The sequence below is a fragment of the Haliotis asinina genome, chromosome 11 (assembly GCF_037392515.1).
Source record: "Haliotis asinina isolate JCU_RB_2024 chromosome 11, JCU_Hal_asi_v2, whole genome shotgun sequence".
In the NCBI taxonomy this organism is placed as follows: domain Eukaryota; kingdom Metazoa; phylum Mollusca; class Gastropoda; order Lepetellida; family Haliotidae; genus Haliotis; species Haliotis asinina.
In genome coordinates, this window is record NC_090290.1 from 5,347,576 (window position 1) to 5,411,800 (window position 64,225).

Here is a 64,225-nt window from a genome sequence, read left to right on the forward strand (position 1 = left end):
ATTGCTTCGGTAATTGCATACAAAATCAATAACAGAGGATGTACACCATGTTGAAACTCGGGGTCCACTCCATCCAGGGAGGGGCTTCAACTGTGGCCATTGCCACAATGAATGTTGAGCTTCTGACCGATTTCGGTGTTTATCCCCAAGATTCCATCACAGTGACAGGAAGCTCAGTGTGAGGGATCTTAATTACTTGGCAACTTCATGACTTGATTTGTAATTTTGCTCCAAATAAGTGTGTTTGGTTTGGAATTGAAACACAATGGTGGAGGTGTTACTGGTATTAGACTGGATTGATGTATCAGGATTGAGATCGAATTGAGGGCAGTAAGGTTATGGTCAAGGAAATAATTTAATCACCAAATGGTCATGAATATCACAATTGTAGGTTCTAACATGGTATATTTCATGGAGGAGAGTACTGCAATGGCTTTAGCTTCATGTTGTCATGGTTACCCATATTCCAAGGTTCAGCTTTGAATTTGGTGGATTTAGAAATGAATATCTTTATGTGAACTGACGAGTTTCAATTAAGCTAATGAATGCTTGTGCTTTTGAAATTTTATTCATTTGGCGAATTCTGTCAGGGGTAATAAGATGGTTATGCTGATAATTCATGTTCCATTCATGCTAACGCCATGGTCGAGAGGACATTGGTTGTCGGTATTTCATACTGGGGTGGCCAGTGCTAAACTATTGACGTACTTGATGTTTGTACACCTTGTCATTCCACCTCAATGGGTCATACAGTGACCACTCTTAGTGGCATACATTTCACAAACGCATAACAAGTTTGGGGTTGATTTCATAGCTGTCAGCACACTATCAGAAAAGGCTAAACCAGAAACTATCAATTTCTTGCTTACTGGTTCGGTGCTTCAAGTTGCAGCGTAGAGTTGCATCCCTTATCCACACCAGGATCTTAGCACTAAGATGACTGTGATTCTGATACTTTAACATAGACTTTATCTTTAGCATTATGAGGAGCAGGAACCACGATATAATGATCCACATTTAGAACCCTTATTTTTACTATTTTGTCTGTGATTAGTACTTTATGTAATATTTGTGTTTCAAGATCATAGTAATGTTATGGAAAAGTGCTGCTTTACAAGATGTAACATTTCATGTCACTGCTAGCAACAGGTGTAGTCTAGTGGTTAAAGCGTCTGTTCATCACAGTGAAGTCCTGGGTTCAAATTCCCACATAAGTACAATGTGTGAACCCATTTTGGTGATACTGTTGGAGTAATACTGAAAGTGGTGTAAAACTTCACTCACTCACTCACTCACTCACTCACTCACTCACTCACTCACTCACTCACTCACTCACTCACTCACTCACTCATATTACTGCTGTACAAGTCACATTAAACAGCACCTCATTATTTAAGAAAATTAACTTTTTAGAATATTAACTTGAAGACCTGTCCCAAGAGATAAAATATATTAAATTCCTTAAAAACTTCACACAATTTTGTAAATCATGACAACCTGTGAAGAAATACAAAATGTCTTAAATAGTCTCAGAGATCAGAGATTTGAGGAAACACATATTCTGAGGACTGAGCACACATTGTAAATAAACAATACCCCAAGTATTCTTCATCCCTAACTTATTTTGCTCAGTATATTATGGGTAACTGTGATGCCAGGTGCCCTCTTTCCCTTGTAAGCCCTATCCTGTTATCCCACATCACCTTGTTTCAACCTGTCCCTCAACACCTTGTCTGTTCTCAAGGACAATATCAGGCTATTGCCCTATTCTTTGTTTGATCTGCCCACTTGACCATGTGACCCAACTTGTCATGCCTTGTTTCCGATATCACAGACTGTCTTAGCCCCTCTGGACACCCAGTCTAATGTTTTGTGTAAATTTAGTGAAGGACATTTATTACGTCAGAAATTCACAATGATATATGACCTCTTCTATTTAAACTGAAGTTAGAAACTTAACACGTTTCACAGTAGGATAATTAGATTAATGCTTAACCACTGAAAATATATTTTGACAGAAACAAGTAATTTGTTTTGAATTGTGAGTTGTGAGATTCAGAGGAATTCTATAGGGCTTTACTGCTGCATGAAGGAATTGGCAGAAGGGGAGACAGAATATAGAATAATATACTACATGTGATTATGCTGAATATTAGGGTCCAACTGGACAATTACTGTGTAAATATGTGTGGTCTTTGCTGTAAATTTTCTTTATTTGCACCTTCTCACAAACACCAGAAAGTACACTTAGAGCACCTAAACAACTGTCCAGTGTTATACACAGGGTTTGTTTGAGTACAATTATTTCATGTGATTTGAACTTTAATAGTCCATTTAATTCTGTGTCCATAATCTAATACTGTTCAAAACATGTTTAATTTCTTGGAGGAATTCAGTAACATACGAAAGATTTGTTATTCAAGTAATTTATCAATTTGTACATTTTCCTAGGGGGCTATGGAAGTTCTATGTGACTGTGTGTCGTGAAGATAGTGTTAGAAAGGGGTAGGCTAGGAAGCTGAAGGTTGCTGCTGTAGTTTATTAATCTGTGCCCTTTCAGTTTATTTACATGTCAATATGTCTTGTATCCAGTAGTGTTAATGTTTATACATGGAAGAATAATACTCAACTGAAACATGATTATTGTCACAAACCCCAAATTACAGTAATTCTCCTGGGATAAAATATATTAGCAGTTCCGACTTGCTGTGTTATTAGTGAGGAAGCAGTTATTTTGCCGTTAGAGTCATGTTGGCAGGCGAGATGTGGCTTCTGATGAGTGAAGCTCTCACTGAACACATACTGTGGAGTATCGTGGAGCATTGATCAATGACAAGCCAGTTAGCAGCCTGTCTTCCTATCTAGGCTAAAGCATTGACAGAGACTGTTCCGCTACATTGAGTATCAGAGCTCACCTGTCAACCATTCATCCCATCACCTCCATAATGGCCAGGTAAGGCAGACACTGAACCCATTACCAGAGGGGTGTAGGCTTTTGTGTCAGGGTAGATAAATCTTGGTATAATGGCCCAGATTTCTTTTCCATCTGACAAAAATATAGGTTTTGCATGTTGGCTGTGATAGTATCTGCGTAGGTTGTGTAGCATGACTATGTGAAAACTGACTTGGTCTCATATGTTGTTTGAGTCCTGTCTGTGTATCTAAGCTGTGGTCCTCACCGTCCACACACGGTTTCAAAGGTTTATACAGGAAGTAGGAAAGATTCTGACACGCTCCCAAGCCCTGTGTGTGCTGGGCAGTCTGTCAGCGAGTAATGGGAACCGTATGTGAACGGAGGTTTTCTCCTCTGCAAGAAGTAATCCCAGTTTGAAAATTACAGCAGTTACATCAGGCTGAGTCAGGCAGGTCTGCATGGAAGGAAGATTCAAATCTGGAGATATGTTTTCTGGAATTGTCAACTGTGCATGTTCGTAGAATCTGATTTCTGGGTCTTGGATCAGACATTTCGTGGCATTTGTGTTGTTGAGTGTGAAGTGAACAGGAAGCTGATGATTTCCTGTGTACAAGGTATGTTATTGTTTTGTTTATACTTCCGAGAAAATATGACCATGTCGATATCATTACCAAATCATGCTAATTTTCAAATATAATATCTGTATCACATTGTGAGCTTTCTGGTCAGGACAGAGAACAAATGAGATAGACTATCTATGAAATTCTGAGTCATGTGGAACTTCTCCTTTTTTCAATGAGTCCGGGGACAGATATTAGGAGACTCACTGACTGAACATTTCTTTTCACGTACAAAATTGCATTATGTGTAAAAGGGATTTTCAAATATTAGACTGGAAGCATATGCTTGAATTTGGCTTGCACTCTGAAAAGCTTTTATCATGTGGTATTTTTAGACAAAAAGTGTTGTTCCAAAAGACAACTTAAAAGTGGAAAGGTTGCCCTTTGTTCTGCTTCCTGTGTGGCAGACGGATTGATTGTAACATCTCCGTCGTTAGCATCAGCCATATCAAATTAGGGGTTAAATATATACTTCAGAGTTGTATCAGCGTTAATGGTAGTCATTTTGATTGTCTGGAAATGTCATATATTTTCCTGTCTGAGCGATCACAAATAACGTGACAGAATTAGTCTATAGTCTGATGTGTTTAGTATAAAATACCAACAGGGTGATACTGGATATAGGTCCAGGCATTAGGAAAATCAATTTCAGTAATAAATTATGTTTATATGTGTGGGAAATGAATTAAAAACATTCTAACTGTTTCAGTATTTTTGGTACTAATGTTATTACAATATTATACCCTGTCACCTGGCATGTTAGTATCGTTAGTCTTGTAGTGTTTTGTGTTTTGTTTAAAATGTGGAAACAGTTAGGATTTTTTGTAAGGTTCACAGGATTCCAATTTTATAAAAAAATTAATCCTGAAGAAATGCCTATAAATTCTGAATCACATATTCAGCATTTTACAAAATGGCAGGATTTTTTAAAAATGTTGTTCACTGATGCACACAAACCCATCAACTCAGTTGAACAACCAATCGAGTTGATAGTGGTTCATGTTTACCTAGGTAACCAACCTATTCCTTTGTAGATCTTCTTTAAGTATTGTATCAATATTGTCTTAAACATGTTCAAGACTTTATTGAAGTTCATGTATTTGTAATTTTAAAAGTTTGGTTTTGGTGTTAACATTGTTAATTGTCAGTCTATCATCTAGAACAAAGACGCTTATGGTTCTACCTCACAAAGGACATTTCACTTTTTTGTGTAAAATCAATTTTGCCCAATTTAATCACAACTCCCCAAGCTCACAGTGACATCATCGCTGTCTTGATGCAAGGAATTTCCATCCTTAGAGAAAACTGAGGGTCTACATGAGGGGTAGGCACAGTAAGAGAATTACATCATAAGTGTCTGAACTTCCATCCTTAGAGAAAACTGAGGGTCCACATGAGGGGTAGACATAGTAAGAGAATTACATCATTGGTGTTTGAACTTCCATCCTTAGAGAAAATTGAGGGTCTACATGAGGGGTAGACACAGTAAGAGAATTACACCATTGGTGTCTCAACTTAAATAAATAAATAAATAAATAAATAAATAAATAAATAAATAAATAAATAATACTTCAGACCTCTAATGTAAGTTTTGTGTAAAATATAAGCAGTTATGATAAGTACAGCATAGTCAGCTGCCTGTTCTGTGCCCTCATCCCCAGGTGACGCTGCCACTGACATATCTGTGGCGATTGATGGCTAACATGCCTGTACTGTATTATAGAGGTACTGATATGCTAATGATGCCATTAGAAGACCATGTCTTGCCAACAGCTGACTGCTTGCGGATTGCAGATGTTGTCAAATGGCAGTTGATAGTTGGTCATTAGTTAGTGAAAGACCACAACACATAAAGATGCAGAAGTCAAAGTTCACAAAATGCCTCAAATTTGGCAGTTGGCATATAAATGCAAAATTTTCAATGCATACCTTGCAGAGATCCTTGAAGTCTGTTTTTGAAGATACTATTTGACAAGATGCGTTAAAAAGGTCTCAGTCTGACAGTAGTGTTTATCTTTGTTCGAAACATAACTAATTATATTTTTCCAACAATGCATATTGACATCAAGTAGCAATCAAGACACATTGGTTTGTTGAATATTTTGATAGTGTAATTTGGTATGCATTCTGACAATGAAATGAATTCATGATATCCAACACATCACCTCCCACCTGCCCACTTGTGCAAGAAGTATTCTCAAGATGAAATCATTACGTTGGTTTAGCATATCACAAGGGTGTTTAAATATCATCGCTATTAGTTAGCAATCTGTTATTGATTTTGGGTAGGAGAACGAATATATACTCAGGACAAATATATCTTGGGTCAAGTGTGGTCTACAAATAGTTCACCATCTTTGCTCTTTACAAACAATGCATATGTTTTTCATGTACATGATGTTGATTTTAGAACCTGTTTATATTTGTTGCTGATAGTAAAGCTGAGTACTGAATGAGCAGAAAACCTATTTGTTTGCAATACAAAAATAAAGAACCAGTGTTTGTATTAGTTCTCTTCAGAAAATACAGTAAAATGTTTTTACAATTTCAGAGAAAATGTTATTATCTATCTATATCATCATACATAATGTATATCAGATCTGTAAAGATGTGGGTTAGAATTTGTCCTTGGCACCCTACACTTGTCGTAACAGGGAACTGTCATAATCGGGTGGTAAGGGCCCTGTTTCTACACAAAGCTATGTGTAGGGCTATGGTTGTCGCAAGTCTTATGATACACAATAGAAGGCACGACAGTCGTAGCGCTACATCTGCCATATAGCTGGAATATTGCAGAGTGCAGCGTAAAACTAAACTCACGTAGTGCGACAATATTTTTGTGAAATGGGGTGATCATCATTTTTAGGCGATTATTATTATGTATGTTAAACATGTTTTATCTTGAATGCAGCTTTAAATGTGATTTTACCTCACTTGCTTTGATATAACTTAAAACCAGTTTAAGCCAGTAAAAGACCCTATTCACATGTCTAAGCAATATTTGTTTGGATGTTTGAGCTGTGGCTCTCTAAAACTGTTAATGCTTTAACCACATAAAGAGGATACATAGCAGTTATCCATAACATGTTTGAACACCCCTGAGTCCTGTATGTGTATATATATGTGCGTGTTGTACGGTTGTTAGTCACACAGACAGTGTCAGACTGTTCTACCTGGATGGTTGTCTGTGTCCTTATCTTGCTGATGATATAGGTGACAGATCAATGATCAGTTACCTGTCTAGACATTCTGTTTGTCTGGCTGGTGGGGGTAGTCTCATGATTAAAGTGATTGCTCATGACGCTGAAGACCCTGGTTCGATTCCCCACATGGGTGCAATGTGTGAAGCCCATTTCTGGCGCTCCCTGTTGTGATATTGGTGGAATATTGCTGAAACTGGCATAAAACCAAACTCACTCATTCTGGTTATCTAGTTTAGTGTGTATTTTACACATCTGTTTTTCAGAGTAAAATATCAGGAGTTTATGTGCAATGTAGCTCAGTATAAACTCAAGTTGTCTAGTTTTTCTGATAAGATCTAGTTCCTTTGATCAGTGTAGAGGAAACAGAAGCCCTGTCTAGTTAGTCTGATAAGTGTGAAGAGGAGGCAGAAGCCAACTTATGTTATTGTGAGCAGAAACAGAAGCCCAGTGCCCCGCCCCACCTCCTCCCAGGCCTTAAAAAAGAAAAGATTCCTTTGACCTTGACCTTGTTATGTGTGCAGAGGCCCAGTCTAGTTCTTCTCATTTGTGTGTAGAGGTGACAATACCCCAGTCTAGATAGTTTGATGTATTATGTAGTGAAGACCGAGGCCCAGTGTAGTTCTTCTGATGTGTGTATAGAAGAGACAGAAGATCAGTCCAGTTGATCTGATCTTGATTGTGGAAGAGACTGAATGTAGTCTGGTTCAAATGATATGCACCTGAGAGGAAACAAAAGCCCAGTCTGATATTTCTCATGAGAGACCATATTATTATTATTAATATTATTATTGCACGATCTCTGGTCATGTAGAAGAGAATCTGGTCCAGTTTTGTTATCTTACATGTCTTGTAGAGGAGACTGAAGCCCAGTCTAGTGAAGGCTGTCAGCTGTGCATGGGGCGAGTTTCCATTATACATTATAGACTCGACATTTTGTCGCCAATGACTCACACCTGTGGGAACAACATCACATCAGGTGATTGGCAATAAACTTACTGAAAGCTAGATGGGAGTCACAAGGGTAACAAGGATGGGCTTATTGAACTGGAACAAATGTAGAGTCGCATGGTCCGGGATAGATCTGTTCCATAGTAACAAAAGGAAATATTCTGGACTGTATGGTATTTCAATGAGGAACTCTCTATAAAGTACTACTTCTCTTTGTGATCATGTTACAGAGTATATTACCCAGGTAATTGTGATCTGTACTTCCAATCAAGTTTCAATCTCTGATTTATGACCTGTGTCAGGTTGTTTTCCTCCAATATTGGGACATGGATGTAATGTGTGGAGCCCATTCCTGTTGTCCCTTGCAGGAATATTGCTGGAATATTGGTACAAGTAGCCTAGAACTAAACTCAGTCACTCACTCACTCCAACCTAGTGTTGACAATGTCACTCTGAAATCCAGTTCATTTAAGGAATGATGATAGTGGATATACTGCTTTGTTTATTTTGTGGAAGGAAGGAGATGTTTCCACATTGATTCTAATGTTGTTGTTTCTCTGAAAAATTTCAGATAGGAAAAGGAATGTCCATCATTAACCTTACCAACTTTATCAATAAGAAGTTAGTGATTTTATGCAATTAAATACCATGCCTCAAAACTGAATCTTATGGAACATAACATACAAATAGTAGTAATGGAAATTGAAAAAGTAACCAAACAGAAGCAATGTCTAGTCTTGCTGTATACTGTTTTGCAGAATACAAGGAAATTTTCTCCCAATGTTTCATAAGATGGTTTTGCTCTGAAGTGAATGCACTCTAAATCATCTGACTCTGACTCCTGTAGTAATCATGCAGCCATTGTAACAAGAATGCCTCTCACATGTTTATGAAACAGCAGGTTAGTAATGCGCTAGGAAGACAAGAACAAGTTTTACCGTTTCTGTCACCGTTGCCATGGCAACCCATTGTCAGTAGATTAGCATCTTTGGTGCATGTTGACAATAGCTGCAAGTTGATGAGTCCAGTTACAAGCAGCTGTGCCGGAATGTTACTCACTACACATGTTGTATAAGTCATCAGAAGTGCAGTTACTTGATTCATCAACTGGGATGAATTTCTGAACTGTCACCAAATGTTGATCAGGGAGAAAAAAAGGTTAAACAAACTGAATGTTAAAATATCCTTATGTAAAAGTGGAGAAATTAAGATACTATTGACAGCTATATTGTTATATATAAACTGATGTTCTAAGAAAGATATGTTATAATACAAAGTTTTGGCATAGATTTCCACACCATTCTCAAGCAACTTCTAATATTTCACCCGCCATGATGTTACTGGAATATTGCTAAAAGTGACATAAAATCATATTCACTCACTCGGTCTAATGATGATCAAACATAATGAAGTTCTATACGAAAATATGTTTATTTGTTAGTCAGGAAAGACAGATTCGTTGTAAGACCTGCAAGTCATGTTTACTGTTCATATATTCACTTTTCATTCCATAGGAGGATTAAGGGTCGGTAGGCCCACAAGTATATATATGCCTTGTTCATTACAAGACATGTCACATTGGGGAATCAGGTGTACATATGACCTGAGCTTTGTTCTTCAAAGAGATCCTTGCACAAAGAAGACCATGGCTCTTTCTGTTTAACATATTACTTATGCTGGTCAGATCACAAATATGACTGTGTGATTGTGTGTTCTTGCACTCTGATTCTGATGAATTCTTTTGCCAGTTTTAATCTGTTATAAAAAGTTCCGCATGTTAGAAACTGTGTGATGGGTGTGTGTTGGCGGAAGCAGATATTTTTGCAGCTGTTTAGGATAAATAAGGCCTGCAACAATCCCAGTAGTTGGTGAATCCAATACGTATCACGAATACGAATATTTTCCTGAATACCTGATGTCACTAGCTGATGATTTAGTCTTTATATTCAGTCAAATGGTAATAAAAGGAATTATTCAACATTTCTTGACAGTGTTAATTTGTCATGACAACAACCAGTAATCATATGGCTGTCCATGTATTTGATTGGCATTTTAGAAGATGCTTAGTAATAAGAAAGCAAGCTACGTTATGGATTTGAATTTATTTATTATATATATGATTTGTTTAGATCCTTATGCTGTTGTCAACAAATTAAACTCTTGCTTTACAATGAGTTTACATGCTTGACAATAAGTCTAAATGCTTGACAGTGGTGTAAGGATCTACACCAAAAACGTCACATTACATATAATTCAGAAGTTGTCTTCCATTAAATATCTTACTTTCTTATCTCATCGCTGTCAAGTACGTATCTGGAGTGCTGACTACAACCTGCCTGCTCTGGATGTAATACATTTCGCATACCTCACTTTATGACTATTTAATTCTACTGATTGTTTACAATGAATTGAATTGATTCATAGTTTGATGAATTGAATTCATTGATTGTTTCATTGTTTGGGAGGCATTCTATATTTTTGTCTGTATATACATATGGGATATTAATAATAGTAAAAGTACCCTGATCATTCTTATAGAATTATGAGAAACTTGGATAATCTAAACTCCACACTAAAAGTGTAAGTAAAAGGATATAAAAATGTACAACATTCATAAATATAACAATGATAAAACCTGAATGCAGTAACTGTTGAGTCCAGAAGGTAGAATTCAGCTGCATATTTCAGCTCAAATCACAAGATACTGATTATTGATTAGATGGTATGGCTATTAATCATTGGACCTTACAGGTAACTCACGGTTAATGCAGAGCTCCTGTAAAACAGGCCTACCAAAGAATATGTTGTCACTGTGCAGAAAAATGTAGAAAAGTCCACATTAATCATGCAAATAGCAACATAAACATACTACCTCGCTACTGAAACAGTGAAAAGGACAATCGTTAGATCAGTGAACTTTGACCTCTGCTGCACATGCGAGTTACGATCCATGCTTTTTTCAAATATGGCGGATACTGGAATACTGTGAATCACCACATGTAGAAAAAGTATTGAATATGTCGAATTAATTGCTGTCAATCTTTTCCTATGAATGGAAAGTAAACTAAACAAGTCTACACACAAATATGGTGATGATAAGTTCCTAATAACACAACTGAAATACTTTGAAAAGGGAATGTTAGCACTCACGTTTTGTCCAAGGTGGAAAATATGGTTGAGACTTTTTCTATGCGTGCATGCACAAAATCACATGTTAGCGATTTAAAGTTATTGTTGTTACTGTTTCAGTCGCCAGGCATGTTTATATTACTATTTCCACCCTTAATGTAGACTATTCAGCGTTTTTCTGTACAGTCAGAAAGTTTCCTTTGGTAGGCTGGTGCTACAGACAAGCCCATTTATCCTGCTTATCCATGACCAAACAAAGTTGTTGATAAAAATTATCTCAATTTAAACATCCATTACTGTCATTACCTGTTATCAGAAGGCTGGGTTACTTGTGTAAGCATCAACGCTATGGCCAAAGTGCGTTTAGTGTTTAATTAAAAGAATTTGTAAACTTGCTTTATTGTGAGATGAAATGGTGTGATTTAATTGAGCTGTTGCTGTGTATTCTATGTTATCAATAGTTACAGAGGCTCTGCAGGATGAAAGATCATGATTTGAGTGAATTCATTCAGTGACTTCATTATGCTGGTATTTCATAGTTGAATGCATTGGTTTTCATTCAATTTTTCAGAAATAGGACAGCCTAGTTGTAATTGGGTGAATGTTGTTTAAAAAATGCAGTCATGTTCTGTGTCATGAGAGTGAATTGTAGTGCTTGAAAAACACATTCAGCCATATTCCAACTGTGTCACGAGTGAATGAATTGTATTGTCTTAGAAGCACATTCAGCAATAATCAACTTGTCTCATGAGTGAGTGAATATTATTGCGTACTTCAGTCAGACTTATTCTGAGCGTGACTTACTGAATACTGTTTTATAGGCACAAACAACATTATTCCAACTATGACGGGTCAATTCAATTTTTATCAAATGTTGGTTATACAGTAATGTTGACTGACAATTTTATAGAGTAATTACGGTAGAAGAAAAACACTTGTTTTGACAAGGATCGACTACATAAAGGACACTGACATTTGAGGATGGACACAGTGATTGATACAGGTGTTGAAAGAGTTACGTCTCCTTCCTTCAACACATCATCAGCCAACCATCTGTCTTCCTTGTCAACCCATGGACTGGTTGGGTAAGGTTATACACACATATCAGAGGTGTAAATGTTTCATGAGCCGTGACATTCTCAGCTGCCTCTCTCTGACATTAACTGATGTCTCAATATTGGCAGTAACAACTTCTAATATAGGTACTTCTCTTGTCACCCCCTGAAGAAGTAGCCTTGACTTGTCATATCCAAACTGGGTCATTTATGTTTTTAGGGTCATACATAGAGTCAAGTGCTGTGTTTACTGTTTTGGTAAATGAGTGTAAAAGTTTTACAAGATGATGATGATGATGATGATGATGATGATGTTTTTATAAAAGTCCAAGTAGTGTTGACTGGATGTTAGTTAATACTATTTTAAAAGTGATTAAATGTGTGTTTTTTTAAGTATTTCAATTTTAAGAATGCTGGTATTTTAGACTAAAAGTTCTGACATTTTAAGAATTTGCGTGTCTAGTTTACCCTCTTCAAATGTTTTTTGAAAATGACATTTGGAACTCTGCAAGCACAATTTCTTAAAGACACCCTTGTTAAGAAAAATTTGAACCTGAACCCCAGTTCAAATTCTCAGTGAGAGAAAAGACATTGCATGAATTGTCAAGGAAATATTTTGGTTTGTTGAAAGTGAAAACAATTAAGTACAGAAAAGATTTAACAGTTTGATCGCAAAAAAGTGTGGCTCAGTATAAAGAGTGATTAAAGAAAACTTCAATAAAAACAAGAATTGAAATTGTGTAATATTTTTTTCAAGCGCACACTTCCAAACATTTGAAGTGTTTGTAGTTGAAATTTACCCAGAGAAAACACTTTTCCTCTTGCCAGCAGCTGAAGTAATAAAATGGTAACTTGAGATGAGGTATTAATGGGGGAGCGAAGTAGAGTCACATGACCTGGGGTACTACAGGTCCAGATGGAACAGAGATTTTATTTCAGGGCTATTATTTCGCATGCTGATACAGACACCGCCTGGCAGTGCTGTGAGAAAGAAAGCGCTGGTCATTAAATGAATTGTCACCTCTTGAAGTCATTGAAACCACTTATGTGGAGGTCCAATACTCCTTGTGTTAAACGCCTTTGAAGTCATGAATTTGTAAGTTTTGAAAAATTTGACCTTCTGATTTCTTCTTTCTTCATCAGATAGTGTGGTTATGTTTGTGAAAAATTGAAATACATGGTTCTAAATGAAATTATTATGAAATATTCCCATGAAGCACAGGAACTGACAACAGGAACATTTCTAGACGTCTCATGACCTTTCCCCTTCTCTGAAGTGAAAGTTCCTGAGAGCAAATTAGTCATTCATTGAGAATGAACAGGAGAACTTATATGGGTGATGAAATGTGTCGCATCGTTTGAAAATATGGATGGAAAGATGACGTAGAGACACATCAGTGGTATTGACAGTGTGTAGATAATATTGACTAACATAAAAAAATCTAAAATGAACTATTTTGAGTAACATCAAGGATTGCAAAGAAATTAATTTGTCTTTATTTCCTAGAACAGAAAATCAGACTAACCATAGTATTGTAGACATAGTTGGGAGAATTTGGTTTATCCTTCCCCACAATGAAACACACAATGAACACAAGTGGACTGACTTAATTTCTTTATGAATGTTCATCATTATTATTATTGTTTAGATTTTCTTTATGAAAGATTTCTCAGTATTTTAAAATGTCAAATCTGACATATTTTTAACAAATAGAACAAAAACCTTACTTGTGACAATAAATATTATAGACTGCTCTTCGTGGCTGTATTCATGACAGTCTGCAAGTCCCATTTTTGGTAAAATTTTGTGTTTTTGTTCAGGTCAAATCCATTGAAACAATATGTTCCTTGGAGTTCTATGGTTGTAAGCCTGTGCTGTTAGGGTTAATGTCTGTTTGGCAGGTTATTCTATTGTTAGCCATGCAGCTAAATAGTTAATGGTAATAAGTGCTTCTGATAAGCAGGAACTATTTTTGAGAACAACTTACACAATGGTGTCAATGACTGGGGTATATATAGCATCAACCTTCAGCTGAGAATTTCAGGACCAATGTGGTTCTAAATTTGAAGTTAAGGTTTTTGATGTATTGCATTTTTGAATAATTTGACTTTGTTACATTTGAAAAGTACAAAAATACTGTAATGATCTGTAGACCACATATATTTTGGTTTTGGAAATAAAAAGTTAATAAGTTCTTTTCTTTTGATGATTTGCATGATTGATATTTTTTTGACAATTAAAATCAGCATGAATTGTGTTTCTCACTCATTCAATCATCTTGTTTATCTTAATGTAACAGATTAACGAAACTTAATATCAGTCAGTACAAATTTCTAATCTTTAACTTCTTCATATAAATGTACATGGATATAAAACTTGATATGTGCCTCCCACCACGCAATCAGCAAGGTTCCTTGACATGGCACTTAAAGCGCACGCTAGTTGTTATACAGCAAGCCATCTTGACATTTAAAGAATATATTGTCCTGAGGTCAGGAAACTTATTTATTTTGATTACTGAAGCGATAAATCTTCAAGGTTCTGTAATGAAATACAAGCATGATATTATAAAAGACACTACAAGTTCTACCTGGAGACCATTATGGCATTATTATCAATATTGGAAGGGTGTTACAACTTTCTATAACGCTTAGTAAGGCCTTATTTACATCATATTAAACCAGTGTGTTTGGAATGGAAGGCAATATTTCATTTTCTGTGTCAGCTGAATTGGTTTTGTTGTATCTTTTGATTGTCTGTAAGAAAATTCCTCACTCAAGGTGTTGTAGAAAGAGTTGTTTGTTTGAGAGAGTGACAGTTGACAGGGGTTAAGTCATAGGCTGTTGACCTTAAAGCTTGGGGACTGAAGTACAGCAAATAAGATGGCTGACATCTTTTCAAATCTTTTCAGGGTACTGCAGAATGTTGGAATAGTCTTCATTGATTCTCAAGGAATTGTTATACTGCACTAGATTTGACCTTTGTAGTTAATCACAAAGGTGGAGAGTATTAAGGTGTTTTAGTACTTCAGTTAACATACATTCCAGCATCTTCTTCATATATCCATCTAGCAGCTCATACTAAAATATGGGTAATCTTTGGATTTATACAAATTTTAAATGTAATATTACTTCTTTGATATCACTTGCTTGATGCCCATGTGAGTATCTACATCAAAATGGTGCATCTGTTGAAGTTGTCTATTCATAAATACTGTCTGTCTTCAAATGTAATAGTGTGTTGAAGATTGTAGTATTTTCACAATTTGAGCAGAGACCTTCTATTTTAAGATCTGATTGGAGAAAGTGAGTGAGTAAATGCTTTTCGTTTTATGCCACTGTTAGCAATATCTCAGGAATATCACGGCCGGGGACACCAGAAATCAGCTTCACACGTTGTACCCATGTTTGGAATCGAACCTGGGTCTTCACCATGACGAGCAGATGCTTTAACCTCAAGGCCGTCCCACAGCCCTGCATCATGTGAAGAATGGATGTCTTCACATGAACCCATGTTGGTAAAGTTTTGGCTTGTCAGACAATCAAGTTCTGATTCTCAACATGGGTACAACTTGTGAAAACCATTGCTGGTGTCATGTCGACATGTTGCATATGGTGAAACAGAACCTTTACAGAAAAAATACAAAAACAAAATTCTGTCTCAAACAATATCCTGGTAGCTGGTATTCTATGTAGCTGTTATGTTATAAAGACAAAATACCCCATCCTTTAATTCATAGAGTGACTTTTGTTTAATGCTGCCTTTAGCAATATTCCACAATATATCGGGGACACTTTAACCACTAGCCACTGTCCCAGCTTTAACATAGACTTACTGGACCAGGATAATCACTGCTTTGTGAAATAAGGTCCTTGTCTCCTCCTACAATGTCCTTCCCCCAAACTATTCGGATTTATTGTTTACATTCAATGACCCATGCTTATTTCAGTGTATGTGTTTCACTTGTATATTGTCATCAATGGGTTAAGTTCAGCCACTGTATTTCAGTCAGAATGAGTGAGTATGGTTTTACTCCGCTTTTAGCAATATTCCAGCAATATCATGGCAGGGTAAACTAGAAATAGGCTTCACACATTGTACCCATGTGGGGAATCAAACCTGGGTCTTAGGCGTGATGAGCGAAAGATATTGGGAAGGTTATAGTCTTTGTTAAACAGTTTCAGGCGTTTAATTTCCATTTTGATTGTATTTGTGCTTAAAGAACCATGCTGTCTGTGTAACCCTGAGGTCAAACTTGATCATGAAAAATAGAAACTGTTTATTGGGCATATACCATTGCTGCTTTTGTGTCTGTTAAAAGTTGAGCACAGTTGTAGCCGGAGGTAAACCAGAAACGCTGAGCGTTGTTTTCAGATGATGTTTTACATCTTGCAGCAGTGTTGCACCATTATTAATCTTCTTAAAGAATTGGGTTTGATGTTGGATGTGTTTCTTGCCAGAAGGCAATGGATGTTTCCCAGTCTTGGTTTCATCAAGCCGATATTTGTTTTGTTTAGTTTACTCAGCAACTGTTCCGGAGATAGTATGATCATGGTGGAGAATTCTGGATTTAAGTGTTTTGACATGTCTTTACCTCAAAGAACAAATTCTGAGGTAAAATGGTAGAAATGGTAAAATGGGGGTGGGGGGGAGGGGGGGGGAGGAGGAGGAAAACTAGACTTGCTTTATTTAATTGAATTGGAACCCCAGTGTGTGAACTTGGGGAAATCTACACTTGCTTGCTTTATTCAATTGAATTGGAACCCCAGTGTGTGAACCTGGGGAAATCTAAACTTGCTTTACTTAGAGCATTAGCATTGCAGGTTGTAGGGAAAATAATATGGTTCAGGGTCTGTCAGACAGACTAGTAAGATAGATGTGTTGTACAAAAAGGTTAATATTTGTTGACATGAGCAGGCAATAAGCATATCTTTTCAAATGTGAGATATTATGGAATATGAGTTGGTAGAGAGTGCAAGGGTTTAGTTTTACACTGCTTCTAGCAATATTCCAGCAGGGGACACCAGAAATGGGCTTCACATATTGTACCCATGAATTGAACCCAGTCTTTGGCATAATGAGCGAATGCATTAACCACTGGGCTACCTCACTGCCTTGCTGGAAGAGCTGAGATGGGTGTGAGTCTGGGTTTGGATCCCAGATGGAACTCAACCACCCAATCATATTAGAGCCTGTACTTTACTGCAAAAATACCAGATACAATATGCCACAGGAATGAGTCAGAACTGAAATGGGTTGGAGGTGTGGACTTGATGTAAACGTTCTGTAAAAATACACTGGGGTCTGTTGCTGAGATGGGTGTCAGTCTGGGTTTGGATCCCAGATGGGACTCAAACATATAACAGCCTGGACTTTATTACAGAAATACCAAATACAAAATGCCACAGGAATGAGTCAAAGGCTGACAGAACTTAAATGGTCTGGAGGGGTAGACCTAGGGTAAACGTTCTGTAAATATACACTGGGGTCTGTTAGAGTGGCTATTGTATTGCTGTAAACTTTATCAACCACTTCTCTCTTGTTGAGTATGGGGGGTATGGAGACATCAACTTGTTGATGTGTCGGGAGCTTGGAAGATCATTAAACCAATTATTGTTAGAAACAGTTTTATTAGGACAAAATGCCTGTCTCACTCCCTGTGTAGAGGAGAAACATTTCACAAATAGTATATTGACAAGGAAACCACACCATCATTCTTTGGTCAGTTTGCTATCAACATATTTTCCGTGAAGATCAAATACAAGTATAGCTTATGTTGTTATGGTGACCTTTAGCTGCTGGTGTGAAGTCCTTAAACTTTGAATTGCAATATTGCAAAATATACGTGGAGTCTGGCATAGGAACTTTCCTGAATCAAATAATCAAAAGTACAGGTTGGAAAGATATAAACTGAAAGAGGGCACAAATATTGATCATGAAAAATTTGAATTCAGATGAAATTTGGGGGTAATTTTCACATAAGGCCCCAGAGGATGAAACCTGTTTGGTTTGCATGTTAATGGTATTTGACAAGGTGGAATTAAGTGCTTTCGGCGTGGGGAATAAAAAAATGTTTTAATAACAGTCTTGCAGAGCTGGGATTAAAATAAAAAATAACTGGTTTTATTTGAACTCAGGGCTCATTTAATAAGAACTAGAAGCTTGTGGAGAGGTCCATTAAAGGTTGTGTTTGTGTCAAATGTTTTTGGTTTAGAAACATAAAGAATACCTGTTTAAAAAAGTTTCCATTTAGTGTTGAAAATTAACAGAAGAAATACAATATGTGAGATAGAAAATGTCCTTAAAATAACATAATTAATAGAAATTCTTTATGTTTATGTTAGCTTAGACCCATGAAGAGACGTGTCAGAACTAATCTGCAGAAACCCATGCTTATCATAACAGCAGGTGGTCAGGGCTGCTGAATTGGTTGACTCGAGTGCTTGTAACCCAGATGCTCATGCTGTTGTTCTCTGCATTGTCTGGTCTGACCTGGTTATTCACAGTCCACGGCCATATAATATAGGTGGACTATTGCTTAGTGCGACATTAAAAACATTAATGATATGTTACACGTTCATGTTATTGTGGATTTGTGTCGGCCAATCAACACTGGTTTGTCTGGGCTGGTGGTTACTGCTTGATGTATTGCAGCAGAGCTAGGCATTATGGAAAATAATGTGTTGTAAAGACTGTGAAACATTCTACACTCAGGCCTGCCAAAGAAAACTTTCCCATTTAGCAGAAAAATGCAAAAAAAGTCCACATTAATCATGGAAATAGCAACATGGAAATGCTAAGGTATTCATCTTGTGTTATTTGGCATTATTCATTATCATACTTGTGTGCATATTTGTTTACTTTACTTTCCATTCATATGAAATGATTGACAGTAATTATTTCGATATATTTAATACTTTTTCTACACGAGGCGATTCCCGTTTTCTCAGAAATGTGACTGAAGTGCAGATTGTAATGCACATGCTCAGTAGAGTTCCGAGTTTGCTGATATGAAAATGTTGCAGTTTCACAGTCTTTTGTTCTCATTTTTACTGTTTTGATAGCTAGGTAATACGTTTATGTTTCTCTATCCACAATTCAGCATTTTTCTGCTTAATGGGAAGGTTTTCTTTGGTAGGTATGACATTGCAGGGAGGGCCAGGCATTAGGGAACATAATGTAGTTCTGGGACTGCGAGGCTGACTTGGAGTCTAGTCAACAGGGAATATACTCTGGTTCAGTGACTGTGGGAAAGAGTACTCTGTTCCTGTGAGGGTGGATGTCCTTCTGGGTCCAGTCTGTCTGCCACACCTTGAGCTCATCTGAGTTGCCTGTGCGATTACCAGTATTGATCTAAACTTCTGGACGGCATTCAGACATTTGTAAACCCTAGAGACTTTTTGACATCTTAACAATTTTCTTGATTTTAGCCAAATTCCTTGTTGTGTACTAGATCTGACACTGTCATGTGAAGTGACCACATGTTTGACTCTGGTGTTGGTCTCAACTTGACCTTTAATGAGAAGGTTCATCTGCACGTTTTGACATTCTGGACTCTGTAGTTGTCAGACAAATGAAGATGGGAAGTTATTGACATTGTGTAGACACACTCTAGTGGGGAAATATTTAGAATGATTAGGAGATCCTTATCTACATAACTGTGGAATCTGTAGACTCTGGAGGATTAGTCACTGGGTGGTCTCGTGGATACAGTAGAGGATCTGACAGGGATAGGCACCTTTGGTTATTTCTATCTAGTCTAGCTCATTTTGGGATAGTAAATTATTGGATTTTTATAGAAAACATAACTTGGCCTGCAAGATTATCAATGGTCTTAGACCATCAAACTAGTGGCTGTATTTGAGCTGGACTAACTCTTAGTCTTTGAATTTAAATTGAGAAGACCCAGTAAGATGGAGAGTCTCTAGACTTGCTGCATTCATTTAGGGCTTTAGCGTTGCAGGGAGGGCTTGACAGGAGAAATAATATTGTGCTTCTGAGACTGTGAGACATACTAGGTCAAGATCTACCCTAGATTAATGCTTGGCTCTGAATATCCATAGTTTTGATAGCAACAAATATTTATTACCATGGAGACTTGTGCAAGTGGGTGCACCGGTTGATACAGTGCCATGCTGGAATTTGTACTGTTTCGATGAAATAACCTTTTTACTTTTATGAATGTTAATACAACCTTTACGATTATGATTTATTGGAGCAATGAAAGGTTTTTCCTCCACCCAGTGGTGATATTCACACAGGTATTTCCACATGTTCTCCACACAGCCATTACCATTTCTCCTTAGCCAGTCGTGTTTGTGTTGACTGGAATTATTACTCACAGACACTGAATGGTATGTGTGAATATAAGCGTGTTTTTTGCTTCCAAGAAAGCACTTTTGTGGCATTTAACTTATTAGTATGACTGCAAGAATTTCAGGCAGCAATTTATTTTGTTGCCAGCTGGTGCCAAACTGTTGTTTACATCTTCAGAAACAAGACATTGAGGCTATGGGCCTATGTATCCCAGCTGGGGGATAACGCAATCAAGATTTCTTAGAGGAACCGACCCAGGTTTCAGCTGCAACACCTGTTTTATTTTTGTCGATTTGGCCAATTATTCTATGGAGTGTTTTTGAAGACATTCTTTGCCAACATGTTTTTGTGTTTAAGTGTTTCTTAATTCCTGACTTTGAGAGTATGCTACTGTATTCCTGCTGTAGCTAGTGATTTGGAACAATTGGCGTCATGTTTAGGGTTTGGTGGAGGGATTCCTGGACAGAATCAGTTTAAAGGACCCTCTGTTGCAATCAGGGCTATTTCACATGGTTTGGGAGTTTGACCAGGGATCTACTGAGGTATGACTGTACAGTGGAACTTGTATATAGTGGACTGGCCTGGGATCTACTGAAGTATGACTCTACAATGGAACCTGTATATAGTGGACTGGCCTGGGACCGACACTTGTCCAGATTAGTCAACTTTTGTCCATTGTTGTGAAGAGTTACTGCCTATTACTATAGATAAGCCAAATCTTTCTCATACCATGTTGACTGACAGCACTGTTATTTTAGTCCATAATCTGTAATTGAGGTAGTGTGGATTACAGTGCAAGCTTTAGTGATAAATGAGAAACAGTTTGGCCAGGTCTCACCCGAGTCCAGGTACAGTACCAGTACAAGCAAACCAACGCTGTGAGTGTCTTTAGATGGGCAATTTTGTTTGCTTAGAATGTGTCTAGGACTTGTGTCCTAACCATCCACAAAGCACAAGTGTTCACCTAGCAGAAAATGGGTACCCGGTGGGATAAGCCAAATGACTATTAACCTTCAAGTGCCTTTCAGGGATTATCCGTGGGTAGTGATATCCATAATGTTACATGAACTTAAAGACTGCATGGAGTTTGTCTTACTATTAATATCTTGTGATTGTTTTATATTAATAATAGTGCTATAGAGGATGAAGACTTTTATGAGACAACTTATTTCTTTCAATGGATGTGATGTTTCGGTGTTGATTCTAATACCGTTATCAAGTGTCACTGTTTTGCTTGATAATGGTGTTAGAATCTACACCGAAAAATGGCAGCCATTGCAAGAAAGAAGTCGTCTTCATCCTCATCATGCCAACTTCTAAAATGTCACTTAAAGAAATCGTGTCATCATTCTTTGTGATTGTGACATCTTGGTGATTGTTTTGTATGCATCTTGCTGTTTGTGTCAATCTGATTATGTTGTCTTGCAGTTTCGAGAGATTGATTGCTCAAGCTGTTTCATAATTTTATTTCCATTGAACTAAACCTAACAACAAAATGTTGTGTTGTAAACAAATTTTCTTTATGTTCGTGGAACAGTATGTCATACATACCCTGAAACAAATATATCCAAGAAGGTCCATGCAAGTGTACGATGTGTGGCCTGCATATGTTTGTTTCAGGGAATGTATGACAACTCACTCACTCACTCACTCACTCACTCACTCACTCACTCACTCACTCACTCACTCACTCACTCACTCACTCACTCACTCACTCACTCACTCACTCACTCACTCACTCACTCACTCACTCACTCACTCACTCACAAGTCATGCTACAGCTTAGATGCTGTTCAATGGCTCATTGTGAACCAGCCCAGTCAACTATACCCAAATACCTCAACAATAAGATAATCCATTTCACTATGTAGTGTCATGTCTCCTTGGATTCGAAGCATGAAGACAATGCAGACACAGCTTTGATTGCCACACATGATGTAGAATTATGCCAGCAATATCAATAACTATGAACACAATGATATACCGTATAATGCCATGTACAAGACAACCCCTCATTATAAGCCTTTACAATTAATACTTATTCATATACTCTGTCTGTAACACAACCCTGACCAAAGCATAGAATGTACATGATCCCTTATACATATAGATACATATTAATATTAAAATTTTTAGAATTTTTTAATTATTGTTTTTATTTCAATCTCTGTTGCAAAATCTAAGGAAGCAACTTTTATTTGTCCCCAAAGCCGAATCAAATGTAAACATATCTTTTGGTGTTGTCATTGTTTCCATGACAACCAGAATGAGTCATGATTTAACGTATCCAACATCTATTCTACTTTGGTTGACTCATGTACCATGTAATAATCAATATCAGCCTTGACTAACTGATCATTATATGTTTAGATTACATAAAACTTTATCTTATACCATAATGACTTCCCATGATCCATACGTATCACCAGCATTATCCCATGGGTAGGTGATACGGAGGTCAGGGATGGGGGAGATATGGGGAGGATGTTGACTATCATCCAATTTGTGATGTAATGACCAACAGCTGGTAGACACTGTTGAGACATTACCTAATCACATTCCACTTCCCACCTGGCTGTCAAGCCGCCATGCATGGAGGCTTGTGGGTAATATGACTGAAGGATCTGGGTCGGATTTGAGGAGGGTGGGTGAGAGCATGTGACATCAGATGTTGAGGATGGTTGATGAGGAAAATGTTTCAAAATAGTTGTATATATCCTGGCTGGGGAAGGAAGTCAGAAGCTAAATGAGACAGGATTTTCCTGTAAGTATGTAGGTAATCATGATATGTTTGCTCTTGTTTAGGGGCAGAGCAGACACCTAGTTTGACTAATGCCTAGACTCTAAATGTGTGTAAATTTGATGGAAACAATTCCTTTAAAACTGAAAAGGAGCTCCATTGAGATGGGAGATTCAGAACCTTGAAGTCTAGACATGCTCAATCTAGACACAGACAGACAGACAGACAGACAGACAGACACTTCAGATCTCTACCTGTGTGTCCATGTTGTCTTTGCAAGTGTGCAGTGAAAATGAATGTGGTTTTGTATGAAATATACCAAGACTAAATAAACCACAGATATATTCAGGATGCTACTGGAGGTTTGCCAAGTGGCTCAACCATACATAACAGTTTCAGATTGTCCATTTCTTTGGACCAGTTACAAAATATACACAGTGTGTAATATAAGTAGATATCTCTAATTTGGTTTCTTATAGCAACGTGCAAGGTTTATAAATTTTGATAATCTTTTTCACACAAGGACCTTATTTCTATTTTTTTTAAAATAGTATCGCCTACAAAATGATTACAGTAGCTTCATGTTCTTCATTGTTCATTGAATGATATATAGTCCTTATTCCACGCGAGGAAGTGGAGATACCGAGATGTGTTGCCTCATAAATACTCCTTGGCTCTGCTGATTGAGGAGGAATGTAGACCTCAAGCGATAATGTGTGAATATAGCTCCATATCATGTCAGATATGTGTGTGAACTTCAACATCTGATGCTGGAAGTGAAGGGCAACAAGAGCCCTTGATCATGACCTTGTGATGTTTGGAGCTATGTGTAACACTGTACCAGGTTTGTTTTCAGTCTCACAGCATTGTTCCCCGAATTTGATCCATAGTCTGTGGAATGAAATGAAAATTGTCATATCAAATTTTCGTTTGCTGTATGGCATGTTGTGGAGGGACAATACAGTCAGTTTTTGTTATGTTTCAATCCCTTATTCAGCAACTGGAAAAATAGAAAGGATTATTTGTGATTTGATGTTTCCAAGATAGAGATTATTGACACTGAGATGTTGTCTTGTTTGTTGGTGTTGATAGCAGGTTATTGACATGTATTGGAATCGGTGAAATGTTTCCATGAACATGGATATACAAGCTCTATCTCAGTATTTGTATATCAGTATATCACTCAGTATATCTCAGTATCTCAGTATCTCAGTAGTATCTATATTTGACAAGATCAGGATTAAGCTCTTCAACAATACTGACCAGCTCTGTGTTTACTTTAGTTTCTAACTGGTATTTTTTTATCTTGTATTTTGATTATTTTTCATCCTCCCTAATGTGTTTCTTTGGTGTAAAAATAGACATTATCAAGTTTCCATGGCAACAAATTTGACTTTGGAACACATTTTTTGGAACAGATGTCATGTGATGACTTAGTGCATTATGATAGTTTGGGATTTTATATCTATTTTTCATGTTTCCATAGTAACAACTTATGCTGGAAATTATGCTATTACCTGTCAATAGAGCAGATCTTGTACGATAATTGTGAAATCTGATGAAACTAGCACCCTGATTAAAGTAAAGTCAGAACTCTCCTTTTCATAATCCTTTATTTCAGTAAATATATGTCCAAACCTTGTTTGTCAGTTGAGATTATGTTGAATTCTAAGGTGACATTTGTTTTGGCTAGATTGAAAATTTTGAAATAAGGTCTTAAAAGTGTGACATCATGTCAGGATTAGATTTACACAGCATGACCTTTAAGAGTCATCAGCCAACAACATTGGTTACTGTCAACCAAGTTTTGACTAGGAACTTGTTATCAGCTTGAGATTATATCACTCATTCTGAAGAAATATGTTGGTGATCATTGTGATGACATCTTGGTGGTAGTTCCCTCTAAATGTGGGCATGACTATGTTAAGACAGCAGCTGATTGCTAGAATATTCACTATCATTCAAAATAAAATGTTACATTAATTGTTCTTTTGTCTTGTGTTAGTGTCAGGGTGTGGTAACTGATCCTGGTTCTGTGCCTCATGTTCTGTTCACAGAGTGAGTGAGTTTAGTTTTACATCAATTTTAACAATACACCAGCATTATCACGGCTGTGACACCAGACATGGGCTTAACACACTGAGCCCATGTGGGGAATCAAACCTGGTTCTTGTGCATGACAGACAAGCTCTTTAGCCCAACTGACACATGTAGTGTTGATGTCTAACTTGTATTTTTATTGTGTTGATGAATAACTATTTACTGTGTAAGCATACGCAAGTTAGTTTTAAGTATCCATGGTAAGCTAGTGATTGTATATCCATCAATGACAGCTTGTTATGCAGTCTAAATATATTAATTATTTGTTTTTTACTTTTCCATGCAATATAAGTGAAATATTGCTATTGGGACAATTAAACTCTTGCTCACTGTTCACATCCCACATATCTTTCTCCTCTATTTTATAATCCTTCATAAGAACTCCCCATGGTATAATTGTTCATAATACCCTGTAGAGATAAACTTTTGTGACAAGAAGTGTCACCCTAGAGGAAATGGAACCCGATAAACTGTTAGCGTTGTACACAATCTGCCCACACAGTAGCAGGGGGCATCTCAAAATTGTCTAGTAGATTTAAATGTCTTTTGAATGGGAAGACAAGGTGATTGAAAAGTACAGCAACAGATGTGTTATCCTGCTAGTGTTTTCAAATAACAGTATGATAGTTTTCTCAGAAGGGGACGATAATTTTATTATTTTAATGAAGTCAGCACATGTCATTTTTTCACTTGAGTGACAATAAAACTGCTGTGACAGTAAGAAGTCCAGAAGTACAGTGTTTTGTCATTTTATTTTGCAAATTTGGTTTTCTGCGGGTCTAATTTGTTAATTAAATCACTTCCATGTTTGAACGTTATGTTTTACAGGCTCTGTACCACATCATTTCCCTTCTGCCTATCCTCCCATGTAATGCTAAAGTCCTAAATGAAGCAAGTCTAGATTTCCCCAGTTTGAGAATCTCACTAGTACTCCTTGTCAGATTAAATGAAATTATTTGTTCCTATGGAAATTGTGTATATATGTTCAGAGATAAGGCATTAATCCACATTGAACTCCTTATGTTCATTGAACTTCCTTATGTGAAGAGGTAGTTTAACAGTAATATCAAATAGTTTCACTGGCCAAGAACTCTAGATGTTCAGGCATGATTTAAACTTTGAAGCCCAGTGGAAGAAATTAATTTCCTAGAAAGCTTCCATGTAATGTAAGCTGCAGTTTCATTCATAAGTTTTGTGTCGAAAAAACTAATTATTATGATTTCCACACCATAATTCTGTCGGTTGTTACATTTAAGAATTTGCCATGACAAAAGGTGTAAGAAATCCTCTGTGAAGCAGCAAAACAGAACAAAGACAAGTCTAAAACATTCAAATATTGTATTAAGCAAAGACAGCAAGTTATACAAAGTCACAAGTCAGTTTCACAATACCGATTTCAATATAATACAAATGAGACAAAATCTATGGCAATGGGTCACAAAATATATAGCTAACTTGCCAAAGTCTTAGTACGAGAGAGAAACAGTTACATGAAACATGGTTAGCGGTATGACAGTGGCTATGTGTCACGTGTCGACGGATTTGTTGATGATGATGTATACTCCAGTGAATGTGAATGTCTATCCCCAGCACGGCAACAAGCATTTATATATATCTATTCAGTCATTTCCCGAAAGTTCGAGCACACACGAACATCGCAACTACCACAATGATAATAAATAACAACTCAAATCACGGAAAATACACTCTCGTAACACGGTGAATTGTGCCTACATGACAGAATATATCTTTACTCCTTCATCAGGTGAAATAATCTGTGATATCGTGTTCCTCATTATAAAGAAGTTGACATTCATAAAAACTATTTTCCTTTAGGACAAAGCTTTCAAATTTTACTAGAAATGGACATTAAAATATTTGAGATGCCCCCTTTCACAATTGTCCATATCAAACTGCAGGTCACTGTGGGTATCAACATTGCGACAGAGGCGCCATGCTGATGTCAGAGTTCACACGCTGCATTTGATTGCAACGGATTCAAGTTTGTCGACTGATCATGAAATATTTAGACTTCAGTTCTATTGATCAACATGTTTGTTCTCAGTGGCTGTACTTGCCTCACAGGTATGGCATACCAGTGGTGAAAACCATGGTGGAAGGTGTCACTGCTTGATGGATTATCGTGTCCTTTTCAAACTCTGATTCTGAGTGCAGGAGAATTTGAGTTGCCTATTGGTGATGCACTGAGACAGGTAAGCACAGGTTGATTTGTATGTCAACAGCCGGCTGGAGACATGTTGGATATAGTGTGTTCATGATTTATCAATGTAACCTACATTGGGGGATTCGCCTAGTGCTGACTGTTCAACCCACACAGGAACCAAACTAGCTTGAAACTACCTCGACAGTTTTGTTCATGGTCTCACATTTTCCTTTTTTCCTGGTTTTAAGATTCTGTAGTGTTCCAGTTATGTTTTTTTCAGTTGATTTTAATATTGGCTGTGAAGTTTACAATTTTGTGTCTGTCATCACTTTGTTAACTGTATTTGTTTGATCATGTGTTAGATTTGAATATTTCACAAACATTGGATACACAGCTGTTTCTTTGTGATGATATATAGTTAGGATATTGCAGGTAGGCTGATTGTAACCCAGTGTTAAATGGCCACTCATTCACTTTTTTTCACATTGTGAGGGGTATTAAACTGTGCTCTGTCTTTTTTTACGTTCATGCGTCCATGCACATTTGCCTTTTCCAGGGCACAATTTTTATCCTGTTCAATATTTCTTCAGCAAAATTGGCATATAGGTAGATCTGGTGGTGTAATGGTTCCTTTTGGTAGTTTTGGATTTCTGTATCAAACATTCGTGGCATTTCCGTGGCAACAAACTTTACTTCAACTGATATTGCTGGTAGTGCTCTTTTCTGGAACAGATCTTTAAGTGTGTTCAGTACTGTCCTTCCACTATGCCTTGTACATACCAAAACATTTGACATAACCATGACTGGTAGACACAACACCCTTCCTCACAGACTCCAGTGATTCACACAAGATGAAAAGATGTAATTATTAGTCCCATCCCATGATTGTTATTCAAAGGAAGCAGGCAATTTATGCATGACTAGGTAGTAAACACTTCGTGTTGAACTGATCAACCCACGCCTGTCTGTGATCTATGAGATTCTTGATTCAGGAGCACCACTATCCATCAGCCTTATTACATGTCTGTTTGGCCAATTATTCTCATGAATTAGGTTGTCATAAAAGAGTAAATCAAATCTTAGAGTTCTTGTTAAGACGGGACACGTTCAGAACCAAAGTGACTTGGTATTTGTGAAGATTCGATAAGTTCATTATTTCAGTGCTGGAGTGGAGTGTTTGGCAACTCACATTGCAGTGTTATGTTCTGGACAGGAACCATGGGTATTCATTCATATATTGAAAGCTTGGGATCTTTTTGTTTTTGTGAATAACACAAACTCATTCAAAATTGAATGAAAATATCAATTTGTAGTGGGATGAGTTAAAAATATTCGGAGGGTTCTAAATGGATCTGAAATAATCCCTTCAAGCGTGAATGGCTGTTGTATGATGTTTGCTCATTAGAACATGTTCTTTTGCGGCGTGCATGTTACGTATTGATGACAGTTAATAATAACATTAATAGTAACTATAGATTTATATAGCGCTTTTACCAGCTGAACACAACTGCTCCTTGAGTCTGACAACACATGGATATATGCAATACTAGGAATGCCTATTCGTAAGCCTCCAGTCTTGATGACTGAGTTCTGTTTGGATTGTTCAGTTCTAATTTACTTTGTTCTCTTTGAAAGGCGTCTTTAATTGTTAGCCACAAAGATAAAGGATATATTCTAACAGAATCACCCACATGAGGAGTGGGTGTTTTGTCTAGTCGGCTAATTTCAGAGCCTAATTTCAATATTAATTGTGCAGATTCAGGTTAGTATTGGTCTTTAGCAAGAGATCCAGTGGTCAGATTCACGGACTTTGTTGACGCATTTCATTGCATCTCATTTGCCCAGCTTGATGCTCATGACGTTGATCACTGAATTCTTTGGTTGAGATTATTCACAGATCACCAATATAGTTGGAGTATTGCTGAGTGCAGCGTTAAATGACGAACAAACTTGGAATATTAGAGTGGTATTGCCATGTGACTCACGGGAACGTCTTCGAAAGACAAAACCTGTGAAGGTTTGGGGTAGAATAGCAACCCATGCTCGTCAAAGGCAACTATGCTTGTCATAAGAGGCCACTAATGGGATCGGGTGGTCAAGCTCACTCACTTGGTTGACACATGTCATCGGTTCCCAATTGTGCAGATTGATGCTCATACTGCTGATCACTGGATTGTCTGGTCCAGATTGCTGGAATATTGCTGAGTACAGTGTTACAGGACAAACAAACATGGAATATTAGACTGGTATTGATATGTGAAACATAGGGACATCATCAAAAGACAAAAGACAAAAGGAAACATGTTTAGTAGTCATGAAGAATGGGTGCATCATCTGCTGTACCACCCCTCAGAACAACACACGTGTATTGTCTTAACATGTGTATATAAAGAAATCAGTGCTCATACTGTTGATCACTGGATTGTCTGGTTCTATCCAACAAGTGATAACTGTATATATTAATGATGTGGATTTCAGCTGGATTAGATAATTTAGGACATTCATGTCATGAAACATATGATTTAAATTTACATGCCTTGTTGTGACTCTGCCATGATATTGTGGCTATTTGCTGAAAGTGCGATTACAGAACTGATAGCGCATGAATGCAGAGTAGCATTTTTGCTGTAATACTGGATAAAAACAGCTGATTGCTGTGTGCGGTTTGCAGAACAGAAAACATTTGTATTGGAAATAATTCATCAATGTGTGAAAGTCAACACTGCTTGACATGAAAATATGTGGTTACACTGAACTTGGTGATGAGGTTAAATAACTTCTGTATTGTGATGGAAGAAAACAGAATCATCTGCAAATTTGAGAGAAATAATATTATGGACATATTTGGGTAGTTTTGTTGTTGTATGTGATACCCTTAACATGAATATGAACAGAAATGCTGATGTACTGATGATGACCTCTCACCTTTCACCTTCCCAAGGCCGTTACTAGTTTACTTATCTCATTTATTAATAAAACCTAATTAGATACAGAAGAGGTTATCAGATTTCACTTGAACCACACTTACCTTGCCTCAACTGTTTAACTAATCTTGTCTGTATGTATGATTCATTAGAATTCCTCATTCGTTTTGGAAAGAAACAGTTATCCTTACAACATATCTTGCTTGATCACAAATATGTAAGGATTTCCTAGCTTTGATTATTGATTAAAACACTTGGAAAAAAGACCTAACAATTGTTGATACAATGTCTCAGACTAGATGGTATCCTTGTCACTTTCTCAGAGCACATTCAGGGCCCAGTCTTCAAATACCAGAATTTGAAATTCAAAGTTGCCTCCCTCAGGCATGCAGAATCCCATGATTGTGGATATTTTCCTTGATTACGAATATGATTGTTGCAGAGTATATAAATATCTTCAATCAGAATCATTTTTAGCTTTTCTCGTCCATGAAGTTATCATGCTATGAAGTAGATGTTATTCTGTTCCCACAAGTCATTCACTCCCTACACTAAACTTATGTAAGATGGATTAATTTCTGATATTTAATCAACCAGATTTGACAAATTACATTTGATTATTTCTTCAACCATTCATGTTATAGGATAAATATAGGTTATCACGCGAGTGTGTTTTGGGGTGGTTAATATCCTGTATTGGGAATACACAGTGTTTATTCCTAATGCAGGACATTAACCATCCCAAAACACACGAGTGTGATAACCTATTTATCATACAATGTCATTCTTACTTTCATTTCCCACAGATCATGAAACTAAACTTCCTGAAATGTGCCCGCATATCTACATCACAAATATGTGCATAGTAATACGGGACGTCACAAGCTCGGTGACATAGTTTTCTACTGATCACTCATTTGACTGCATTACGTCATGTAGTTTTCAGTCAGCTTTTATGTTAAAGAGCGTATTGTTGTCAACAAATATTAACTTAGTTTGAAAAATGACAAAAAACACATGTGGAATTCAGCAAAATTTCAGTTAAACTTTTGAACATCAAATATAATGTTTGGGAGACATTTTGCAAGTGCACTTGTCAACTGACAAAGTGTCAAACAGATCATCTGGGATTTTCCTTGCTGCTGGCCGAGTCAATGAAGTAGCGATCAGTCCCATCTATCATTATGAGACAACAATTTTCTCTCATCAAGGCGCTCACAGTACTGTAACCACAGCCATTAATCTGGACACAACTGCCGATAGATGGGCGTGACACCATGTTTCTTTACAGTGTGAAAATAGTCCTTAAAATCTGCATATGACCTCACTAATTTGCATCAGTATGCATATATGACCACCAATGGACACCAAAAATATCCATTGGCTTTATCCTGCTGACAAAACTACCCATTGTATGATAAAGAAATAAGAATGGAAGCTGCATGTTTTAATGGTAATAAAGGAACAAATTTAAGCGCGCGAAAATTATGTTTCAAGGATGAAATAAAACCCAACAGTTTTCTTTTTGATTGAATTCTTTCAATTCAGGGAAATACAGCATGATGGATGTGGACAAAATGGCAGTTATTGATTAGATGATCAAGTTTACATGATAAATAAGGTAATCAATACTTAATGACAGGAATTTGTTGGAGACCAACTATGGAAAGAGGTCTTTTTGACCAAACAATCCATTATAAATCAAAGGGTAGCCCAGATTGTTAAATGGATGGACTCTGAACAACAATTACTCTGTCAGATGCACATAAATTGTAGCAACATTCAGTTGGTATTTCCTGTACATATTGTGGTTCCAGAGATGGGGATGGAATTTCTGGATTGTTAGTTTTCAAAATGTTAGCATTAGCTTGAAATATTACGCCACTTGCAGGGATAAACCTGGCTCAGAAAACATGTGAGATAAAATCTCACATGGGATCAAAAGCATGAGATTTTTTAAAGTCTTATGAGATTTAACTGTTCATGATCGTTCAGAAGAAAAAGATAACGAGACAAATAAAACATTGTCATAATCAATTTCAAGTCAAGCAATCCTGAATTGCAATGAATTAAAAGTCTGTAGATCTACTAGCATCACCATTGGTGTCTGCATTCTGGTTGTCATCAAGGTCAACGACTTAACTCTTTCAACACCAGTCAACCAGCGGCATAAACTGCCATGACACCGAGTTCCTAGCAACTCTTAGGTCATAGATGAAGTTTATGTTTATCAAGAGAAAATATCAACTTATAAATCATTATTGCTACTGCATATCATACACCAGTTGAAAGGACTAATCTTACTGTTTGTAAATCTGAAAGTTATTTTTATCATATGTTTCACGTAATACGACTACAACTTAAATAAGTTAATTTGTAATGAAAATGCAGGCATAGACATTTGTATGTCTAGATGAACCACGGAGGAACAAAAACCTGGAGCGTTTTTTCTGTTTGTAACAAGTCATGACATCCCCTTCACTTTTTCTTTCATATGTTCATTTATACACGATCAGAAAATTATTCTAGAAAGATTTCAGAAGTAATATGTATGGTCGTGTATTTCCCGATATCAGTGGCAATTCGCTTGGTAACGTGATACAACAGCGTGAAAAACCTCCGTTTTAAAATCTTTGTCTGATAATGAAGAACATGTGAGGCGATTCGTTTGATGGCGGGTATCATTCGAAAGCTCTGAACATCAACAAAATGACGGTATCCTTGCCTAGAGTATTTTCATAGTTGTAAGAAGAACGTTTATTGGATAAACATTGGTTTCTAATGACGCTTTTTAGCCTCAGCCTGCAGTAAGGATCGTGATCGGTCAAATTCAGACAAGTGACCTAAGTCAGCCAATCAGATAACAGCAATGGATACTGTTCCCCTCCCCCCCCTCCCCCCCCCCCCCCAACGAGAAAGAATGACATGACACGATCGCACAATAACGTTTGAAGTAGTAAGTTATAATGTTCTTAGACAATTTTTATGATTACTGTTGTTGCTTTTATTCTTCAGTTTATGTGATTTGTTTAATTATATCCTCTACGCATTGTTGATTTGCTCACTGAGAACTCGGATGTGGACCCGTTGCCGAAGCATGTGTGTGAGAATAGTTTTTTTTAAAAATAACATTACGGAAAAAGAAAATAGTTTTCAATTCTAACCTTGTCGATAAATATGGCTATCTTAAATGTAATAAGTGTTGACAGGCATTATGAAGAGTGATAGATTTGATAAATGAATCATATGTTAGTTAGGTTCCGAAAAGTATAAATCATTTTGATGCAACTACTGACTGGTCGTTTTTTCGACCTACAGCTCCTGGGGACTGGCGATGTCTTGGCCAATTTTTCAGCCTACGGTGTTGAATGGGTCAAGTTGTTTCTTCGTTTTCATTCGTAGTCTTTAAGAATTTAAAGATTTTTATATCGAATAAGATGGTTTCGTTAGAAGCTGCCCTTTGTGTGACGTTGCAGAACACAACTTCCAAATGCGAACTCTGTACACCGTCGCACTGTGCATAAACAACACAGTACTGCGGGGTTCAGAGTTTGCCATACTCCTTGCAGCGCAGCTCATTTTGTGCAGCACTGTGTAACGATGTTCGGTGTTCCATACCAGAAGTTATGTTTCGAAGATTAAAATTAGGTAGAAAGCAACGGGAATATCTTTGACAGGACAAAATAACGACAAATCCTTTCTCAGTAAAACAGATTTAAAAACTTCCTATCATACAGGTAAGCAGGATGCGATTTTAAATCGCTGCAGGTAGATTTGAGTGCGATTTTAAAGCAACTGGTGCGAGAAAATCGCGATATCGCGGCCCAAGTCAATCCCTGCACTTGATCTGAGAAAAAACAGTCTTTACTTTGAATGAGTGATTGATTGATTGATTTAGTGTGTTTTGACTGAATGAATTTAGGTAAATTTGGCAATTTTATATCTGTAGTAATAAATAGAATGAAGTGATAGTGTATGAACGTTAAAGTCTGGAGGGAATGAGAGAGTTGGGTTTCATGTCATCTTCAACACTGTTCCAGATGTATCAATGCATTTTAGCAAACCAAGGGATGGTGTGAAAAAAGAAACATACAACTTTGTTGATGACAACTTCTTGTTTATTGCATGGAGCGGCGTTTTTCGATACAGATTCTTATACCATTGTCATGCTGGTGTGCAGAAAATAAGTGCTACACTTATCTAGGAACAAAAGACATGTTTTGTAAAAAGTAATATTTGACAAAAGAATAAACAGTATTTCTAGTTTGTCCATTATAATCGCAATATGTAAGTACTAAGATGCTTTGACACATTTAACACATGTTTAAGATGGCTCACTAAGGTGTAAGATGGACTGAAGATAAAAATACATTGTACATCTTTGAACTGATTAGTTCCTGGCCCAGAGCCTGTGTGTTGAAACAACATCAGACAACTGGTCAATTTGGTCACACCCCTCTCTAGTTCTGCAATAAAGTTGGATGAGGATAAACCAAAGATAGCTGATTAAGCTACTGATTGTCAGACTCACATGCCAAGTGACACTGAGGGAGGGTACTTGTGTTTCACGCCATCTCCTCTGATCCCATCTAAACCTCCAACAACACTGTAGTCATTACATAAACCTCGCCTCTTTTCTCAGGTGTGTTCTCTTTGTTGTGGCTAATTGGAGGTGATCCAACTTGTCAGGGATTGCAGTTTGACACCTTGCCACTGTTGACAAAACTCTGCCTGTACAGGTAGCAATTATACCATTATGCAACCAAGTACATCAAAGCTTCAGCCTAACTGAGTTGGACAGGTTAGGCATATAAAATACTGTAGTGCTGGACAGGTGAGACAGACTCCTGCTTGCAAAATATGCAATAAGTTGGAAAGTGTATGTTATATTTCAAGATCATTAGGTAAGACAGGTATTAACTAACTACTGTGTGCAAAATACACATTAATTTGAAAAGTGCATGTTAAATCTCCAAATTTTTGTCTACAGGTGAGACAGGTATTTATAAACTTCAAGTGAGAATACAGGTAATTGCTTCAGATGACATGTACACCTGTAGCTTATTTATTGATAATATTGTAATGCAGATTATATGACTGTATTTGTTTTCATTGATTCTGCATAGCTAAATGACATGGTGATTGATGATGGGATGATAATTTAAAGTGGGAGAATTTCTGAATGAACTCCATGACAGTGGTATGTTTGTTGTGAGTCACATGATGTATGTCGACCATGTAAGACGTAGAAGTGTCTCACTGGGGTCTGACGTAAGTTGTTACCGTGGTCCAGTATTTCAGGAACTATTGCGGTGTGTGGTGAAATTTGTAACTGAATCGGTAAGCGAGGTATTCTTTTAAGGTTTATACCTGTTATATACATACCTACATTTTCTAATTAATTTACTTAATCACCTGCACACTTACAATGCTTAAATCAGATGTGTCACTCTGTATGTTTTTGGTACCTTTTTCATCTTTAAATCTGTCATTCGTGCTTTTTATTTCATACAGAATGGTTTACACATGTTTTATTCAGAAAAGAAAAGGATTGGGATACACGTCTTAATGGCTGCACCATAAAGCATATGTAAATTCAGTATAGGTAATGTTGTACATGATAATTATAGCAAGCTATTTCATATTTTGTCTTTGTTCCTGTTTCACATGTTCTATGCAGAAATATAACATGAATATTCATAATCTTCTGACAAGAATTAAAGCTCTAGCTCAGGGAGAATGTAGACTGTTATTGTATACTATGTGTCATAACACTAGTCTTGTGTCAAACTGATACAGCAAGTGAGACAGACGTGGTCAATGGTGATAAATCAAATCAGGAAATTGTCTGTGCTTCTCTAGTCATTGTAATTGTGATGGCCTCGTTGACATGATAGATCACCACTCCTTGACCTTGTGAAGTGTTACACCAAATATATTGTCATATTATTTTCATCATGCGAAATAAGAAATCCTCCATTCTGTATTCTCATTCCATCTTGAAACCTGTTAGTAAAATGTTTAACCACACAGAATGTATGACATACAAAGATAATACTAGTAAATTACTAAGTAAACAGACCAATTATGCTTGTGAAACAAGTAACACCAAAATAAAATGTTCTTTTTACCCTTTGTCAGGAGTGTGATGCTGTATAAGAGGGAAACTTATAGGCCTTTGTCAGTGCAACCTTTTTTTCTTTGTTTGGAAAACACTGTGATGAGTTTGAAAGTAAAGATCATTTATCATGAAATATAAACAGTGCAGCTTGACAATTGTTTGTTAGGAAAACAGTATGATGAGTGGATGCACAAAAAACATCAGCCATTTTGTCTTTTTATAATTCTTGGTTAGGAAAACAGTGTGATGTATTGATACCAAAAACCATAAACCATTTTTGTCTCTTTATAATTCTTTGTTTGGAAAACAGTGTGATGATAAATAGATAGACTATGAATGTGGCGGCTATTGGCGAGCAAGGTGACATTGAGTGACAGTCTGCATGAATTTACTGTTAAGACACCTGTTGCTTCTCAGTGTACATGACAGTGGCTCTGTGGTCTATGTACTGTTGGAATTAGACCTATTGTAGGGTAGTGGTTTTGTCTCTAAGACATTGTAGGGGCCATTAATGGTGGGACATTGTCAGATAACCGAAGTGATATGCGATGATAACATTGTTGATTTATTGTGATTAGGAAAAATGTAGGTTTCAGTGAGCGAGGGCTCCGTGACCCAGATCACCAACTGTCACAGAGATGTAGAAATGTCACTGATGATTCAATGCCGCGTGCAAAGGTAAAAAAATATGAACATGAGCTTGTGACAGGAAAATGTGGTATGTCTGTGGGCAGAGTCCCCTGGCACACCTCATGTAAGTAGGACTGCATGAGTGACAGAGATTCGGTATGAATCATAGGACAACAGAAATGTTGTGCAGATTATTTAGATATGCTATGCAATTTAAAGAGAAATTTTCTGTATGAGTCATAGAGCAACAAAATATTAATATTCGTTTCAAGACTGATATTTAGTCTCATATATATATACATACAATATACTAGTGTATTTGGATGTTTTGTATTGAACAAAAAGATGTCATGGGAGTAGAGAGTAACAGCTCGTTCTTCTAACTCATTTCTCTGCTCCCACAATATCTTCTCATTGAATACTAAACATTAACATTTAAATGCACTAGTATGACAGCATATATTTAGTATATACACTCGAATAATAGTCTGTCACTTAATAAAATACATAACAGCATTGCGGCAAGGAAAAATGGGGTGCAGTATGGAATTTGACATCATCTGTGTTGAACCCTGTATTACTATCTAAAGTTTACGTGTGTATATGATACAATGATAGAAACAACAATTCCTTTTCATATTTCAGAGATGTGATGTTGGACTAGCACTTTGTCTCATAATGTATTTAATTCCCACAGAAACAAGTAATTTTTACAAAATTTAGAGGGAGTCCAAGTGAGCTCTCAGATTCAGAATCTGAGGAAATCTAGACTTGCTTCAACAAAACTTTGGCTGTAGAATCAGGGTAGGACATAACGAAACATGGTTGAGGGACTGTGACACAGTCTGCATAGGCCTTAAAAGGAGTCTAAAACCTTCATTCATTCTTTTCTGGGAAACCTCAGATTGTGTCCTTTCATGATTTCCTATTCAGTCTTTGCTTGCACTGCGTCATTTTTAAACCATGAAACCAGTTATTACTCGCTCTACAGGAAGAAGAAAACGAGCTGTTGTAATATATCTAAGATACTGCCTAAAGAGTTCCCATGGTAACAAATGTTAATCTTTTGATACCACCTTCAAACTATTTCTGTTAAAAAGGAGATAGTTGAGTAATGTCTCGCTTGATGAATCTGTCTTTGAACAATGTCCCATCTTTCCCGATGCTGAAACTCAATGTGATGGACTATTTAAACCGGTACAATGGGTGAAGTGTTTTCAGAGACCTCATGTCTTGTTTAATCATAGCCATGTTCACAGTGTGTAACATGAATTGCTTTCACTCTAGACACTGCAACTGACTGATATGGAAAATATATTTTGTGGAACTCCTCTCTGCTTTTCAACTTTTTATGAAAATATTATGCAATGTTTTATTAGTTCTACAAAATATATGATCAACGTTGTGGCATACAGAAGTTTAGTTATACAATGTCAGTGTTTTTACAAAATGACAGTTTCATTGTGCAGATGAGATGGTTCAGCAGTAGAAACTATGCTGTCCCTCAGACTATCATCTTGTCAGAGAAATATATTTAGATAAAATACAGCCTTGACGTTTCTTCATAAAACAGCAAGAAGGAGACTTCTTCAATTTCAGAAACTGCACTTGTCTAGACTTTCATGGTCTGTATTTTATATGCATGTGTCAGAGTTTGACAGGTTATTAGTCTGATGGAGTGTATTGCCATGCTCCCACTAGATGTGTCTCACCCACTATATAAAGGCAACTAATTGTCTGCCCTTCGTCCGTACCAAAGGCCTGGGTTCGATTCCACATATGATGTGCAATGACCTCTTCTTGTGTCGCCAACCATGATATTGCTGGAATAAAGTTCCATAGAATCATACTCACTCATTCTGGGACTTGATTATAGAGGTGAAAACATTAAGCCTGTCACAAAAACTCTGTGCAACTCGTCAATTTATTCTTGTGGAATTGACAAAAACGATACAGTTATACAGTATTCCCTAGAAATGTGAGATTGCTTTTTATTTGCATGTGACAGATAGTCTGTCTTTCACAAACTTGTACAATTGCTGAGATACTTGCCAAGAAAATGCCAAACAAAACCAGTGTTTTTGATGGCCATGAAGTTTTTCCTTTTCCTTGTAGATGCAGTGGCATAGAAATATAGATCCATGAAACTCAGGAGGCGTCATTGATTTTCTCACAACTCCAAGAGCACAAGTTGTATAGTAATCGTAAGCTGACATTTTGGAAACATGCTCCAAAAGACCCAGATGCCAATTTCCTTATGAACCTAACATTCATGATCATGTCACTGATCATATGTGATCACACTAGAAACTAAAATGGTTTTTTTTTTATTCCAGGAGGTGATTCTGAAGAACAAACAGCTGAAAATGAGGACATAAATATCTTGGCCATGAAAACAGACTCTTCTGTTTGACCACGCCACCGTTCTTTGGCTGACTGCTGATCGACTCCACGTAAACATGGACACTACGGTGGAGACCAATGTGGCTTCTTCGACAGGGGACGTGACGTACATGACCTCGCGGGGGAACATGACGACAATGGCGTCCCCATCACATCAGTGCGACCACATAGACTCACAGTATGACATTGCTTCGTCGATTGTTTGTGCAATGTGTTTCATATTTGGGATTCTGTATACATTTTTTGGTAAGTTTGAAAAAAATAGCAAAAGAGTTTGTGAGCCAAGAATTAATTTTTTATCTCATTGTTGTACTGTTGATTGAAATGAAGACATTACGCTGACAGTGTTGCACCAGGGGAAATATGGAACAAGCAAGCAACAAATATAGCGGCATAAACAACATGTTGCTCGAAGAAGAAATAGCCATAGACTTGGTTTGAACATGTTAATCCAGTGCACTGAAACTTTGTTTAACTTCACTGGTTGTTCAAAGAAATTGGAAATTTTGGGTTGTTTATGAACAAAGATTGTATTTCACATGATAAGATTTACACATGCATGCACACATGCATGCACACCCTCATCACTGAGGTAAATGTGTTTGCAACACCTAGGTTCATCCACACGAAACACATGCATATAAACTTTTAGGTTCTCACACTCGACATGAGGTACACATTCTCTCACACAAACAGAGCTTAGCCTAGTGGTTAAAGTGTCAGCAAGTCACGCCAAAGGTGCGAGTTTGATTCCCCATGTGGGTACAATGTCTGATGCCCATTTGTGGTGTCCTGTGATATTGCTGGGATACTGCTAAAAGTAAAACCATTCTTGCTTACTTACTCACACACACATGTAAACGCACGCACGCATGTCACCCATAAGGTGCACACAAATGGAACAACAAGGCATGCACACACACATAACCAAATCTGAAAAAAAAGATGCACATTGACAGCCAACATCAGCGTCCTTCTCTAACAATGTATTGTGAATATCACAATGAAATCATCCCACCTGAAACAATTTCCGTTTTCCTTTCAGGATACCGTTTTTTCAAGGCAGTGATGTTCCTGACGGGGTTCATATTTGGCGGAGTCCTCATCTACATGATCTGCAAGGAGGAGGAGATCATGCCCACAGAAGGAAATATTGGCGTGGCCATTGGCGCCGGGATACTTTGTGGCCTCATTACGATGCTCGTGCAATACGTGGGACTATTTCTCACGGGATTCCATCTAGGAATAGCCCTTGCAATTGCTGTGTTGATCGTCTTGGAACAGTTTCTGCATCCTTCGACCAAGTGGATACCCATTGGATTACTTGTTGGTCTTGGGTTGCTGTTTGCCTTTCTCATTCTGAAATTCCAAAAGTGTTTCACAATTTTGGGGACGAGTATTTTTGGAGGTGCTTTAATGGTAGCATTTTTAGACTACTTTATTGAGAAGTTTCGCATGGTGCTGTATGTGTGGGACCGAGTGAAAGGCAACGAGTCTCCGCCTGTGTGCTGGTACAGTTGGGTGATACTTGGCTGCTGGCCATTTTGTTTCCTTGTTGGAACTATTACACAATGGAGGATTACAGGACAGGGAGTGGACCATCGAGAAGGTAATGTCCTCCACATATACAAATAAACAAATACATTATTGATAATGCACCTGCCTCTTCATTAGCTCCTGTCTGAGGCCATGGAGTAGCCCAATGGTTACAGTATTGGTCCTGTGATTGAAAAACCAGCTTTGATGGGTACACTGTGTGAAGCCCATTTCTGGTGTCACCCACTCTGATATTGCTGGAACATTGCAAAAAAATAAATTCACTCTTAGCTCCTGTCTGGTTCTGCCCAATAGCCCTCATCAAACAGTCTTGGTCTAATCAGTTTTATACAGAGGTTTGGTCACTGATATATGCAATGTGGTGTGCAAACAAGCAAGAGAACTGATTCTATCCAGTAAACATGTGATAGACAGACCCTCATTGTTGGTCTCCAAACTGTGGTCAGAACTGATGAATGTCATATGGAGTACACAAATAAATGAATGCTCCCTTGTTGAAAACATACTATACAGTTTCTCACTGATATTTTGTCATTGTCATTATGCTAGTACATGTATAACGTAGGTGCTTTAGTTTTCCATTGATCATTGGATGTCCATCACAACAGCACATCATTCTTTCGGTATCAACTCTCTGGGGATTATACAACCAGAAACTGGTGCCAATTTATTCCAGATCATGTAAATATTTTTATGGCATACATAAGTGTTAATATTTACTCCATTCCTTAAAGTCAGTGACATTTTAAAAGTTGGAAAGTGCAGTATTTCCAAACTTTATGTGTTGAAACCCTGTTGACAAGGATACAAGAATCTGAATAAAAATGTTGATTCATGAAATAAAGGACATTGTTGTCCAAGTATTTTTAAGTCTTTTAATGAAACAATGAAGTGCCTGTCACACAAGTATATCGTCCTGATAAGGACAAACTTTATGGATGAACAACTTTTATATTCAGGTGAATAAAGACGTTGTTCAAGTTTTCGTAAGCCTAAGATCTTGTAACTTTTCTCTTAGCATTCGTATCTCCTATGCTACAGTACAGGAGGTACGAATGCTAAGAGGACAGTTGTGAGATCTTAGGCCTGTGAGACTTTTGTGACATGGGACCCTGGATGGTTAGATCAGGTTAGACAAGGTGACCTATATGAATAAACTATTTGTATTGTGCAGTAGGCTCAGTGTCTTTGTTGATTGCATGTCCTGGTGAATCTGTGTTCATGAAATCAATCAATGGTTTGTGGGACAGTGCTATTGCCTAGAAGTGATTGCTTGTCACGCCAACAGTTTGGGTTCAATTCCCCACTTGGGTACAATGTGTGAAGCCCATTTCTGATGTCCCCTGCCATAACACCATACTCTCTCATTGGTTTGTTTGCTTATTATACACAACACGATTATTGGTGACGGTGTCATTAAACGGAAAGAAACATAACTAGTGCACATCTGTTGTACCTCCTATACTGTGAATGTGTAATAGAACACCATGAAAATCAGTAATTTCATGAAATCTCTTGCAATTTTAAGGAATATGTTAAATCCGGTGTGGTCACAGTGGTTTCACAAAATCATTGACTCTTTTTATGGATTACATGAAATCCCTGGTTTTACACATTGCTCATAACATATCAGTGTTAAAACTCTTGGATGGTATCTCAGTATCCTAATGGGCTATAACACCTGCATTACTCTAGGTGAATGAGTATGTTTTTTCTGTTATTAGTTTAAGCAATATAACAGCAATCTTATGGTTGGGGACACCAGAAATGAGCTTCACACATTGTACCCTTGTGGGGAATCAAACAAGGGTCTTCAACATGACAAGTGAATGCTTTAACCACTAGGCTACCCCGATGCACCATAAGTAGACCTTGGACAGACCGGTTTCATATGATTGGATGTTATTGTAAGAGTGCAGGACTACATCTTAAAAATGGAATCAAACATCGACTCACTCATGTCACAAAAATGTAGGCTGCAGTGATCTCTTTACCACCATAGTGTTGGCGATTAGGGGATTTGGTCGTCAGACTTGTAAAGGTTAATCAACACTGACATGGAGTAATGTACATTTTCTCCCCTATCAATATCATTGCACCATGCGTGTAACAAGTAATGTGTCTGTCAGTATCAGTTTTTCAAGTTGTTGCACAACTAGTAGCCCTTTGCCCTTCTCCTGTCCTTGTTGGGGACCCTGAAGTCATCAAGGGTAAATTAAAATACAGAATAGGTCATCACAATTGTGTCCTTGAAGGTTTGTATGAAAGTCAACTCAATCATGTGTGTCCTTGTGGGTTTGTCTAAAAGTCAACTCAGTGTCCTAGTGGTTTATCTAATAGCCAAGTCAATGTCCTCATGGGTTTGTCTGAAAGTCAAACTCAATCATGTTCTTGTGGGTTTGTTAAAAGTCAACTCAATAATGTCCTCATGGGTTTGTCTAAAAGTCAGCTCAATGTCCTCATGGGTTTGTCTGAAAGTCAACTAAATCATGTTCTTGTGGGTTTGTCTAAAAGTCAGCTCAATGTCCTAGTGGGTTTGTCAAAAAGTCAACTCAATGTCTTTGTTGGTTTGTCTGAAAGTCAACTCGATGTCTTGGTGGGTTTGTCTGAAAGTCAACTAAATCATGTTCTTGTGGGTTTGTCTAAAAGTCAGCTCAATGTCCCAGTGGGTTTGTCAAAAAGTCAACTCAATGTCTTTGTTGGTTTGTCTGAAAGTCAACTCGATGTCTTGGTGGGTTTGTCTGAAAGTCAACTAAATCATGTTCTTGTGGGTTTATCTAAAAGTAAACTCAATCATGTCCTTGTGGGTTTATATAAAAGTGATACTTTTCTCCCATATGACAACTGAAACAAAGCAGGAGTAAGACAGAAGTCCTCACTGTGACTGTAAAACTGAAACTGGGACTTCTGGCAGATTGCCAATTATTGATACTGGAATGGAGGAATATTCAAAGATTTATCAAAGGGAAATATTTTGCGAAAACACGAAATACACATTTTGTTAATTATCTGCATGGTTAGGTTTTGGTTAAGGAGGCAATAGAAGTACTCTATCATAACAGTGTATTTGATACCCTGTGACACTTCTCTGGAATATAATCACTAAGTATGGCTTAATGCTACAGAACTATTTTCCTAAAGAATGACTTTTGCCCTAACTCGAAGTTTCAGATTTACCATCAGTCTCTCCTTATTGATTTTACAATAGTTATGTGATCTTTAATGGAAATTAGGCTGGGGTGGAAACTGGCAAGTCTGATTCAAGTCATTCCAACTCCACATTGTCTGAAATTTATGATCTACATGATCAGTTCATGATTCCCTATTTAGTCAAGGGTTTGGTCTCGGTTTTACCCTTGCTGTCAAATACCTAGACTATCTCTCAGTCCTTAAACCACATTATTTTGCTTTTCATCCAGCCCTCAGTGCAATACTGATGCTCTAAATGAAGCAAGTCTAGATTTCTCCAGATTTCTCTCAACTCACTGAGTCTCTAATTTACATTATTTGTGAGTAACTAGTGGTCTGTCATGTGACATTGCAGAGTCCAGTGGTGGTGTTTAAGATCCAGGCTAGAATTGGTCTTCAGTAACCCATGTCATGAGAAGTGGCTTACAGGATCAGTTGGTCAGGCTCGTTGACTTGGTTGACATATGTCAGTGTACTCCAGTTCCATAGATCGATGCTCATGCTTTTGAATACAGGTTATCCAGACTAGAACTGGTCATCAGTAACTCATGCTTGTTTTAGAGACGTAAGGCGACTAACGGGATCAGGTTTTCACACTCACTGACGTGTCACACACTTGTCACACACTTGTCACACACTTGTCACACACATCATCATATCCCAGTTGTGCAGATCAATGCTCATGCTGTTGATCACTGGATTGTCTGGTCTAGACTCAAATATTTACATTCCACTGCCATATAGCTGGATTATTTCAGAGTGCAGCGTAAAACGAAAAAGAAACAGAACCAGTGGAAGTGGTTTCAAATCTACAGTGTGATTCTTTGTCTTTTGGCTCCAGGCCTATTCCCTTGTGTCTTACCAAGTGTTGAACATGCAACATCACTTTACACTTCTCTCTGTCACAATACAAAAGCATAAAACCAAAATGACGGAATAGGTTGATTCACCATGACACTCTCTGAGCAGAGATTAAATCGATGGCAAGTCTTGAATGGCCTCCATATTGTATGCATTATCACACTGTCCTGCACCGTTACCTTCTTTGATATGACATCTTGACTTTGATCAATGATCTGGTTCATATTTAAAAAAAAACTGATTTGAGAACGACAAAAATTTCTAACAAGTTTTGTACTTTTCATAAGGATTGTGAATGTGAGACTGGTTGTCATTGAAGAATGCTTAGTGAGCTTTGGCTTGTCTTTGAACATAAATGTGACAAAAAAAGATTTTTCAAAGCTGTTCACGAAGATGTTTTCAAATCTATGAAGCCACTTCAGAAGAATGTTTGATTATTTGTTTGCAAACAAAGATGTTGGGTATGCTCTACTATGATTCGACCCCTGAAGGGCCCGGAGTAGAATAGGCCTTCAGCAACCCATGCTTGCCATAACAGGCGACTATGCTTCTCGTAAGAGGCGACTAACGGGATCAGGCTTGCTGACTTGGTTGACACATGTCATCTTTTCCCAATTGCGCAGATCGATGCTCATGTTGTTGATCACTGGATTGTCTGGTCCAGACTCGATTATTTTACAGACCGTCGCCATATAGCTGGAATATTGCTGATTGTGGCATAAAACTAAACTCACTCACGCACTCACTCTACTATGATTCTGCAGAAATATTGGTAAAATTTGGCATAATGAGTCTTTTACTGACTTGTTCCTCCAATCCTCACTCCAGTTGGTAATGATGACAGATTCATGCTGCAAAAGTGTTGATATTAAGTTCAATCAACCATTTTCTGAAAGATTAAATTGATTCACGTACACGGTATTTACACTATGTAGACCCGAGTAGGTACTGACAGACACCGTTCTCAGCATCAATTTGCCACAAATGGATTTTGTAAGTGTGAGACTGTCTGACTCTGAGAAATGCATCGCTTGTTAACATGGCTTCTTTGGCAGGATTCTTGCCAGCCAAGTCACAAAGGGTCATCTTCTTTGGCAAACAGCGTTGTGCAACCGTAGCAGCCAGCAATTAGTCTAGAGGGTCAGCTGATCTGGTACAGGGGCAAAACCGTCAGGAAGAAAAATGAGTCTGAATTGGAATTGGCTTGGCGTGAGTGCCTGCGTCTGCTAATGTTACCTACTCTTTTACAAGTGTGGGATGAATTGCATCGAGACAAAGTTTAGAAGGTAATTGACTGCAAAGATATGTTAGCTTCAGCAGTTGTAGTGATATTCATCCTTGAAACAGATTTCATTGGCTGAAATGGAATACCAGTTTAATTATGGAGTGTGTAACATGATACTTTCAATGTTTAGTTTGCAGGGAAACTGTAGATTATGAATTATGTTTACATTTGGCAAAGGAAATGAACATAGATTAGTCTCGCATGATATCAGTTAGTAAATGACAGCTTGTTATGGGTAACAGCTTAGATCTGGAACTAGTAGACTAACGCCAGGCTCTGAACTAAGATATTTGATTTGTCATCGTCATCGTCATCGTCAACTGATTATATGCTTGTTGATAAATAAGTTATTTTTTCCTGATGTCAGTAGTTTCATGTCAGATCCACATGTGGCTTTACTAACTAAAACAGTGGATAGTTGTAATGGTCTGGGCCTTGGTTCTTAAAGTGCTACGACAGTCGTAAGTCTATGTTAAAGTATGGGAGTTACGATCAACTTAAAGCTACGATGACTTTGAGCAATAGGGCCCAGGACTCAATATTTATTTACAATGCGATATCTCAAATTTTATTTGTAAGATAAGAGTTTTGTTCTGACATCTTTATAAAGAGGCTAAAAACATGCTTATATGCTGACATGGATTTTGTAGAACATAATTTGGTATTGTAGAGATAATTTCATGCAACATAATTTAATAGAGTTCTGAAAGATCCAAGGCAAAGCCTCAGGCCTTGGTGAGGGGTTGAATCCAGACTAATGTTTAGTCTGTGAGAATATAATAATTTTAAATAGAAACAATTCCTTCTAAATTGCAAAGGGTCCCCAGTAAGATCGTAGATTCGGAACATCTAGATTAGGGATGAGGGAACATCTAGGGACTGTCAGACACACCATGCAACCAAGGAGGAGGTTTTGATCCAACTTATGAACCAACAGAAGATAAGAATGAAGATTTTATGGATATCAACTTCTTTATTTGAGAACACAACGTTTCGGAGTTAATGCTTACTCCTTCATCATCATTCACCTGATGAAGGAGTAAGCATTAACTCCGAAACGTGTTCTCAAATGAAGAAGTTGATATCCATAAAATCTTCATTCTTATGCATTTCACTTCTAAATGCCCTTCAAAGACTCAACAGAAGATATACTTAGATATGATTTTAGTATTTGGCTTTTACTGTTGAAATCAACAGGGATGTGAATGGTAGCTGATACCTTGCCGTACACAGACTACCTGTGTCCTGTACTACCTGCCTTGTGATAAAACCACCAAGCTAGTAAAGAAAGAGTTGCATTTTTCAGGTTTGAAACCAGGTATCTTACACTATATGCTGAAAGTTTTCAACAATGTGATATTTTACGACTGTATTCAGTGATAGCAAGACAAATTTATGTCAATGTTCAAAACAAGTAAAAATTCAAAGTCAATGGCTATTCCTCAGAGAATTCTGGTGATGCAGGCAATTCTATAGAAAATCCATGGGATCATGGAAAATGCCCGAGAAACTGCCTGAAGAGGTTTACTCGGTAAAAGGAAAATCTGATGAGACAATAGTGGCATCACTAGGGGTTTAAAGTAACTGATGAATGCTTGTCTGTGGACTTTCGGAATGTGCAGCTAATATGAAACAAATTTCGTTTTAACATTATCTGACATTTCAGAGGAACAGATGCTAGAACCTTATTACACATTCGTATGTTAGGAGTGATTTGGATGACAAGTGGAATCTTAACTTTCTGTCTCTTCCAAAATGAAATATATCAAGACTCATTCATAAACACAACAGTCCTAGATGTTTGATATTCTGGCGTTTAATTAACTTGTCATGACGGAATCTGATTGTGATACCGGTCTGAACGAAAGGTCAAATCAAAGGATGGTTTGTTTCACATTAGTGATTATTGCCCTTACAGTAACCTTTGGTTATAGTAAACTCTTAACGAACCACAAATTTAGTTCAATATATCCATACTTTGTTGTTTTGACTGTGGGTGTTGTGTACACAGTTATCGCATATATACTCTTGGAAACAAATAAGGGAACACTTGAAAGTACAAATTCTAGAAAAGAATAAAGGAACACATGTACTTTCATGCAGTTGGCCGGTAGTTGATAAACACTGATAGTGTTACTGTTTTTGAAAGAAATGCATTATTTATTTTAATAGAAGTTTGGTGTGATATAGTGTGCATTAGTGCAATACATTCCCATGACTGTAGTATAGGCCAGAAGATCTTGTGATTGTGTCATTTGAAGCCTGCATTGTTTCTGTTTTCCACTGGTTCAGATTTGACTCTTTTCCGACTACCAAGATATCTTCACATTAGTCAGTCTTCAGGATTCAGACCATAGCTAGTACCTTCTCATATTAATTTCATTTGTGGGGACGGTGGGTAGCTGAGTGGTCAAAGTAATCGCTCATCACTCTGAATATCTCGGGTCAATTCCCTATATGGTTACAGTGTGTTAGAGTATTTGCTTGTGCAGCCGAAGACTGGGGTTCGATTCATCACATGGGCACAATGTGTGAAGCCCATTTCTGGTGTAGCTTGCTATGACATTGCTAGAATATTGCAATGTAAAACTGAATTCACTCACTCACTCCCACATCTATTATTGCATTGGTCACTACAAATCAAACAGCGAAGTTTATCCCCTCAACCAAAATAAATAATGCTGACATCAGTGTACCTGATGACCTACGGATGACCTCTAACCTATGTTATTCACCAGTTGGTAGTTATCACAAGCAGATGGACATGGCAATATGGTGCCAGTGACTCATTTACACAGATGGAGCTTGTAAACCACGAACTGCTAATGCTGTCATAAATATTTATGGAATAGTTTTATTTGATATTTGGTGCATGGTGGGAAATATGGGTATTATTTCAGGAACATATACAGTTTATGTACGCGGGGTTAAAAAAGGCATTATTGAACGAATGTTTATTCAGGCAACATGCCAAATGGTTGTTTTTGGTTTTCGAAGCGAGTTTGTGTTATTCTGGTGGCGTGTAGATGTGGGCATCATCTTAATGAATAATTCTTTTCAGTAGTCATGGTCTACAGTCATCTTAAAAAGGAAGCTGATTATAGACATTTTATGGTTGAATGCTTGTTTTATGTGTTTGTATATGATAACAAGATCGAATACGTTCAAATTAGCTCTTCACTCAGTCGATGTGTTACACAGGCATCCTCTGCTGAACTCTCTCCATCCTGACACTGTGCTATGGAAATGTGGGGCAGTTCGGTAGTCTAATGGTTAAAGTGTTCACTTGTTATGCTGAGGATCCAGGTTTGATTCCCCATTTGGATGCAGTTTGTGAAGCCAATTTCTGGTGTCTCTTGTGATATTTCAGAAATATTGTTATAAATTGCGTAAAACCAAAACTCATGCTATGAAAATGCCATGGTTTGAATAATGATCATAATACTTAGGATGATGATAAGCTAGTTCAAACTCCACGTATAATACCAGAAGTAAAGTGATAGGTGTGAAGTATTACATCCTCTTCTGTTGAGATATGATCTGTTTCAGTTCTGAGAAATCCTGAGAAGACTAAATCAGTTCTCTCTAAGTGTGGTCATTCATCAGATGATCATGTTTGCTTCCATAAACACAAAACAAACAATCTATATGTCATAAACTATGAAAAATATGACCTTACGTTTCTTTCATTAGTGATCGATGGCAAACTGCGATAATTTTTCAACTTAAGTTATGGCCGTTTTATCATCCTAAGAGATCTTGCTATGAAAATGCATCACAAATCTCTGCATGCCATTATGATGTAATCAGTTACTATGATGTCACAATAACATCACTAATACACATTACTGAAGATGGCCACCAACAGTTTTTGGGCTCAAAATCACTGTTTGATATTGTACTCCAGAAGAAGACAAATGATTTAAAAGGTGAATTGAATGTTTCCCTTTTGTCTCAAAATATCAACTATATGAGTTTTGAATCATACTTTAATAGTCTTTTGTAGATGCAATTAATGTCAAATAGGGGCAGTGGAATAGGTTTAAGTATTCGCTTGTGCTGCGTAAGAATCGGATTCAATTCTTCATATAGGTATTGAGTGTGAAGCCCATTTCTGGTGTCCCCTGCCGTTGTGATATTGTTGGAATATTGCTAAAAGTGGATTAAAACTAAACTCGCTCACTAATATCAAATACCACCTGGTCAAGATTCTATTGGTTATTACAGTGATCTTTATTCATTCATTCATTCATTCATTCATTCATTCATTCATATTTTTCAGCACTACACATCAACAGATCGAAGAAGGTGAACCTAAAGCGTATTCGGGCTCGAGAGCGTCGTGATGAGCAGCACTCCCGTTACCGACATCTTTACCAGGTGCGGCGTGTCAACGGGGATGTCATCTCGCAGGTGAACAACCAAGTTCGTCTCTTCCATTTCTACGCATGACTGGACACATTAACCCTTGTAGATGCTAAGCACATTAACCCATGTAGAAACAATCTAACTCATCCTTTTTGTTACCAGATCCCATTTTACCTCATCACTGCATGAAGATTGTCACCGTTAGTGTTGTAAGTACAGTTTGCCACGGGGCTGAAGTTGGCATCTTGTAAAATCCTTTTTGGTTTGGGTTGTTTTGCTGAGAAAAGAACTAAATTGTGGTTTAGAGGGACATGCAAGTGTTGGGAATGGATGCAGAAAACCCAATATACTGGATCCGAGAGACACAAGATACACACGAAAAGATAAGGAGAGGGTTCCTATAGCACATCAAAGGTATATATATGATGCCATGAGCAAGTTTGGGCTTGTAGTCTTAAGCAGTTAATTAATTTAAATGTTGAAACTTGAGCTCTGTTTCAGGATGAAGTTGTTATAGGCGTGCAAATTGTATGTGGAGAGTTGTGTCCCCTTGGGTTTCAAGAAGTCTGTGGTTATGAAATCCTATTGACATCCTTTCAGTAGTGTGAGGGTGATGTTAAAAATTATTATCTGAGTTTACTGGACTAAACAATATTACTGGGCTTTGGACTAGGAACTATAGTTGACAATTAGTTACCACAGTTACAGTGCTCCTTTCCTCAACCTCAAGACAGTGGATAAAATGTAGCTTAGTGGATAAAATGTTAGCTGATCATGCCAAAGATCTGGGTTTGATTTCCCAATTGGGTACAATGTGTGACGCCATTTCTGTTGTCCCCTAATGTTGTGATATTGTGTGAATATTGATAAAGCAGCGTAAAAGTATACTCACTCACTTCCCAACTTTCTATCCTATCAAATGATGGAATATGAATAATTTTATCTTAATTTGTCTCGTGTGATGTCAGTATTAACTTGGTTTCTCATCATAGTTCGTAGAGATGTTGATTTGTTGCAGCAACATCTAATCGGAGTATTATGATTATGTTTGACTCGATTTATTTGCAAATTTTCTCTTCGTCCCTAAGCTTTATGTAGTGCTATGTATACTTATTTTCTTGACAATATCACGTAGTGTTTCATGTTTCAGTCAGTAAAATGTCATTTTCTTTCTGTTTTTTTCTTTTCATCAAACGTTTTTCATTTTTCTGTATAATTTAATCATGTTGAACTAGTTGTGGAAGTGGATTTTTTATTTAACTTCTAACTTTATTGTAAAGCTATGGTTTTCCTTACTTTCATATCAACTTCTCTAATATCACTTCTTTAATCAATGGAAATTACTTATATTTCTTTAAATTTTGTTTTTATCAAATTGTTTTTCTCACTATCATGGCATTATTTCATCAGTCACCTCATCTCAGTCTCCAGAGATCAAGGATTCAATGTGTCTGTCATGTGATGTCTCTGTGGAAACATTTTAGTCAAATTTTATTAAATTCTTGCAAACCACTTCAAACAGTTGATTTTAACAATGACATTATCCTTAATATGAACCATTGCATATTTCTTGAAAGACATTTTGGCCCAATTTTGCCCTGTATGTTTTCATAATGTTGAATATGCTGATTTTCCCTCACTCATTAATGGAATCGCAAGTGAAAGTACCATCCTATATATGGAGTGTTAAGTGAAGTACCTTGCTTTATTTGGAATGGTAAGTGAAAAAGCCATTCTATGTATGGAATGTTATGTGAAAGTACCATGCTATATATATGAAGTCTTAAGTGAAAGTGCCATGCTGTAAATGGAATTGTAAGTGAAAGGGCCATGCTACATATGGAATGGTAACTGAAAGCGTCATGCTACATATGGAATGGTAACTGAAAGCGTCATGCTACATATGGGATGGTAACTGAAAGCGTCATGCTACATATGGAATGGTAACTGAAAGCATCATGCTACATATGGAATGGTAACTGAAAGCGTCATGCTGTATATGGAATGGTAACTGAAAGCGTCATGCTATATATGGAATGGTAACTGAAAGCGCCATGCTATATATGAAATGGTAACTGAAAGCGTCATGCTATATATGGAATGGTAACTGAAAGCGCCATGCTATATATGGAATGGTACATCTTCTGAAACTGCTGTTCTTTATAAGGGCTCCTAAATAAAACTGCATGCTGTGCATAGTATAGTAGACATAGATTCCTGGGTGCTATGCCATATAAGTAATGGTGAATTGAACTCTTATGCTGAGTGATAAACCTCTGTGTTTCAGGACTACATTCAGAGTATCCAGGGAAAACTGTCCCCTGCCATGAGAAGTCTGACTGACCCAATGACTGAAGTGGAGAGTGCTAACACCACCCTTACTCAAGTGCCATGATCATATCACACCTTGACAATAGGTCATATCACCTGCATTGGACAATATCAATGATATCACCTTCATTGGCATATCGCCTTGTCTTGGATGGGATACTATGACTCATCACCAGCATTAGACAATACTGCCTGGATCAAATGATATCATTCATATCACATTCAGGCATGTTCCAGGTTTCCACATTTCCATATCAAGTTTGTGTTTGAACCTTGTCCTGATACCTTGAGACCGGATTGTATGACTAGCGTCGTATCACCCATCAATGGATGGACATATCACATATGGTTTCATATCAGCATTAGGGTACCATGCTCCATGGACGTCCATAGTTGCACAAGATCAACCAGGTACCTCATAAGGTCATACAACAGATATGATGTCATTCACATGTTTATTGGACGTTGATGAATATCATTGCACGTGACCTCCAGTGTGATATATCTATTGCTTGAGGTCTCAGCACAGAGTAGCCGATGTTTACCTCATACAAAGTGTGGTCTCTTCAAGCTATTCCTCATGAATGTCCACCATGAACATTGTGTCTTGAGCCTGTAAACTGAGTGGCATGATACAGATAGAAAATGTTTGTAGGGAAATAGTCTTTGCTCAAATGCAGAAGCTGTTGTTGATGAGTGAGGATTGTATGGACATTGTTGTTTTAAGAAAGAACAACATGTTTTTGGATGGTGAATTGTATTGGTGAAGGTGAAGATTTTGCCTTGGATGTAGCATTTGCGAAGTTGTTGGAAAACTGCTAGAAAAGAAAATCTGGAGATGTTAGATGGAAAATAGAATGTGCTGCAGAGTTTAAGTAGTTGGAAAGAAAACAGTATATGCCACAGAGGATATGCTGTATGAGGTTTTATCATGCATTGTCACCAGTCACCACAGTCACCAACAGGAGCTGAATCTTCATGTTGTGATCTCAGACAATTATATGCTTGCATTTTTATTTTGTTGCAACCACACTGAACAGAAATTGCTCTTTTCATCCAACACCATTCTATCGGCAAACAAGGACAAGTTGGACCAGCACCGAGAATGTATTTCCAGGAAGTAGATGGTGCAGTGAGGATACCCATTTGGTTTGTAAAAGGGAGAGCAAAAGTAGACTAATGCATGTGCAGTGCATGATGATGAAATTTATGTAGCTATACACGCCTCGTTCATAAGACTATCATGTTATAGGCCACGCGCTTCACCTATCACACTATACTCAGTCACGGACAACGTGGGGCCCCTTTGCTCACAATGACAAGTGCCAGTGGGTGGCACTCATATATGCTAATATGGGTTTATTGTATGCTGAACTTGTCCTTGTTTGCCAGTAGGTTACTTCACTTCAAATGTTGGCTGATAAGTCAACGTGGACTGCAGGGTATGATGATGTCATGACAACCATTCCGTTTTCCCCTGAACTTGCTGATCACAATGACCTTCATATGGTCACATAATGTTCGTGCACTTTTTGCTTGCACAGCCATATTTTCTGGCAGTATTGTTCCAGATTTGGTGCAACTTGATACAGGTAGATATCTGGGCAGTGCAGTCCCTAATAACATCTAGTCTGTCATTCTTTGTGTGCACTGTAGTTCCTGGAGCTTGTTGATTCAATATTTATTATCTGTTCAACAAAGAAAGTTCTTTTCCTTGAAATAATGTTAGATATTCCTATCAAAGTGATATATTTCCAACTATTAAGTAGTTTCCACATCTTCTCTTTATCAATAATTCAGTTATCAGAATACAAAATGAAACAGTTCAAACGGAACTGATATAAATTATGAATTATACTGAGCACATTTTCCAATGTATAACTGCTCAAATGTGCTTCAGCCATGATAGATGTACATTAGTACTCTAGTCATCAGATCCATCTTCATTCTCAACCCCCTGGGGAGTCCACAGCCTAAGCAGCCTAAAAGGCACAATAAAGTTAATAGTCAATAGATTAAATTATTGCAGTATTTTTGTGCTAGTATTGTTACAGTTCTTATTAAAGGGACAGACTTGAAAAATCATGAAACTAGTATTAATACTACGCAATATTCTGACTTTATAATGAGCCTGATGTTGCGTTAGCACACAGTCAGATGTTTCCTGTTCAGTTTCTTTGACTTTCTTGACGTCAGAATATTAAGGCATTTATCAACATAGGTTAAATATTTGCTGGAATTCATTAACCATGTCCCAGTCACAGCGAATAGTGCCACAGGTGAGAATGTCAAGGAGAAAGGGTGTCTTCTGTGATTACTTCACTGAAGGGAGCACAGGGGTAGCCCAGTGGTTAAGGAGGTCACTCATCAAACCAAAGACCTGGGTTCAACTCCAATGTGGGTAAATTGTGTGAATCCCATTTCTGGTGTCCCTACTGTGATATAGCTGGAATATTACTAAAAGCCGTGTAAAATTAAATTCACTCACTCATTCACATTACTACCCAATCGTTATAAAACATCTCCACCATTGTAAAAGTAATCATTACACATCACGACTGTTAGTGCAATAACATTAATGTTAGTCAGCAGGAAGATAGTTTCTTGTGATCAAAACCTTAGGTGTCCTTGACCTTGTACATATAAAAGATGCACACAGAAAGAATTGTGTCTGCTATGCAATGAATGGATTTGAAATCATGGCTCTTGACCGTCCAGGCTGTCAAGAGGGTGAACAACTTTTATTTGCAACATTTAGAAACTATTTTATATTTTTGTCAAGTGCTTGGATACCATATGTAGATAATAAATTAACTCACGTGAAAGATGAGATATTCCTGTGAGTATGTATGGTGGTAAGTAAAAGATTATGAAACATTTATCAGGATAGTATGCTATCCTAATATATACTAAGAGAAACAAATAAAGGTTCACATTGAAAGGTCAAGCATTCCTTTAATATTTTCCAGTTTTCATCACCACAGCTCTATTCAAATCTGATGATGAAAACTGGAAAATATTAAAGGAAAGTTTGAATTTTCCTGTGATATTTTATTTGTTTATGTCAGCATGTCTGGAACCAATTTCTGGTGCTTCCTGAAATGATATGGAATGTTTGAATATTCCTAAAAGAAGCATAAATCCTGACTTGATTGTCACTACTGTGAAAAGAGTTTTTCTCTCTATGCGTATACTTTTACGGAATCTGAAGCATGCAATATGTAAGATGCAGGTAAAGTGCTTATTGTTACTGGTTTCCTTGACAACAGACGTCTTTGCCCCTTTGAGGGCCGCAGGGTAGCCTGGTGGTTATAATATTTGCTTGCCTTGCAGATGGTCTGGGTTGAATCCCATGTGTGTACAATTCGATCACTCCTATAGTTAACAGTTTGTAAAAGTAGCATAAATTCACTCAATATCTGATCATTTAGTTTGGATTAAGGAATATGATTAAACAGTTATCAGATGAATGTATTCGTTACACAGCTAGTTCCTTATATCTAGTCTTGAAACTCTGGAGTTTTCATATCTTCAGGAGGAGGCGGGGTAGCTCAGTGGTTAAAGTGTTCCCTCGTCATGCTGATGACCCAGGTTTGTTTTCCACATTGGTACAATGTGCAAAGTCCATTTCTGGTGTGCCATGATATTTCTGGAATATTGCTGAAAGCAGCATTCACTGACTCATTCCCTGCTATTTTTTGTGGTTCTATCTTGTATCGATGAGCTATTTATACAGTATGACCTTACTTCTCCATTTACATAAATGACATTGCTCAGAAAATTCACAAGAAGTATTGTATATGTATTTATTGACAAGTGATCTGACCAGTACCTCAAAGAAAGCAAGTTCTGGATTTTACAGTTCCTATTGTGACAGGGTTTAATCATAAGCACAAAAGATGATGTGTTTGTTGGGTGAGGTGGAAAGTGGATGGGTGAAGGGGGTAGGTAGGTGTTTGTGGTGAGGTGGAAAGTGGATGGGTGTAGGGGGTAGGTAGGTGTTTGTGGTGAGGTGGAAAGTGGATGGGTGTAGGGGGTAGGTAGGTGTTTGTAGGGTAAGGTAGGGAGCGGCTGGGTGTGGGGGGTGGATGGGTGTAGGGGGTAGGTAGGTGTTTGTAGGGTAAGGTAGGGAGCGGCTGGGTGTGGGGGGTGGCCAGGTATGTTCAGGGCGAGGTGGGGAGTGGATGGGCGTCAGGGTTGGATGGATGTGGGGAGTGGATGGGTGTGGGGGTTGGATGGGTGTGGGGGTTCTAGGTAAAGTGCTTTATGGAAAGGCATTACAGTCCACAGATACTGACTTGGCACATGAAGAAAAGAGCTTGAACAGGAATAGGTTAATGAATATACAAGGAGGTTCTCATGACATATACGTAATTTGCATAAGAACTAGCCCAACTTGTTCCACTTCATGTGTAATAATTCTAAACATTGAGGATATTTCTGTTTGGGACTGAATGAAAACACAAGTACATGTTCCAAGATCTCTCTATAGATATTTTTGGGTTAAAAGATTATATCGGGCATATGAAGTTCTTTTGAGGAGTGAGTATGGCTTTATGCTGCCTTTAGCAATATTTCAGCAATACCATGGCAGGGGACACCAGGAATGGGCTTTACACATTCTTGCCATGTGAGGAATGAAGGTCTTATGAAGGAACAGCATTGCCCAAGAGGCATAGAATGATACAAGACCCTGAGCTTGTAAGTCGGCTGTCAACTGCACAATGCCTGTATATTATCAACACTGTCTCATTTCACAATGCATTGTATTAGATGGGCAGCAGACTTATTTTCACACTGCAAATAAAACTTTCACCTCAAGCACCTTTTGTGGAAGTGTTTTCGTTACTTTTGTACTCTGTATAGAAGTAGATGCCATTTCATTTTAATACTTATGTTATTTATGACCTGTACAAATTCATTTTCTTGTATATATGATTTGTGTTTGTTTCGGTGTGAACCTGATAAGAGTTCTTGAAAGTTTTCACATACACTTCGCTTGTGCCAGTGATGATGCAGTTTTTTTTTGCTTGCAGTTTTGACAGAAACAGTACATTTAGTTCCATAAGTACTCTGTTGCAAGTGGTTTAAGCATTTGCTTGTTATGGTGAAGACTTTCGTCCAGTTCTTGACGTACATAGTGTGCGGTAATGCAATTTGTTTTCCATTATTTTATTAATTCAAGAAAAGCATTATTTGAAGAATAACCTTTAAGATTTTGTTGCTGCAGTTTAGCTTATATTAGTTTTGTGAGCTGAATTATTGCTCCAGGTGATCCAATACTGATAGGATGTGAGCGCCTGTTTTTTGTTGTAAGAAATACTGGTCCTGAAATTTATTAATCTTGACCAAGTAGACCGTGTTTAACAAAAAAGATAGAGTTGACTTGAGATTTAAATTTGTTGAATCTTCATCACAGTGTTTCTGCAGGGATGATAGCAAAGTTGTTGCAGTGAATTAGAGTACTGGCCAAATGGCGTAAAACTAAACTCACTCACTACTATAAATGTGATTCTTTCTTGAAGTGATACGTTCTTATCGTTAAATGGTTTACTGAATAATGATATCCAAGTCTGAAATATTGCATAAAGAATACACAAGCTGAACTCCATGTCACATGTGCACTCTCTGTGAGCTTATTTCAAGACAATTACCTTAGACTAGGATCCATGTTGGATTAGAGTAATGTAAGAGACATTTTTAGTGGGATTTGGTATTTTACCTATGTACAAAATGGCCGCCAATGAATTAGGGGCTTGTCCACAGTGCCATCTGGCAACTTGTTTTGCATGGAAGGGTTTTTCCCATCCAAGGTTCCATCCAGGATCTCAATATTGTCTGCTGTGAATAAAACAAATGTTTGCTATGAGGTTTAGTGGTATCACAGAATCAAAGTGATTCATTGGTGGCCATTGTGTTTTTTAATTTTGAGAGTCAAAACAATTTTTTTCAGCTTGGTATCCTAATTTTTTGTGATCGGCATCATTTGAATAGGTAAAAGGGCCTGGATACCAAATCCTACTAATAAATGCCTCTACGTCATTTATTTGAGCCTTTTTCCAGAATTGAGCCTAGTCTACCTGTGACAATAATCCACAGATACTTTGACAGGCCTAATACTGAGATAAGCAAGGTGACTTGCTTTCTTGGTTTTGAGTGGTCCTGAAACACCAACTTAGGCTGCATGAAAAAAATAAAATGTTTCTTGGGCACTGTTTTTTTCAAAAGTGATGAGGACGGTAGGACTTTTTTAAAAACATTTTTGATAAAAAAACTGATGTGGGAGGAACAGATATTTATTTATTTTTTCTCTTAGAAATACAGCTTGGGAAATTTAGCATGTGTTAATGAGTTATAGATTCAGTGACATTCGTTCTTACAGACACTCATTCTTGTAGTGGACAAATGGCTGATTGGGACGCGGCCACGTCAAAACTATTTTTTTTCAAATGGCAATATAAAATTGTCACATGCACAAATAAAAGTGACGCACCAATGCCCGAGAAACATTGAACTTTTTATTTACCCTAAGTATAAAGTTACTTCTACATTATGCATGAGATTAATCTTTTCTGCAACATAAATAATCGTTAAATGTGAGGAGTGTACCATAAAACCAACAACGATGTCTGATATTCAGTTTCTTTCATGATTGTGGATCTGGGAAGAAAACAGTTTGTTACTGTTACTATGGAAACACTTTTATTGAATTAATGTCCTTTGATATTTAAGCTTCTAGAAGGAATCGGAATGCGAGTTATTGATGAACTTATGTTGTGCCATAAGGTGTTTACCAGTAAATCGCAATCCAATTTCACCAACATATGTGTTGTACCGGTAACTTACACGTTATCAAATCATGGAAGTTCATTACCGGTAAGAAAGCTTCAGGTATCTTTATGAATCCCAGCATTTAAGATAAATTGTTCAGAACTGTAAATAAAAGTTTGTTATGGCATTTGTAGGTACATGTTGAATGATCTGTTACAAAACATATAGAGTTTTATTTTCAGAAATATTACTTAGGAATTTTGAAGGTTATATTTTTCTAATCTATTCTGAGTTTAGCCATATTAGATGCATGATAGTAATTAGGAATATATAATGTTAGATTGGTGAATGTTGTTCACCCGTGTTATATACTCATGCAAAGATTTCAGTAGACCTGTGTCTATGATTTTGATTGCAATGTACAGGTTCTTGTTTAACATTTGTCAGGGAGAATTCATGCTTAGGACAATACATTGAAAAATGTGTTTGATCCATCCTCTATAATCCAGTGCTCTTCACGTCTTCATACACACAGGCCCATTTCTCAACACGCCCTTATGACTGTTCCCATGCTGTCATACAGCTACAATGACGGCAACTCCTATACTTCTATATAAACTTCCAGTAGACATAGAGCTATGACTGTTTGTAACTTCTATGTAGACTTACGATCGTAGAACTACAACTGTTGTAACTCCAATACTTAAACGTAGACTTATGAGAGTTGTAGCACTATGACTGTTGGAACTTCTGTGCTTCAACATACACTTATGGCCGTCAAAGAGCTACAAGCTTCCCATTAATTTTTTTATCAGGTTTTGGGGTCAGCTTGTCATAAAACCATTTTCTTTTAATGAGGGAAGTATGGGATGGAGTCCTCACATGGTGTCTACCCTCCCTAACTCTCTCAAGTATTTTTTGGCATAGACTTCTATCTGGGTTTAACTCACATGATTGGTAAAGAAATTGTATGGGAATCATTTAAACGTCATTGCCTGATGCTAATATTGTTGAGGCCTGAACTGATAAGCTTCCACCAACACATAAAGCCTGATGAAAATTGCAGAACACAAAACATAGCTGTCCAGTCAAATGATGCTTCATGGCGGAGAAAATAAGAGATGGAAGATTAATATCATATACGAACTGAACTAGTATTTCGTCCAAGGTATTTATGTGGAATATGGATATATTTCCCTGGATGACAGAGGATGGTCTGCTATTGACTGTTGAGTTCACTTGACTCAGTCTGTTGTTGATGTACTTGTTGTTACTGGTTATACAGGTGAGATGAATGGAAGCTTCACTTGCCATGGTTCTTGTTTGCTGTATATAATGGTTGGCTTTGAATAAAAAAACACGAAATTAATTGCTAGTGTTGTTGTTTATATATCAAGTTCAGTTTTATGCCACTTTGGGCAATATTCCAGCAATATCGTGATGTTCCCGTGTGATATTGTTGGAATATTGCTGAAAGCAGCATAAAACCATACTCACTTTTGCATGACACGTGATGATGGAACCTCTGACTTTTGGCACTGTCTGTAGGCATGGGAGTGATGTCCTTCATCTCACATGCTGGATTCACTTCTTCAGATGCCGACAAATGAACGTAGGGTCTACAAAAGAGGTCCATTTGGCCTACACGATCTGCATATTTAAGCCTACACGATCTTCATATTTAAAAAATGAAACAAAACATGATGGTTTCTGGTCACGCTCACAGACTTTGCTGAAAGCATGTCGTGATCTCTTATTTGAGAGGTTTGTTGCATCCATTGTTACATCGAGACTCAATTATTTACTAAATTTCATAAAGTTTAAATAATATTGCGTGTATTATTAAACAACAAACTGATAAACATGGGTCATCGTCGTTCAACCAACCTGACCCGCTTTTCAGTATCCATTATTTTTATATACTGTGAAGCATTACAGGATTTATTGTATTGTGCAGCATTTCGAGTAGGCGGGTCCTCAAAATTGTTCTTATTCTTTAATCCTCGCAAAGACACGAGGGTCTGTGAGTAGTTTCAAGTCCATATTGCTGTCTTTGCAATCGATCTGACAACCATGATGGCGCGTTGAGTCTGAAACTTGCTAGCACTGCCCTTTTATGACTTGCAATAGAAGTTGAGATACAAGAGGTTTATGACGCTAGCTGCAAAACCGATGAAATTCACGAAATGAATTCATCAGAACTGATAACGTCCATCATAACGACACGCGCAACGAGTGTAGGCTCATATCAGAGATTGACCTACCCATGCGCAACTTCCGGTGTTGTCAAAAGGTCTTCGATTGGTGAGAGCAAAGCCTTGCTCCAAGGCTGTACTGAATGCTAAACCAATGGATGCATGGTACTAAGGTATCCTCATAAGAGTCAAGTCTAGATAGGCGGAAAGGACGCCAATCTGTATATATATAATCTGCTGTGTAATTTACACACCCTTTCAAAATATAAGATGTACAAGTTTTAATATAGTCTGTCTCATACACCCTAAACCACATTATTTTCCCTGTTTTCACTACTGCCTGGCCCTTCAGTGTTGAAGTCCAAATGAAGCAAGTCTAGATTTCAAGTGGTTCAGAGTCATTCCCGACCAACTGGTGTTATTCCGGACAAGAGGAATCGCTCTTCTTGCACCTTACGGAAAGGGACGAGTGGTGACAAATGGTTCAGAATTTGACATCTCACTGGTTAACAGGCAATTTTACACAAAAATGTAACCTTGTGTTTTGCACCTTTCCAGCATAAAAGTCCTTGTCAAGTCGTAATATAGCCACAACACTACAAATACCACAAGTAACTGCTTTATTTCATGCGTTATATCGATTAATATTTTCCACATTCATCAATGGGCGGTAACTGTGGGCTGTTCAGCTCGGCAAACAAGGGTTTTGTAATGGCGTAACATTTCAGGACTTGCATTGAGGGTTATACAGTCATTGTAAGAAAAATGTGCAAAACGTGTATATTTTCAAAAAACAAACGTGATTTCTTCGTGTACACTTCCGTTGCAGTCTGTGCTGGCAACTGACACAAGCTACATGAAACAAGAAGTCATTGACCTGTCTGTGTAAGTTTAAACAAGAGGCCACCCACGAGATAACGATGGGTCTGGCAAACTACAAACTCCGATTGGGACTTCATTATCGATCGTTCGCAGATCATAACCTTCACAATGTTAAAAGCACACTGCATCAGAATGGAAACCAAATGTGGGCACGCTGGACGCTCCTGAATCAGTCTGCTCGGCGGCGTTCTGGGCATCCGATACAGACAGAGGGCGGGGGTGGCACAGGATGGGCAGACACAAACACCATCGACTCTGGGCACACAGAGGGGGCGGGGATCAGTCAATGGCATAAGAATCAGACACATTGAACTGGGAGTCTGTTATGTTTCAGGGTTTTTTTATCTTGTCATCATGTGACTTAAGTGTAGTCTCCCATTTCCAGCCGTCGTCCAGAGACCATTTTCCAACTTTAACAGAACTCAAAGGAACAATGTTACAAAATACCGGCGTTTCTTATATTGTTTTTATCAATATTCCACCAATATCACGACAGGGGATACCAGAAATTGTCTTGAAAACACTATTTTTTAGTGCCGCATAGGCAGCTTGTGTTATGACCAGTGTCCTTTCAGCAGAATGTATGCCTTGTAAAGGCACGTTACAAATATTTTCATAATTTATACAGTTTTTTTCTGGCGTTGAGTCATTGAGAACGTAATGGCCCTGTCATTTGCGGGTAAGCGTAACGATGAGGGAGACCTAGGGTATCAGTAAATGAAGATTTTAGGATAAACTTGTATTTCCTTTCTTCAAAGAGGGTCCTGACAATGTGCAAGGACATAATGACATAATAATGTCAATAATGGAAATATTGGATGGTCAATGTGTTTCATCACAATAGAGCACAAAGTTCATGTGAACCAGTCAGAATGATTCAAAACAGACATGAAAGCAGCGAGAGAAAAAATGTCAGTAAATTATCGCTACATACATAGGATCGACTGAATTTACCTCTCACAAAATACACATACACGTAGTTTATGATTCCGATGACTGTGTCCAGAAATGAAGCTGAAGTGATTATTTCATAGTTTTCAAAGCTGCAGTGCATTTGCACTAAAAACCAAAATCAAATTAATATTCTCTTTCTGACAAATGGACGGTGGACAATACGATAATAAATGGAAACAATGTCTAAGTTTAATGGACACAAAATTGAAAAGGCTTCCGCTGTGAGCTCCTAGATTCAAAACCCTGCGGAATCTAGACTCGTTTGATTTATGGCTTATGCGTTTTAGGATGTGTCTGTTGGTTTGTTGTTTGACGTCGCACTCAGCAATGTTCCAAATAAATGACTGTAAATAAGTGTGGACCAGACAATCTAGTGATCAGCAGTAAGAGCATCGATCTACGCAATTGGATATGATGCCACTTGTCAACCAAGTCAGCGGGCCTGACCATCCGATCCCGTTAGTTGCAAGCAGGACTTGCTGAAGACCAATTCTAACCCGGATCTTCATGGGTCTCTTACAACTAACGTGGGTAGCTGAACACCAGTTTTAACCCGGATCTTCA

General features: G+C 37.5%; 1 protein-coding gene across 2 annotated transcripts; it reads left to right on the forward strand.

Moving 5' to 3' along the window:
- The first annotated feature begins 3,133 nt into the window (after window positions 1-3,133).
- On the forward strand, window positions 3,134-54,675 carry LOC137256640 (transmembrane protein 198-like). 2 transcript variants are annotated; one of them, XM_067794544.1, is made up of 5 exons: window positions 3,134-3,528; window positions 39,202-39,514; window positions 40,314-40,877; window positions 50,443-50,585; window positions 52,816-54,675. In XM_067794544.1, exons 2-5 carry the CDS (start codon window positions 39,325-39,327, stop codon window positions 52,921-52,923), a joined length of 1,005 nt encoding a protein of 334 aa, XP_067650645.1. In that variant the 5' UTR covers window positions 3,134-3,528; window positions 39,202-39,324; the 3' UTR covers window positions 52,924-54,675. The 2 variants fall into 2 exon arrangements, with proteins under 2 accessions (XP_067650645.1, XP_067650646.1); XM_067794545.1 differs by having other exon boundaries at window positions 50,443-50,573; window positions 52,816-53,020.
- Window positions 54,676-64,225: the final 9,550 nt, after the last annotated feature.

Coding starts and splice junctions, on each gene's coding strand:
- LOC137256640 (XM_067794544.1), top strand. CDS start 39,325: ATGGACACTACGGTGGAGACCAATGTGGCTTCTTCGACAGGGGACGTG. Junction 39,515..40,313: donor GATTCTGTATACATTTTTTG/GTAAGTTTGAAA, acceptor TTTTCCTTTCAG/GATACCGTTTTTTCAAGGCA. Junction 40,878..50,442: donor GGGAGTGGACCATCGAGAAG/GTAATGTCCTCC, acceptor CATATTTTTCAG/CACTACACATCAACAGATCG.